Below are 72,089 nucleotides of genomic sequence, written 5' to 3'. Positions count from 1 at the left end.
GATCGGCGAACCCATAGATGCGGAGATGGATGTGGAGGCGGACGCAGCGGTGGCTGGGAAGACACCACCAGCAACGCCGCCAGGCAGATCGACGGATGGGTTGGAGTCCAGGCTGGACGATATAATGTCCAGACTGGATTCCAACACGAAAAGGCTCGCCTTGCTTGAGAAGCGGATCGTTGAGAACAAGACGGGTGCGAGGAGGAAGAAAGAGAGGATGGAGAGGAAGGAGCCGGACTTGTCCGGTTCGTCCTCCGATGGGGGAGATAAGGGGGAATGGGTGGAGGTTGTGGGGCGAGGTGGTGGTAAAAAGAGGAGAAGGGGTGGGGATTATGGGAGCGGGGGTTGGCGTTGGCATCGGCGTTGGCGCTGGTGTCGGGGGTGGGGAGGGTGGTTATGGAGATGGAGTTAGGGTTAAGGGTGTTGCGGGGGCCGTGTCCCTCGGCGGGGCCACGGCCGCCAATGCAATGGGGACGGCGAGGTGCTACCGGTGCCTGTGCCCTGGGCACGTGCGGTACCGGTGCACCTCGTTGGTGGACAGGGGCGGACGGTGTTATCGCTGCGCCGCCCCTGGCCACAGGGCGTCGGAGTGCGTGGGCGGCCCTCGGTGTCCACTGTGTGTGGACCTCCGACGACCGTCTGCGCACCAACTTGGGGGGCCGGGATGCGCTAGGGCGGCGCTCTCGCGCATCCCGGGGGGAATGAGGAGAGAACCCGGCCGCGGGCTCGGGGGGGTCCCCTCGGCGAAACAGCCGAGGTGGAGGCCCCCCGGGCGCGTGGGCCTGACTGTCTCCCCCATTAAAGGGGGAGTGGGGGGAGGAGGGAGGAGCGCTGTGAGTTCATAGCGCCCTTCCCTCAGTGAGTAGAAGGAGGGACGGGGGCGCTTGGCCGCTTGCCCGCCCGCCGGCGGCTCGTAAGAGTTGGCCGGTGGGATGGCGGGCGGCCCTGCGTCCCCGTCCGGCCGGGGCGTCTCCTCGGAGAGGCCTCGGCGTTAGTGCCGGGCGCCACTGGCCGAACTCTTAACCCCTTGGGGAGGGAGGGAGTCATGGCGTCTGGCAGTGGGAGGGAGCCGCAGGGGGTCCAAGCTCCGGCTTGATCCCCATTGCACGCGGTTCCCCCCCTGCGAGAGAGGCGGTGGTTTGTAGCCCTCCCACCGGGAGTATACCCCTTATGGGGTTCTCCCGGGGGGAGGGAGCGGCCGCCGTCGAGAGAGGGGGCCTCCTCTGTTGTCGCCAAATCCAACCCCCCTTTTGGGGGCGGAGGGAGCGGCAACATTGGGGGCCGGGGGGGAAGCGGCAGGGACTTAGGAGCGGGGGCTCCCGGGTCCCATAGCACGCCGCCCCCCCACGGAGGGGAGAGGAGTGGTGGTGGTCCCCACTCCTCTCTGCCTGATAGGACATTGTCCTATCAAACGGAGGGGACGCACCAGAAAGTGGTGCGTCACGGCGCTTCGGAAGCCCCGTGTGCATGCGAAAGCGATTCCCGGGGCTTCCGAGTAGCGCCAGGAGGACCATCTTCAGGTTTAGCGGGTCGGGAAATGGGCCTTCCCCCTTTCCCATCCCCGCATAACCCGAAGCCTCCCCCGAGGTGGAGGGTATGTGTTTAGCACATTCCTGACGCAAAAAAAAAAAAAAAAAAGGTTAGGTTAGGTTCGGCGCGCCCTCCGGCTGGCGTGTGATGGAGGGGTCTGAGACCCTCTCTGATCACAGATACATACGGATGGAGGTCTCGGACCCCTCCTTGGGCAGTCAGCCGCGCTCTCCAGGCGGGGGTAGACCACTGCCCCCGCGATGGGCGCTCAAGCATCTCGACAGGGACGCCTTGAGGGTGGCCGCTATTGCAAAGGCGATGGAGGAAACTCCCGCGCCTGGTGCCTGTGACGTGGATGAAGAGGCGGCCTGGTTTCGAGCGGCCATGACCGATATATGTGATACGGCCATGCCGCGGTGCCAGGCCGACAATAAAAGGAGGAGAGTGTACTGGTGGTCCGCGGATATAGCGAGGCTCCGAGCCATATGTATCCGGACAAGGCGCAGGTACACCCGTTGTCGTCGCAGGCGCCATGAAGAAGCAGAGGCGGCCGAGCTGTTGGAGGGATATCAAACTGCAAAGAAATCCCTTCAGAGAGCCATCAAGGAGGCGAAAGCTCAGGCATGGGACGAGCTCCTGCAGACCCTTGATAGGGACCCGTGGGGACGCCCTTATCTGATCGTTAGAAAGAAACTGCGATCAGGGGGTCCGCCGATCACGGAGGGTCTCCACCCTCGATTCTTGGAGGAGGTCGTCTCCACTCTCTTCCCCTGTGACAGAGGAGAGGAGGGTGGGGAAGGACCAGCAGGTCCTGAGGTCCAAACTAACTGGACCGAGGACTTGCAAATAACGGGGGAGGAGCTCACCCGGGTAATCCGCAGGCTTCGGGCAAAAAATACCGCCCCGGGGCCTGATGGGATCCCAGGAAAGGCCTGGGCTATCGCGTTGAGCATTCTCGGAGGCCGGATGAGGCAGTTGTTTGACAACTGCCTCAAAATGGGACGTTTCCCCCGCATATGGAAGGAGGCGGGACTCGTTCTGCTAAGAAAAGAGGGGCGCCCCGCGGACTCTCCCGCGGCGTACCGTCCCATCTGTTTGTTGGACGAGGCGGGCAAGCTCTTTGAGCGTATTATTGCGGCCCGCCTCAGACTGCACCTGTCACGGGTAGGGCCCGATCTGGCGGACTGCCAGTACGGATTCCGAGAAGGTCGATCTACGATAGATGCGGCTGCGCGTGAAGGCCTTCTCGGATGAGGCGGTCCGCCGGGGCGACGTGTTGTTGGCGACGAGCCTTGATATATCGAACGCCTTCAACACGTTGCCCTGGAGATATATACGAGAAGCGCTTCGCTATCACGAAGTGCCTCTTTATATTCAGGAGGTGATCGGGAACTATCTTAGTGATAGGTGCATCACATACAGGGGACGGTACAAACAGCTGCACACAAGGGAAGTATACTGTGGGGTTCCGCAGGGTTCGGTCCTTGGACCAATCCTGTGGAACCTTGGATACAACTGGGTGCTGCGGGGCGCCCTCCTCGCGGGCCTGCACCTGGTGTGTTATGCCGATGACACGCTGATGCTGGCCCGTGGGGAAAATTGGGACGAAGCTGCGCGCAGATCGCGCGCGGGGGTGACTCTCGTCGTTCGCCGGATTCGCGCATTGGGACTAAGGGTGGCCCTCCAAAAAACAGAGATCATGTTCTTCTCCGGGGAACGAAGGGGGGGGCCACCCTGGTCCCATATCTCGGTAGAAGGGGTCCGAATGGAAGTAAAGCCCCAGATGAAATATCTGGGACTAACACTTGACAGCCGTTGGGACTGGAAGGATCACTTTCGTCGCTTGGCCCCTCGAATTAGGGCGGCGGTCAACAGTATTGGCCGACTGTTGCCCAACATCGGGGGGCCCAAGGAGAGGACCCGCCGCCTCTACATGGGGGTGGTCGGGTCCATTGCGCTCTACGGGGCTCCGGTGTGGTCGGGCAGCCTGACGGTCGCCAGCGTAAAGTCGCTGCATGAATTGCAGCGGCAGCTGGCTGTCAGGCTTGTCCGAGCCTATCGCACCGTCCCCGTAGAAGCAGCGTGTGTGGTGTCAGGGTCGATACCATGGTCTCTGCTAGCGGAGGTGTACAAAGAACTGTACAATCAGAAGAGGGACCTCCGCGAGCGGGGACTGGCCCTGACACAAAGAGCGGCGGAAGTGGAGAGGGCGAGGGCCCGGCAGCGCGCGGTCGACAGATGGAAGGAGAAGCTTCTCCTTCCACGAGCGGGGCTGCGAGTTGTTGGGGCCATCCGTCCGATTCTGGACCAATGGCTGGAGAGACCCTTCGGACTCACCTACCGAGTAGTGCAGGTGCTCACCGGGCACGGCTGCTTTGGTGAGTACCTGCACGAAAAGGCGGGACGCGAGGCAACGACGAGATGTCACCATTGCACGGAGGTCAGGGACACGGCGCAGCACACGCTGGAACATTGCCCGGCGTGGGCGGTGCAGCGTCGTGCCCTGACCGATGTGATAGGGGAGGACCTGGCTCTCTATACTGTGGTCCTAGCTACATTGGAGAGCCAGGCAAAATGGAATGCTGTCGCCTCCTTCTGTGAGGACGTTATCTCGCGGAAGGAGGTTGCAGAAAGAGAAAGGGAGGGCGATCCGGACGCCGACCCCATGAGAAGAAGAAGGGGCGGCGTCCGGCGTCGTCGCTTCGCTGCTCAAGCGGCGATAGATTGAGAAGAAGGCGGCGGAGTGGGAGGGACATAAACCGGCTTGCCGGTCGGTCCCTCCCATCCCGCCGCGGGAGAAGGGGTCGCTTCCCTTAGGGGGAGCGGCTGGACCCCACAAGAAAAGATAGCCTCCCGTGGGCTGCGGCCGGATCCTAACCCCCTCTGGGGGCGGGGGTGGCCGCGGTCCGCGGGGAGGAATATGGAGGAGCGGGACGAGGGGGACACGGTCTTTACCCTACGGGATGGAGACCTGGAACCCCTTCCTCCCGCTGAGGGAGGCCTCCTCTTTGGAGGTCTCTCGTAGGTGCCCCCTGGCCCGCGGTCGAATCCTAGCCCCCTTTTGGGGGCGGAAGGAGCCGTGGTACAGGGGGCGGGGGGCTTGCAGAGTTCTGGGAGCGGGGGCTTCTAGGACTCATTGCACGCAGACCCCCACGAGGGGAAGAGAGGTGGGTGGCCCCACTTCTCTTCTTCAGGACCGGGGTCAAACCCGGCCCTTATATCAAGGAGGGGAGCGCAAGCTCAGCGTACTGCGGCCCCGGAGCATGCGAAAGCGATTCCCGGGGCCGCAGTACAAGCGCTCAGAGGGCCACCGTGTGGTTTTAGTGGGTCGGGGGAGTCCCCGGGACGCATTTGAGTCCCGGTGGCGTTGATCCCAGCCCCACATAACCCTCCCACCTCCCCCGAGGTGTGAGGGTATGCGGTCGCGCATTTCCACACGCAAAAAAAAAAAAAAAAAAAAAGGACCTCTGCACCTTATTATGGGCGAGGGAGGGATATGTCGGCGTCTCCTGGGGGCAATTGGTGGTGGTCGGCATCTACATCTCACCCAACGTCGCGGTCGCGGAATGCGAGGCCAAGCTAGAGGCCCTGTCACGTGACCTGAGTGGGTGCCGAGCGCCACCAAATGTAATAGTCCTGGGGGACTTCAACGCCCATTCGGGCGTTTGGGGTTCCCCCAGAGAGGACTGGAGAGGAAGGGCGGTCCTCGACTGGGCGTCGCGGCAAACATTAGTGTTAGCCAACAGGGGGAGTAACCACACCTGCGTGAGGCCACAGGGGAGGTCCATAATAGATTTAACATGGGCAACCCCCTCTGTGGCTGGACAAATTACAGGGTGGAGGGTGGAGACGGAGAGGGAAACACTATCTGATCACCGATGTATAATCTTCTCCATCTCCGCCTATAAGCAAGAGGTGCTGCGACGCCGCAGAGTCTTGGACGGCCTTCAAAGAAGATGGGCCCTCAGGAGAATAGACGTCGACCGATGGATGGCTGCTGTCGTCGGTGCTGGTGCAGCAATGGAAGAGTTTGATGAGTGGGACCTGTCCACGCAGCAAGAAAGGCTGGCGCAGGCCGTTGTACGGGCCTGCGACATAGCCATACCAAGGGTCAGGTTCCGCCCATTGAAATGTGTGTATTGGTGGTCGGAGGAGATCGCGGAGCTACGACGTGCCTCCGACCACCAGAGAAAGAGGTTGCGAAGGGATCCTACGGACCCTAGGTACGAGGAAGGATGGAGGGCGTACCGAGCCGCACGGGACGCCCTCCGAAACGCGATAAGGAACGCAAGGGCGAGGTCCTGGGAGGAGCTTCTCCTCTCCCTGGATAGGGACCCGTGGGGACGGCCGTATCGTATGGTCTTGAGGAAACTCAAAGGCGCGGCGTCCCCACTGACAGAGTCCTTGGACCCCCAATTCGTCGAGCAAATAGTCGAAGCCCTCTTCCCGGTCATGCACGCAAGCGTGCATTCTATGCGTGATAGAGAGTTTGACTGGGAGGAGGAGGAAATGGGGGTCAAGGGAGGGGAGCTCATGGGCGCCATCAAAGGGATAAAGAACGGGAAAGCTCCTGGCCCCGATGGCGTCCATGGGAAGTTGTGGGGCCTCGCCCATAATGAGTTGCGAGAGGAGATGAGGCAGTTGTATAATAACTGCCTCAAGGAAGGAAAAATCCCCCCAGTCTGGAAGAAGGCCAAATTGGTCCTTCTTCCAAAGGAGGGAAAGCCGAGGGACCAGCCCTCCGCATACAGGCCGATCTGCCTGCTCGACGAGGCGGGTAAGATCCTCGAAAGGATAATTCACCGCCGTCTCGTCGGGCACCTGTCCCGGAGTAGATCCACTGATCTGCACGAGGAGCAATACGGCTTCCGCACCGGGCGATCGACAATAGATGCGATCAGTCGCGTCCGCTCGGAGGCGGAGGCCGTCATGGAGGGGGATGGGGTGTTGTTGGCGGTATCGTTGGATATCTCCAACGCCTTCAACACCCTACCCTGGCACCGGGTATCCGAGGCGCTCGACATACACGAGGTGCCTGGATACCTGGCTGCCATAATAGTGGACTACTTCCGGGACAGGACGATAACATATATCGATAGAGAGGCGAATGTATGCGAGAGGGCAATATATTGTGAGGTTCCACAAGGTTCTGTACTTGGTCCGCTCATATGGAACCTCACATACAACTCGGTCCTTCGGACTAACCTCCCCCCCGGCTGTAAAGCTATATGTTACGCGGATGACACGTTGATATTAGCCGGGGGAAAGGACTGGGGGGAAGCCAAGGCGATGGCAGAAATAGCCGTAGGAAGGGTCGTGCGCTGCATTAAGGAGCTAGGACTAAGGGTGGCGCCTCAAAAAACGGAAGCTGTTTACTTCTACAACGGACGTAAAAGGGCGCCACCCAGGACGGAGCTAATGATAGAGGGAACCTCTGTCTTGGTAGGGGCACAGATAAAATATCTGGGCCTCTACTTGGATGAAAAGTGGACACTTCAACCGCATCGCCCCGAGAGTTGAGCGGGCGGCAATGTCGCTCGGCCGCCTCTTACCGAATCTCGGGGGGCCGAATGCGGGTGTTCGCAGGCTGTACGCCGGGACAGTCCACGCGATGGCGCTGTACGGATCCCCAATATGGGCCGCGAAAATGGAGGCCACCCGCAAACTGCGAGACACCATGTGCCAAGTGCAAAAGCGGGTGGCCAATCGCGTGTGCCGGGGATACCGTACGGTGAGTGCGACAGCCGTGGGACTGATGGCGGGAATCCCTCCCCTGAACATCCTTGCCAACATGCATTCAGACGTATACTGGCGAATACGGGGTGTTCGGGAGGAGGGAATAATTCCCACGGAGAGAGACCGGCGTGCAGTGAAGGTCCACGCCCGACAGGCCGCTGTCGACCAATGGACCGAACTCCTGGAGAGACCGGGGCTCCCGGGGCAGCGGACTGTCGAGGCCATCCGGCCCTGTCTACGCGAGTGGATAGACAGGGCCAAGGGAGGGGTTACCTATAGGATGGCACAGGTGCTCACCGGGCATGGATGCTTCGGTGTGTACCTGTGCCGCATTGGAAAGGTGCGCACGACCCGTTGCGTCCACTGTGGACACGAGCGGGACGATGCGCAGCACACACTCGAGGTGTGTGCTGCGTGGAATCAAGAGAGGAGGGAGCTCGTGTCCGCAGTGGGCGCGGACCTCTCGCTCCCGGCCGTAATTGCGGCGGCGGTCGGGAGTGAAGACAAATGGAGGGCCTTCTCCTCCTTCTGCGAAACAGTAATGCGGCAGAAGGAGGAGAAGGAAAGAGAACGAGAACAGGAGGGAAGAAGGAGAGAGGCCCTTGGCGAGGAGGGCAGCGAGGAGGAGGATGCGAGTGACGGCGGGAGCCAGGATCGCACTTTGGGGTCGGCGCCAGATGCAAGTTATGGCACCGACCCAGGATGAAACTAATGGGAGGGGAGTTTTTGGGGATGTACCTAACATCTGCTCCCCAGCTCCCCTCCCAGGCCCGGTGGGAGGGGATTGGTAGAAGCGAGAGAGGTGATAAAGAAAAGGTGGAAACGAGGGGGGGGTCTCTTCTAGCGCAGCTGGATGAGATCCTCCCTCCTGCGGGGACGGGGGCCGCCTGGCCGCCGGCCGTGGGACTTAGGTCCTTCGGCCGGTGGTTGGGTGGCTCTCGCCCCCAGGGTGCCGGCCTCCCCCCTTCCTCCCTGTGGCGGGAGGGGGGTGCGCCGGCTTTTTTCCCTGGCGGTGGAGGCCGAACTCCTTTTGGGATGAGGGGGAGCCCCACCGCCGGGGCTGTGGGGGCTAGCGTTGTCGGGTCTTAGGGCCCGGCGTCGCTGACCGCCCACGTGTAGGAGGGACGGGGCGCGTGGCCGCCCGCCCGCCCGCCGGCGACTCGCAAGAGTTAGCCGGCGGGGGGGCGGGCGGCCTCGCGCCCCCGTCCAGCCGGGGTCTCTCCATGGAAAGACCTCGGCGTTAGCGCCGGGTGCCGATGGCCGAACCCCGAACCCCTTTAAGGGAAGAGGGGGAGCCGCGACACCCGGCAGTGGGGGGGCCGCGGGGGGTCCAAGCTTCGGCTTGATCCCCATTGCACGCGGTTCCCCCCTGCGAGGGAGCGGAGGCTTGTCGCCCTTCCGCCGAGAAAGACGCCCAGGGTCGGGCGTTCTCGGCTGGAGGGAGCAACCTCCGCGAGGGAAGTTACCCCCCCGGGGGTGATTTCCCTGAGAGGGTCCCCTCGGTTGACGGTCGAACCTGGCCACCCTCCTGGGTGCCAGGGGGAACCCCAACCGGGGGGGCGGGGGGTGGCGGCTCGGGCGGGCACACTCGAGCCGTGACCCCGCCCCCCAAACTTATGGGAGGGCGCGGCGTGGGGTAGATACCGCCCTGCACCGCAACCGCGAATACCCGCACTTGCGGGGGGGAAGGTGTCGCCTTCTGCGGCACTTTCCTCAGGAGGGATTAGGCGGGGGGGCGGCCAGACGGCATGGGATTCCAGCATCCTGGCCGTCCCCCATTAACGCCCGAGAAGGTATCCGTAGTGGTTTTAGTGGGTAGGTCTTGCGCCCCCTGACCGATCCATTCGTGGATCGGCCAAGGGGGGCAAGGAATCCCACATAACCACCCGTCCTCTACCCGGAGGCGGGGGGTATCCATGAGGATTTCCACTACGAATCAAAAAAAAAAAAAGGTTTCGGACCTCTCTCGTGGGATGCGGCCTTGCCGTGGCGAGAGGGCTCACCCCTTGCAAGAGGATAGTCTTGCAAGGGGTGCTAACAGCATCCCGTACCCGAGTAACGTCGGGTACATCAACTCCCCGAGTCTGGGGAGTTTCCCCAGTCCCGGGGAGCCCTCCCTATGGGAGGAGGGGGCCCACTTCCCCTATAGAGCTTCGGCTCGTATGTGGTAGAGGATGGCGACCTTGAATACAAACGCCCGGTGGCATGGCACCGTTAGGAGAGGGCATTGCACGGCGCTTCGGCGCTTGCCCTCCCGCCATGCACTTTTGCGGCCCGGGCCGCGGGGTTCTTGCTCTGTTTTCCCGGGGGGGTGTTTTCGGGGGTTTTTCTCCCGGGGGTATTCCCCCCGGGGTCTCGGGGTGAGGATTTCATGCGGCTTGGGCCGCGGGGGAGGGGACCAGCTGTGATCACCCGAGGGGCCTTGCCCGGAAGGTTTAACCCGAGGGACGGCGCCCGGAGGGGATCACAGCGGTCAGTCGCCGGGGCCGCTCGGACTTATTCCGAGGCAGGGCTCGGCGGCGAGAGCAGGTACTCCTGGCCGGTCGGGACCGTTTCCCCTTCCGAACCGGCCGGTCAGGAGAGGCGTAGTCCCTTCCGCTGGACGTGATTCCCGGCGGGGGGACGTGCTGGTCGCCACGGCGGGCAAGGTGTGGACGGGGAGCGGCGTCCTCACCCCAACCGTCCGTGGGGCCCCCTGGGTGGCGCCACTCCCAGCGGTGCCCGCGCTGTCGGAGGCGCGGGACCCCCGAAAAACCCGTGTGCGGTGTCACAGCTTCACACGGGGGAGTAAGGGACTGGAGCCGGGCCAGGGGGGGTCTTTACCCCCTCTGGTTTCGGCATAGGTGGGCTCCCGGTGAGTCCACCGGGCCCGGCCGGCGGAGGATGCCGGTCATGTTTCGGGCACTTCGTCGGTCGGTGGGAGATACGCCGGCCCACCGAGCCGCTGGGGGAAATGGGATTCAACCGAAATGAATACCAAGAGAACCAAACAAACAAAAAACCTGCTGAAAAATAAAACAAACCAAGAAGGAAACATGGATGCAAACCTAAGGGAGGCGAGAGTCATCCTTGAAAAGTGTGAGTCCGATACAAGCGTCGAATCACGCCATGCGCTGGTGTCTACGGAGGCTTTGATGGTCTCCAATGACATAATGAAGGATTATATGACGGACTCCACTGTGAGTATGTCCACCGAAGCGGAGCCCGAAGCGGATCATCCTGAGGTATTATCAGGATATACCAAGGAGAAAAAGAGAGGCAGGAAGCCATTAGACCCGAAGGCTGGTGGGGGGAAATTAAGAAGGAATAAGGAAGGAACTGAGGAGCAAGGAGAGGGGTGGGAGGCAGAGATATTAGATCCTTTCTCTGTTTATAAAGAGGGCAAATCCTATGAAAAGTTTCGGGGTTTTATCTGGAACTATGGAGAGGAGTTCCGAGATATGCCCTCGACTGGCATAGAGGCGGAGGCTGCTGCCAGAGCCCATGTAATATACAATGTGGCGGTCAAATCGGGAAATCTAAAAGGTCCCTTCGTAGGAGAACTACAAGACGCGACTGCTGCACTATGCGCCGCAGTAACTACTCTCGCAGCTCGTGCACTACTGAAAGACACGGATGGCGAGGGAAACACCAATACAGACGTTAAGGCGGAAATCCTATCAATCAAGACAGGAATGATGAACCTGGAACTGGAAAACCAGAAATTGAGGCAAGAATTGGAGGAGATCCGGAAAAAGCAAAGGACCAGAATCAAAAGAGCATCCATGACACCGAGGAATAAGGACCTCTGGAAAGAAGCATCCGAAACCCCTCTTCCATCCTCGGATGGGGAGGTCTCGGAAGCCGAGAAAAGGAAAGGAACCTCGCTTCCAACCGAGGTTAGGGAGGTCCCTCTAAAGGAAAGGACAAGAGCAAGGGGAGACTCACATCCATCCAAGGATGGGGAGTCCTCGCCACTCTAAGGAATGAGGAAAAAATGGAGGTGGATGCAGAGCGACAGGAGAGAACACACTCTCCAGTCTTTGACGATGTATCCTTCCCTCCCCTCGACTCCAAACGAAGAAAGAAAAGGGCTAGCCATTCCCACCCAATACTGGAGGGAAATGTCGTGAGACAGTACGACGTACTGCCACCAACAACACCAAACAACTTGGAGGGAAAAGAGACATCGCTTGACAAAATCTTAAAGATGGTTGAGAGCCTCAGCTCTCAATTTAAGGACTTCCAGCAAGCAAATGTCCCTAAAATGGAAGGACTAATTGAAAGGGCCCTGGATAAGAGACTGGGAAACCCCCAAGACGAGACATTGAAACAAAGAGGCAAAAGTAAAGAAGGGACCAATAACAACATCGCTCCGACAAATATAAACAAAAAGGCTAATCCGCCTCCTAAAGAGAAGGGGAAAGGAGGAAAAGGGATAAAAATCACTAATGTGACTACCCCTGACCCTCCTATACAAATAAGTAAAGTAGGGGCTACAACCAAAGCCAAGGAGAAGAAAAAGACTGCTCCAATACGGGCTGAACACACTTCAGAACAGCCCGTAAAAATGACGCAGATTACCCCTAACCCTCCGACCGCTCCATCCGAAAGGAAGGAACAGGTGGAATGGGCCAAGGTGGTCGGAAGAAGGGAAAAGAAAAAGGAAAGGAACCAAAGCGCAGGGGAAACACCTCCGAAGGCAACAAAGGGAACAAACAGTAGTCAACCTGTAAAGGGAGCTCCAACCACCAAACGGAAGGAACCTAAAACAACCGCCATAACAATTACATGTCCGGAAGGCAGTTATGCCGAAATCATGCGAGAGGCTCGCAGTAAAATTGAGCCTCGTGACCTAGGCATTGACGAAATAAATATGCGCCGCGCAATTACAGGAGCAATGCTTCTGGAGATTCCAGGAAAAAACAGTAAGGAGCTCGCAGACACCTTTGCCGCGAAGCTCCGAAATACGCTGGCAGGTAAGGAAGGGATACGAGTAGAGCGCCCAGTTAAAAAGGCTGAAATACGCCTAACAGGACTGGAGGCCTCTATCCGGGTTTCGGAAGCTATTGCTGCTATTGCAACAGCTGGAAATTGTGACAGGGAGGAAATCCAGGCGGGTGAAATTAAAACCTCCCCCAATGGCTTAGGCGTATTATGGGCAAAATGCCCATTAGCGGCTGCCAATAAAATAATGGGGGAGGGAAAAGGCAAGGTACACATTGGGTGGTCTAAAATAATCGTCACACTATTAGACGCTAGACCACTCCAATGTTTTAAATGCCTAGAAGGCGGGTATGTTAGACAACGCTGCCCGAACAAAGCCGATAGAAGCGACCGCTGCTATCGATGTGGCGAACCGGGCCATCTTGCAAAAACATGCACATCGGACTGGAATTGTCCGGTGTGCAAAGACCGAAACCTCCCCTCTAATCATAGAGCGGGAGGTAAGGCTTGCAAAATGGTTCTTAAAGGAACTAAAGGAATTGGGCTTGACAAATTAACCCAAGACAGGAACAAGGAAACATCAGGAATGGGAACCACACTTCCACCCAGAGGTGGGGTGGCCCCCACAGGAAAGGATGGGGTGGCAGGAGCCTCACTTTCACCCAAAGATAGGGAGGCCCCTGTCACCACAAATAGAATGGAAACAGACGGTTGCAGGAAAGCAACCAGGAAAGAACACACCGGCTCATCCGACGAGGACATACCGGCATCGACTTCAGGATCAAAACGAAGAAAACTCGTGGAGAAGAGCCCTGAAAGTAAAATCAACAACGAGGAGGGCATGGAAGGTATAGAGGCGGAAACTATCAGCTTTGACGATGAGCTGTAAAGTTCTACAAGCTAACGTAAAATGCTCCGGGGCCACACAGGCCTGGTTCCTCCACAATATGGATGAACTGGACTGTGGCCTCGGAGTAGTGACGGAGTCCCAAACAGCGCTCTATGGGCACGTAGCACCGATGGAGGAGTCGCCATTAAATGGCGCGAGACACGCACCTCTCCACCATACGCCAAATTATGGGCTGGAGAGGGACACGTGGGAGTTTCCTGGGGCCGGGTGGTGGTGGTTGGCCTGTATCTTCCACCCAGTCTCGCCATAGATCGTTTCAAAGCGAGACTGGAGGAAATATCGGAGAGACTGAGGGACCAGCCACTACCGGCTATCGTGGCCGGGGACTTCAATTCCAAAGCCAGTACTTGGGGTTCCCGGTCCACTGACGGAAGAGGAGAGGAAGTCCTGGACTGGGCGGCGCGGGAGAGACTAGAAATCCTGAATAGGGGTACACGTAACACGTTTGTGGCACGGCAGGGGAGGTCCATAATCGATCTTACATGGGCAAGCCCCCCTGCCGTGCAACTGATTAAAAATTGGAGGGTGGAGACGGAGAGGGAGTCCTTATCGGACCACAGATATATCACCTTCTCCGTCTCCGCCTATAAGAAGGAAGTACTCCTGCGCCGACAGGACAGAAATAAAACCCGGCCGCGGTGGGCCTACAGGAAACTTGACAAGGACCGGTGGATGGCTGCTCTCATCGGTGCTACCTTTTCATCGGAAGGAATAGAGGGACGGGAACTTGGGTGTGGAGTGGCTGTTGCGGGCAGTCACACAAGCCTGCAACGTTGCCATGCCCAGAGTCCGACCCCGTCCCTCTAAATGTGCCTATTGGTGGTCCGAGACCATCCAAGAGCACAGGGAGGTCGTCGGCCGGGCTCGACGACAATTGAAGAGGACCCGAGAGGATTCTCAATACGAGGAAACATGGGGGGCGTACCGAGCTGCGCGGGACGCCCTCCGTATAGAAATAAGAAAGGCAAAGGCGAGGTCCTGGGATGACCTCCTTCTCTCCCTCGATAAGGACCCGTGGGGACGCCCATACAGGATAGTCCTGAAGAAACTCAAGGGTGCGGCGTCCCCACGGAATCGTTGGACCCCCATTTTGTTGAGAAAATTATCAACACCCTCTTCCCGGTCGGGACCGATGGCAATCATATTATGCCAAATAGGGTCCATGACTGGGATGAGGAGGAAATGGGGGTCACGGGAGAGGAACTGTTGGACGCCGTCAAACGAATCAGGAGCGGGAAAGCTCCGGGTCCGGATGGCGTCCACGGGAGGCTCTGGGGCCTCGCCTATGCAGAAATAGGAATGCAAATGAGGCAGCTATATAATAGCTGCCTCCGCGAGGGTATCTTCCCTCCGGTCTGGAAGAAGGCAACTATTGTCCTTCTTCCGAAAGAGGGCAAACCTGAAAATGAGCCCTCCGCATATAGGCCGATCTGTTTGCTCGACGAGGCGGGGAAGATTCTAGAGAGAATCATAGCCCGCCGCCTCGTCGAGCATTTGTCCCGGGAGGGTCCAAACATAAGTGAGGACCAATATGGCTTCCGCGCCGGGCGCTCGACGATTGATGCGGTGGAGTGTGTGCGCTCGGAGGCGGAAGCCGTGCAGGAAGACGGCGGGGTGTTGTTGGCTGTGTCGCTAGACATCTCCAATGCCTTCAACACCCTGCCATGGCGGCGGGTATCCGCGGCCCTCGATTTTCACGGGGTACCGGGATACCTTGCCGCAATAATAACGGACTACTTCCGGGACAGGAGGATTGCATATGTCAACAGAGAGGCCGAAATATGTGAGAGGGAGATGTATTGTGGGGTTCCGCAGGGCTCAGTTCTTGGCCCATTACTGTGGAACCTCACATATGATATGACTCTCAGGACTGCCCTCCCCCCTGGCTGTAGAGCCATCTGCTATGCAGATGACACTCTAGTTCTGGCAGGAATGACTGGAATGACTGGAGGGAGGCCAAGATCAAAGCCGAACTGGCCGTCGGCAGAGTTGTGCGCTCTATTAAGGAGATTGGACTTCGGGTGGCGCCACACAAAACTGAAGCTGTTTTCTTCTATAGAGGTAGACGGGCGCCACCCAGAACAATCATTAAGGTGGAGGAGACCCCAATCCAGGTGGGGGCCCACATCAAATATTTGGGCCTCTACCTGGATAGTAAATGGACCTTCCGCGAACACTTCGTCCGGCTGGCTCCGAGGGTGGAGAGAGCGGCAATGGCTCTATGCCGACTTTTGCCGAATCTCGGGGGGCCGGATACGCGGGTTCGCAGACTGTATGCCGGGATCGTTCATGCAATAGCACTGTACGGATCCCCGATATGGGCGGAGCAAATGGGGGCCACCCGTGAAATAAGGCACAAAATGTGCCAAGTTCAAAAGCGGGTGGCCAACAGAATCTGTAGGGGATACCGTACGGTGAGTTGGGCAGCCGTGGGGCTCTTGGCGGGAGTTCCCCCGATAAACCTCCTGGCGGATATGCAAGCCAATGTGTATTGGCGCATAAGGGAGGTTCGGGGGAGAGGTATAATCCCCACGGCACGCGACCGGCATGCAGTCAAGGTCCAAGCCCGGCAGTCCGTAATTACGAAATGGTTAGAGCTCCTCGAAGACCCGAGGATGCCCGGCAAGCGGACTGTCGAGGCCATCAGGCCCTGTCTCCAAGAATGGTTGGACAGGGTCTGGGGAGGGGTCTCCTTTAAAATGGCACAGGTGCTCAGCGGGCATGGATGCTTTGGTGAGTACCTGTGTCGCATAGGTAAAGAGCGCACAACTCGCTGCGCCCACTGCGGGCACAGGAAAGATGATGCGCAGCACACCCTCGAAGAGTGTGCTGCGTGGGAGAGGGAGAGAGAGGAGCTGGTGTCCGTAGTGGGCGCAGATCTTTCGCTCCCGGCTGTAATCGCAGCTGCAGTCGGGAGCGAACAAGGGTAGACGGCCTTCTCCTCCTTCTGTGAAAAAGTGATGAAGCAGAAGGAGGACAAGGAAAGAGAGAGGGAACAGAAGGGAGAGCGTCGAAGGTCTCTGGAGAGGGATATAGCAGAGGAAGAAGAAGAAGAGGAGGGATTTGGGGCTCTAGTCCCCACACAGGAATCAATCCCCAATTCTGTGGGGACTGATCCAGGATGAAACTAATGGGAGGGGGTGAGGGATGTACTCCCCATTTCCCCTCCCAAGCCCGGAGTGAAGGATAGTAAGGGAGGAAAAAAAAAAAAAAAAAAAAAAAAGAAAGAAAAAGAAAAAGGAGGGGTGATAAAGAATAGGAGGAAACGGGGGGGGGTCTCTGCCGGCCTAGCCGGATGAGATCCTCCCCCCCTGCGGGGGCGGGGGCCGCCTGGCCGCCGACCGTGGGACTTGTCCCTCGGCCGGGGGCTGGGCGGTCCTCGTCCCCAGGGTGCCGACCCCCCTTCCTCCCTGTGGCGGGAAGGGGATAAGCTGGCTCTTTCCCTGGCGGTGGTGGCCGAACTTCAATTCCCTCTTGGGATGAGGGGGAGCCCCACCGCCGGGGCTGTGGGGGTTGGCGTCGTCGGGCCCTCGGACCCGGCGTCGCTGACCGCCCACGAGTAGGAGGGACGGGGGCGCTCGGCCGCCTGCCCGCCCGCCGGCGACTCGCAAGAGTTGGCCGGCGGGGGGGTGGGCGGCCTTGCGCCCCCCGTCCAGCCGGGGTTTCTCCAAGGAGAAACCTCGGCGTTAGCGCCGGGCATCGATGGCCGAACCCTAAACCCCTTGGGGGAGGGGGGGCTGCCACGACGCCCGGCAGTGGGGGGGGCCGCGGGGGGTCCAAACTTCTGCTTGATCCCCATTGCACGCGGTCCTCCCCCGCGAGGGAGCGAGGGTCTGCCGCCCTCCCGCCGAGAAAGACGCCCAGGGTCGGGCGTTCTCGGCTGGAGGGAGCAACCTTTGCGAGGGAAGTCACCCCCCCGGGGGTGGTTTCCCTGAGAGGGCCTCCTCGGTTGACGGTCGAACCTGGCTACCTTAGGGAGCCGGGGGGAACCCCAACCGGAGAGGCGGGGGGTGGCAGCTCGAGCGGGTAACTCGAGCTGTGACCCCGCCCCCCAAATTGGGAGGGCGCGGCGTGGGGTTGATACCGCCCTGCGCCGCAACCGCGAATACCCGCGCTTGCGGGGGGGAAAGTGTCGCCTTCTGCGGCACTTTCCTCAGGAGGGATAAAGGCGGGGGGGCGGCGAGTTGGCATGGGATACCAGCATCCTCGCCGTCCCCTGTATAACGCCTGCGAAGGTATCCGTAGTGGTTTTAGTGCGGTTTTAGTGCGGATCTTTTCGGAGAGTACAATGAAAGGAGAAAAGAAATCTGAGGAAAAAGATGAATCACAATGCTCTGACGGAGATGAACCGAAGACAGCTAAGTCTAAGAGAGGCCCAGGAAGACCAGCTAAAAGGACGAATAGGGCGAGACAGATGGACACGCCTGAATTGTTAGAGTTGTTGAGAGGCACCCCTGAAAAATATTGTCCTATGGAATACCACAACATGACAGCGGCAGGCATTGGAACCTTAGTAATGGAGTGGCTCGAGGAAATGGATGGGGTTCGAGTCAAATCCGGGAAATTGCAGGGATCCTTAAGCGGAAAAATGAAGAACCATATTATAGGTATTAAGAGCGCGGTTCGAGTGCTGGTCAACAAGGCAGAGGCATCAGGAGACCCTGGATTTTGGAGAGCTAGACACTCTAGCATTACAAAGGAATTGCAAGACCAAAAGAAAGAAGAAAACAGATTCAAGAAGAAGATAGAAGAAGCAAATAAGAAGATCAAGAGATTCTGACGAAGACCAGGATAAAAAGGCAACCGACGGAAAAGAAAAGAAAGAAAGCGAAGACGACGAAGAAGAAATTATTAATAAAAATTTAAAATCAAGAAAAATAAAAACCAGACCTATCATCATCGAAAATAAATTAGTCAAAAGTAACGTTATAGAATCTCGTGAATTATTATTTTTGCGGAAAGACAACTTAGCGTATTTTGTCGATACATACGGAGAACCGATAGCTTCCGGTTCTAAAAAACTCTTCGAACGCAACGAGCTGCCCCATCTAGAACCTTTAGTTCTGGGTAAACCTAAAGCAATAAAACATAAAAACTACTACCACATAGCACTACCTGTTAGCGAGACACAAAGAGAAGGGCCTACAGAGACCCTCGACAGAATTACCTCAATATTACGAGACTTACGAAAATTGACTGAAAATATGAACCTAGAAACGCTAAGTCTCGCAAAAACAGAAGTTGTTAATAACGTTCCATGGAGTAACATTAAATCACAAATACAACTAACATTCATCGAATCCGCTACTAAATTAATTATTTGCAACGGACAAATCAAATATCCGCCTAAAGATTTACGACCTACTATAATCGGAGAAATGCACTGTACACTGACAGGAGGACATCGCGGCGTCACAAAAACATATAATAGAATAAAACATAGCTATTATTGGGAAAATTTAAAGTTAGATGTACAGAAATACATACAACAATGTTTGCAATGCCAACTGAAAAAGTTAGTCAGGGTTAAAACGAAACAACCCATGATAATCACAGACACACCAGGATCTTCTTTCGACAAGGTAGCCATGGATATTGTCGGACCTTTACCTAAGACGGAAAGAGACAACGAATACATTCTGACTTTACAGGACCAGCTGACTAAATTCTGTATGGGCATACCCTTACCAAATCAGACTTCCAAAACCATCGCCGCGTTCGGGAACGAAGCGTTCGTGGACCGTTTTATTTGCACATTCGGAGCACCAAAAGCAATATTAACGGATCAAGGAAGAAATTTTATCAGTGATTTAATGAGGAAAATCGCAAAATTATTTAAAATTCGTAAATTTCGTACTACTGCCTTCCACCCACAATCTAACGGATCTTTGGAAAGATCGCATCACGCATTAGGAGAATATTTAAAACAATACGCAAACGAACAAAAACAGTGGGATAGATGGATAAGCCTTGCAATGTTCAATTATAATACAAATGTACACGAAGTAACCAGACATACACCGTACGAATTAGTCTTCGGAAAAATAGCCAGAATTCCTTCGAACGAGCTTTTACCTCCAAGCGACCAATTAGCGAATTACAACGATTATCTAGTAAACCTCGTTACACAACTTCATACAATTCAAGGAAATGCTCGTGAAAACGTTATCGAAGCAAAACACAGATCGAAGAAATATTACGATAGAAAGATTAACCTCCAAACCTTTAAACCAGGAGACCATGTATTTCTCTTAAAGGGACCAAAACCCGGAAAATTCGGAGATCACTATACAGGACCTCATGTAGTACTGGAAATATTAAACAAAAATAATGTAAAAATTAGAATAAAAAAGAATAGCCGAATTGTACATCCAAACCGATTGCGAATTTCCCACATTAAAATAACCAAATAATTAACAAATAATAAAAATTATAATAATACACAAATAAATCAACAAAACAAAAATAAAAACTAAAATATTAATCCAAATAAAATGAAAATAGAAAATTTATATAAGAATAAAGAAGGGAGAAGACATTCGCACATACAAAGAAATAATTAATATTTCAGATGGATCGCAAATTCAGACAACTAATTGCGATATTGATAAGCCTAGCCGTATACCTGCATCCTACATACGGACTAATAGGATACGATTGCGGATCTTCTTCCGCGAACTTAATTCCTCTCACAGAGTAATGTTTCATTACTAAACATCGAAGAATGCGACATTCCTCGCAAAGAAATAAAAGCGGATCAAGTTTATGTACAACTACTACAAGTTAACGAATTCGAAGCTGTACAAGTAATACAGTGCAAGGTCGAGATCGATCGACTAGTCAAGAAATGCGGAATGTTCTCTCATACAATGGACGTACACAATGGAAAGTATTCATATATAGAAGAAATAACTCGCGAAACTTGTAAACGAATGCATAATTACGGAACATATCAATTAGGACACATTCACATAACAGGACTCAAATCAAATCGAACAACAACCAGACCAATTACATTAGCCGGCCATGTAGACAATTACGGAGAATGTTTCGGAGGAGCATACTCTGACCCTTACGGAACAGATCTATGGTCAGATGTCATCGTAGTCGGAACCATAAAAATTACACTGCAGGACTACACCGCAGACGTACGCATTAATACTAACAAAGTGCAACTTAGATCTGGCGTCGCTTGTCAACTCGCTTCCACACACTGCGTAGACATCGAAAGAGGAGACACATACTGGAACACAGTGCCAGCAGGCCCTTGCAAATTTAACAACTATGGGGTACTATTCGAGGGATACGCTCATAAAATCAAGAGCATGATCAAACAGTTTACTCTCTCACACCGCAAGATACAATATTTACTCTAACCAGCAAGGAAAAACAGGAAGTTTGCGGATATTCAATAGTACGCACCGAACATCCTAAATTAATGATTTTCGAAACTGTACGAGGAACCGTCGTTTTCAAAAAACAATCGCGCGTTTCAAATCTCGATATCTTCACGTACATGAATTCTAAGTTTGTTTACGTGGAAAAACATATTCGCACGCAAATTACTCAACTTTACCATGACATTTTATTACAACAATGCAATTTAGAGCAACGAATGCTACAAAACGCTTTGGCCATAGCCACACAATCTCCAGATATTTTTGCATATCATCTAATGAAAGGGCCCAGCTATATGGCTCTACTAGCTGGAGAGGTTATTCACATCGTAAAATGCGTACCCGTCGAAGTCAAGCTCGCTCAAACAAGCCGATGCTACAACCAACTACCCGTGCTTCGGGAAAATCAAACGTATTATTTAACTCTACAAACGCACATATTATTGCAACAAGGAACGCAAACCACTTGCAACACATTAGCACCCGCCATGTATCAGCTAGGAGATTCTTGGTACAAATTTATGCCAAGACCAGTGGATACCAAACCGCCAGTCACTATAAAACCATTGACTAAGCCTGTATGGAAATACATCAGCCCAGGATCGCTCGCCACCAGCGGTATATACACGGAAACAGACTTAAAGGACCTACGAGATCATATAATGTTTCCAGCCGAACGACCTGCCGTCCTCAACTCCCTAGCGAGAGGGGTGATGGGAAAAACCATATCCCTGGAAGGGGGATCAATCTCCAATTTACTTGATACAAACACCATAGAAAAAATAGCAATATCTACATGGAACAAATTCTGGAATAAATTTCTATTTTTCGGGAATCTCAGCGCTGGACTAATCGGAATATACCTGAGCATCAGAATCATAAAACTGACGCTAGACACAATAGTACACGGCTACGCCTTACACACAGTGTACGGGTGATCCTTGTACCTGCTAGGAGCCCTATGGGACTCCCTAACACATCTACTAATACATTTGAAAACAAGGCAATCGAAAAAATCGAAAGTCAGCGTGCCGGTTCCCTATACCCAAAATAACGAGACACCTGAAACCATCCACACAGAAAACAACACAACTCCAACAGCTACCTACCCCCTCCTCCCCCCACGGGAAGATACTACATATACCTTGGAGCTTAAAGAAGCGAAATTTTAACAAGCAAGGCATACCGCCAACACAATAAACCCCCTTTTTGGATCTCCCCATGCACCAAAAACAGTAAAATTTTTTTTATATACAGAAATGGAAATCCAATATATCGAGACGGAATTTTTGACTCGAGGTCGCCTGGAGGTGACCATAGTGAGAGCAGAGTCGCCGCTTCTCTTTCGGGCACGGTTAAAAAATAGCGCAACGGACTTCCTGGAAATGGAGGAGGAGCTCCAGCTAAAAATGACGAGAAGGGCCAACTCGCTACACATGTTCCCCGAGCATATTAAAGAAGAGATGGACGTCGTGGTGAAAGACCACCAAATGTGGCGACGGGGGTTCATCCAAAGCATTAACAAAACCACCTGGATGGTCAAGGTAGTTCTTGGTGACTGGGGAAGAACGGTATGGCGGCGCATGAACGAAGTGTACCGCTTCGAAGAATTACCGTGGCAGGCACTAATATGCGGATTAGCCCACACCAAGGCTCCTAATAATAAAACGACTTGGCCAAAAACGACGAGAGATTTGTGTCGGCTCCTCCTAGAGGGACAAACGGGATGGATAAACATCGTCCATCCCTTAAGAAAGGGTGCGGCCCTGATGAAACTCCATATGGAGACCACCAAAATGTTCGATAGAGCATACAACTTTAGGGATGCGCTAATTCGGATTGGCCACGCCGAACTTTGCACAAGAATAACCGCGGACGTAGAACCTGCAATATAGAAAAGAGATATATATTACAAACATATTTGTACATACTCACTCTAAATCCTAGATCTTGCATTTTCATTCAACTATTACCGTTATAGTATTGTATACCTTTTAATCACTCATATGTTATAATTATTACTCTTTTAATTATTTTAATCTTTCTTTTGTTTTCTCTAAGAGAAATAACACAAAAAAAAAACTTCCCACAAATACTCAATGGAGTGGCACCCGTTTGACCACGTTACAATTGACCACGGTCCCGATTGACCACGTTGATATTGAACACGTTGCGATTGAACACGATCCCGATTGACCACCGTCCCGATTAACCACGGTCCCGATTGACCACCGTCCCGATTGACCACCGTCCCGATAGGCCACGGTCCCGATTGACCACGATCCCGATTGACCACGGTCTTGATTGACCGCGGTCCCGATTGACAACGGTCCCGATTGACCACGTTGATATTGACCACGTCACAATTGACCACGTTAATATTGACCACGGTCCCGATTGACCACGTTAATATTGACCACGATCTCGATTGACCACGGTCCCGATTGACCACGGTCCAGAATGACCACGTTAATATTGACCACATTACAATTGACCACGGTCCTAATTGACCACGGTCCCGATTGACCACGGTCCCGATTGACCACGTTCCCGATTGACCACGTTGATATTGACCACGTTACAATTGACCACGGTCCCGATTGATCACGTTGATGTTGACCACGTTACAATTGACCACGTTACAATTGACCACGTTACAATTGACCACGGTCCAGATTGATCACGTTCCCGATTGACCACGTTGATATTGACCACGTTACAATTGACCACGTTACAATTGACCACGGTACCGATTGACCACGGTCCCGATTAACCACGGTCCCGATTGACCACGGTCCCGATTGACCACGTTGATATTGACCACGTTACAATTGACCACGTTACAATTGACCACATTACAATTGACCACGGTCCCGATTCATCACACATGTGAAATTGAAATTGATCTTATTGAACGTGAACTGTTTATTGCTGCGATTAATAGAATTTTTTATCTTATGTGAACCAATTAGTTGACGCAGTCTACTGCGGTATGTGCGATATTTATCTTTTTTAGGTTTGCTGTATCTTATTTATTGCAGTAATTGTGAACCTTATATCTTAGGCTACGTTCCGAAATTCCCTGCCAGTACTAGAAATCTATAGTTTATGTTATGTATATTGAAGATTTTCAGTACTGGCAGAGAATATCGGAACGCAGCCTTAGTAGCATATAAGGAAAGATATAGGTCTTTCGAGGTTAGGAAATGTGTCAGCGATATTTAATTATATAATCATCTCTCTCATTGCATCTATATTATTAAAACGATTAAAATATGTTTTTTATTTTTATATCGCTAGTAAAATAATCAACAGGGTAGTTAAATTAATCGACCACACTAGCCAATGAATTTTTCTAAGTTTTTACTTTATCGACCATATGGTTGTGGTCTTTATAAAGTACAACTTGAAATTATTAATTACAAATTTTTCATAAGTGAGAAAAATATTGGTCCGAAAGTCGCTGAATCGGGAATCGAACCCGAGTCTTTCGCTTTCCGGGCGACTGCTCTTACCTCTAAGCTATTCAGACCCTTCGAAACAATACTTCTCTCTTTTTGCTTTTATATGTAAATAATTTTTATATGTAAATAAGTTTATTTGTAAATAACGCCTTGTATATCCGCCGGCGTATACTAAACAGTTGGAAAATCATCTATACGGGTGGGCTCCATGATTAGGTCCAGGAGCAAATTTATTAATTATTACGTAAGTAGTTATTCATGAATGTGTATGAGTCTGTTTTATTATTAATGCTATTACCTCTGATATTAATGATATTTGATATTTGCTTAATAATTTGGAACGGGGCGATCGAGATAGGGAAATATAATAATTAAGGGTTTTCTTTCTCAGCCCGACGTTATTCTTTCTGTGTATCAATACACGAAGAAGGATCGCGAAGATCGGCGAGTGAGAGCCGAAGAGAGACGGCGCTGGGAGGCTTTCCTGGAGGAGGAAGGGGATGATATTTTCTCCCTGAATAAATTATTTGAGGAATGGAGCGAGGAGGAGAGATTGTTCAGAGAGAGATTTCTGATCACCGATGAGATGCTCAGTAAGTTCTTTTAAATTTTTTTTTTTATGACGCGGTTTGTTAATATATAATTGATAATTCGATGTATGTAACCTTTATTTGTTTGTTAGAGGACGACTGGGATTGTGGACCACCGTGGAGGGTATGCTTGTGGAAGAACGTAGTGAAGATGAGTAGACTACGTGCTGAAAGAAGGGTGCAGAGAATGATCGATTTCGCGGCGCCGGTGAGGAGGTGTGAGGACGCGGGGTACGATGATTTTGAAAACGCGGAGTACCGTGAAGAAGTTTTACGCCAAGCGGGATTCTATAAGAATTAGGTAAGTAAGCTTTCTTTTACTTTGTTTTGCCTTGGGTTTATCTCATTGCTTGACATTACATTATTTTTGTGCATTGTTTCAGAACTGCCTTGATAGCGTCATCGATTCAGGTTATTCTGAAGAGCGCGCGCGCGATTGCAAACGTATATATTTTTAATAGTTCTTTTATAATAATTATTATCGCATGTATTTTACGTAATTATTAAAATTATGCTTATCGAGAAACTGCGTTATTTTATTTCATACTGCCTTCATAAGTACTTTATATACTCGTAAGATTAGAGGAAACACCGTAGAAGCATTTTATTGTTTATGATTAAGATTCATTAATTAAAATATATATATTCTTATGATTTAAATCCATATATATATGATTCGTAAGAAGCTAAGAATGCACTTTGTTATATTATTATCGTATTAATTGTCGTATATATATATTTTGTTTTTTTTTTTTTATTTTTTTTTTATTTTTTTTTATTTATTAAATAGGACGAGCACTTTATTATCTACGATCAAGATTAAATAAATCAGATATTTGTCAGCCATATTTGCTTAAGACTAGTTATTTGTCGTAATGTAATTGTTTCGCCAGAATAATTATAGTAGTAAGATCGAAGGAAGCTATAAAGAGACATTTTATCATTTTATATATAAGATTAAATAGATAGGACACTTTATCGTATTAGGATTAAATAGATAGGACATTTTAAAGTTACTTAAAGTATAGTATATTTTATATAATTTTAACGATATATTATCATTTAATATATATATATGTATTATCTCTATAAATTTGAACACTAATAATGATTAAATGCTGCGTATAATTTTCATATTACGTTTTAGACTGTACGTTTAACGAAATGTAGTATAACTAGTTTACTGTATCTCCTAATTTTAGTTAATTACGCGGAATTGCATTTGCCTTGGACTTAAGTATTTATAAGGTTATAATAAAGATATAATTTATTCTATACTTTGTTATAGATTAGTGATTTATTTGGTTAATAAATGTTAAGCTAGAGACCGTTTATAGAATTGTTTTAGTTATGACTAGATAACTCATCAAGGTTAGAATATAGGTTACATAGGAGTATGTAAATGTTAGAAAATAGATTTTGTTTTAGTAAATAGATTATTTGGTTATTAGGTTGGGGTTCTCAATTCAATTTCGAAGCCAGTGTTGTTATCGTACACCGAGAGGTAAAGAACATCCAGGGTAGCAGTGTCCAGAACTAGAAGTGCGATTTTGTTAGAATAGTATGTTTTAAAGGCGTTCATGAATTCTATATAAGCGATAAAGCAATCGTTACATTGTAAAACAGAGCGTTTTTCTATGGCTATTTCGCTGCTGCAGATTTGACAGTCGGCAGGGCTCATATCTCCGTCTATAACTCCGTGACCAATTATATGTTTATAACCCTTTGGGGTTGTGCGGTTATAGCATTTAATACAAAGTCTATTGCCACTTTCTTCAGCTTGGTAGCCAGATATTCGTAGGCATTTTATTTCATATAATTCTGGAAAGTGCTTTAACAAGGGATGTGGGTTGTATTTAAAATTCTTCCCGATGCACATTTTGCAATTAGTAAGTATAGCGTTAGTATTTATTGTTGTTAAAGTTTTTTTTTTTATGCGTATAAAGTAGAAATATTTAGTACGGTTGCTGCATTTAAGCAGAAATTAAGATGGTTTATTAGAAATGGAAAATTTGTTAATTAGTTAATTAATAAAAGATGTCAGGTAATCCGTAAAACAGTGTTGATAAAAAGGAGAACTGTTTCCACCTGAAGTTGATCCGGGGCCTTAGGAGCAGTTCGTAGTCACAGACGATGGAGAGCTGTTAAAGAGGATAACTGCTTTAGGCCCTGGAATAATGTTTCGTTGGCGCTGCCAACATCTGTAAACAAAGATGATACATGTTATTTTATTCTGGTTCAACATGTGCAATTTTTAACTTGTTAACGTGAACAATTCTGGGTTTATTTTTGACTAATAATTTGACGTTGCACTGCGGTAGAACTTCTATAATTTCATGGGGTCCGGTATATTGGTCGGCGAATTTTCCTTTTGCAGGTTCCTTTAGTAAAAATACACGTGATCCTACTTGAAAATTTTGTTCGTTAACTTTTCGATCGTAATAATGTTTACTTCGTTCTTTAGAGTTTATGAGGTTTTTGCGTGCGTCTTCTTGTGTGTCATGTATTCTGTTAAATAAATCAGTCAGATAATCTCGATAGGTAGTCTCTAGATTTCCTTCGACAGGTGGGTGAGCGGAGGGTAATCGGGCTATTCTACCGAAGATTAACTCAAATGGTGGGTATTTAGTTCCTTCATGAACACTAGTGTTATAAGAAAACATTGCCATGTTAATATGACTATCCCAGTCTCTCTCTTTCTGGACCTGAATTTTAAGATATTCTGTCAGTACATGATGTGATCTTTCAAGAGAACCGTTAGATTGAGGATGATAGGCGGTGGTTTTAAAGTGTTGTATATTAAACATTTTAGCTAAATTTCGTATGAGACCAGAGAGAAAATTAGTTCCTTGGTCCGTAAGGATGGCTTTAGGAGCGCCGTATATGCAAATGAAATTTCTAGTGAGCGCAATAGCAATGGATAAAGAATTAGCTTCTCTTAAAGGAACGGCTACAGAATATTTAGTCAATAAATCTTGCATAGTTAATATACATATATTGATTTCCAGAATTTGTTATAGGGAGAGGACCTACTATATCGAGAGCTACTTTGTCGAATGCGGCCCTAGGTGTATCTGTAATTACCATGGGTTGTCTTGTTTTTACACGTGTTAATTTCTTTAACTGACATTGACGACACCTCTGAATAAGATGCTGTATATCTTTTTTCATAGTGTTCCAATGATAATAAGGTCTTAATCGGTTATAAGTTTTAGTTACTCCTTTATGACCACCGTGAGCGGAGGAATGATTCTCGATAATGAACGTTTCGCGTTCTTCGGCAGGGGGAATTCGAACTAAGTTTTCGCAGACTGTAATGTGGATGGGTAATTCTCTCAAAAATTCTTGAATTTGGCTAATCACGTATCGCATGGTATATCGTCGAAACGATCAGTTTTACTGATACTAAAGGAGGCTAAACGTAATTCGGTTACGGCATCTAAAAGGGAACGCATACAATTTTTTAACGTTTGTTGTTCTAAGCGCGAACGATTATTTAATCTTATAGGAATGGATATTAATGTTTTTGATTTAACTGTTTGTACATTTACTCTTTCAAACGTGAGGTTCTCATATACAGGTAGTAAATTTCAACTCTAATATATTGGTCGTATTGGGATTCTTTGATTGTGAACAATGGGATTCTCTATAAAAAATGGGAAGCTCCAAATTTAAAATCAAGTTTTCTCCAACTCGTGATTCCTCGAGTACGAATAAAAAGAGATATTAGAGGAGACGCATGATTCTCCAGCAGGAGGACATTTCGGAGTCAATAAGACTCTAGAAAAAATTCGAAAACGATTCTTCTGGGCAACCTGCAAACAGGATGTGGAGGAATGGTGTAAAACCTGTAAAATCTGTGTTTCGAAGAAAGGTCCTTCAGGAAAAGGGAAATCTCCTCTACAAATTTATAATGTTGGAGCTCCATTAGAGAGAATACAGATGGACATACTTGATCCTCTTCCTTTGACAAGATCTGGAAACAAATATTTGCTTGTTATCGTAGATTGCTTCACTAAATGGGTAGAGGCTTTCCCTATTAAAAATATCAGAGCTAAAACGGTCGCTGAAGTCTTTGTTAATCAATTTATCTCAAGGCATGGAATTCCAAATGAAGTTCACACCGATCAAGGGAAGAACTTTGAATCACAACTTTTCTCAGAATTAATGAAATTACTCGGGATAAAGAAGACTAGAACTACTGCCCTTCATCCTCAATCTGACGGACAAGTAGAACGCCAACATCAGACTATTTCAAATTTCTTGGCGAAATACGTGTCAGAGGATCAAAAGGACTGGGATCGATGGATTCCCATGTGTCTTTTAGCTTACAGATCTTCGCAGCATGAAACCACTGGCGTGACTCCGGCAGAGCTATATTTTGGTAGGGAACTTAGGCTACCTGTGGATCTTTTACGAGGAAGTCCTGAATCTTCTGAAGGAAGACTTTCGGGAAGAAATTTTACTAGAAATCTAAAAGAGAAATAGAGGAAATCCATTCTTCAGTTAGAGAGCGAATCTGAAATCTTCTCAGATGAAGATTCGTTATGATCGTGGTGGCAGAAGAATTCTTTTTGAAGTAGGACAGAAAGTTTGGTTTTATAATCCTTGTATAATTAAAGGGAAAGCTCCGAAGTTACAAGGAAGTTGGGAAGGTCCATTCCGAATAGTGAAAAAACTTAGTGACGTGGTGTTTTGTATAGAAAAGTCGTCTAGACATAAGAGAAAAATTGTACATTCAGATAGATTAGCTCCTTTTCTCGAGAGAAGTTTAGAAAACTAATAAAGTAGATTGGAGCCCGGAAATGTCGATTTTTCTTTAAAAATTCGGGGGGATATTTTTAATTTAAGGAAAAGTAGAATAAGTTATTGCACATTTTATTTTCCGTTTTAGAGTCTTCAATTTGGTGCTTACTGAAATTATCCAATTAAACTTTTCGCTTGTGCTTAATTTGAAGTAACAACGTATGCACAACGCGGCGTCCGTATCCTAGATGAATGTATCCGGTGGCACGTTGACAATAAATCGTCTCGACATTATAAAACAACATTCGTTTACAGAATTAAAATATCTTAAAAAATGAAAACTATTAGCTGTAACATCAGTTTTTAAAACTCGGTGTATTTACACCTGTAGGGGTACAAACGAAACAGAAAGCGGTACAAACGTCTGCAGGCAATTACAAAACAGCACCCGTATAGAAAATTGAAATATCCCAAAAATGACATTATGAGCTCTAATATCAATTTTGAACATTCGGTATATTTACACCTGTAAGGGTATAACAAAACGGAAAGCGGTACAAACGTCTGCAGGCAATTATAAAACAACATTCGTTTACAGAATTAAAATATCTTAAAAAATGACACTATTAGCAGGTTTGATATATTTTTATCTGTAGGGATACAAACATAACAAAAAGCGGTACAAACGTCTGCAGACGATAACAAAACAGATCTTGTTTACAGAATTAAAATTTTTCTATTTGTAACCAGTCTTCGGCGTGGACTGGGAACGGAAAATATGACCCTCGCGGTATTTTTTCGCGATGGAACCTATTCCGTTTATTATTCCCCGGCGTTGGTTCGTCGGTGGTTTATACACGATTCGGATCTGTGCCATGAGACTTTTTAAATATTTCGCTTCTCTCTTGATATTCTCGAAGTTGGTACACGCGTCTTGTTGGTACTGTACATGAAACTTCAGTGCCTCACATTTTAATTGATGCTGTTGTATATATTCTTCTATTTGCTCGTACCTTTGAGTTAATGCTTCCAGATCCAATTTTATGACGAGTTTCCATGCTTCGTTGGTGTGATGTAGTCGTCCTATTTTTTCAAAGTATAGACCTGGGTTATGATTGAATTCTTCTATTTCGTATGGGCGTTCCGTGTCATATGGTCTTGCTCTTACCTTGCTGTTCCAGCAGGTAAGCATTCTGCAATTGAGTATTATACTATTTTATTTTATTTTGTTGGGGAGGTAATTTTCTTTTAGTTTATGCTTCTATAAATTGCTTGAGCTTGTTTACATGTATCCGTATTGTTTTCCTCCCTTTTTTTATAGTATAATTTACTTCAGAATTCTTTTCTAGTATGGTATACGGTCCAATCCATAGAGATTCAAGTTTTTTCGATCGTCCTCGTAGTGTCTCGTCATGAATCACTTTATCGCCTATTTTAAATTGCGTTATTTTTGTGCCCTTGTCATAATATTTCTTGGCCTTAATTTTTTCATCTTTGAGATGTTCTCTCGCCCGTTGATTTGAAGCCCGTATTCTTTCTCTTAATTCCTGTGCGTAGTTATATGTCGGCTTCGGAGGTTTCGTCAGTGCTTTGTACCTTTACAGGTATAATTATACAGAATTTTTAAATTTGATGTTACAGAATAATGTCATTTTATGAGAAATTTTAATTCTGTAACCGGGTGCTGTTTTGTTACCCTCTGCAGATGTTTGTATTGTTTTCCGTTTTGTTTGTATACTTATAGGTGTAAATATACCGAATGTTCAAAATTGATATTAGAGCTAATAGTGTCATTTTTTAAGATATTTTAATTCTGTAAACGAATGTTGTTTTGTAATTGCCTACAGACGTTTGTACCGCTTTCCGTTTCGTTTGTACCCCTACAGATGTAAATATACCGAATGTTCAATATTGATGTTAAAGCTAATAATGTCATTTTTGAGATAATTCTGCATACGGGTGCTGTTTTGTAATTGCCTGCAGACATTTGTACCGCTTTGTTCGTATCCATACAGGTGTAATTATACAGAATTTTTAAAATTGATGTTACTGCTAGAATAATGTCATTTTATGAGAAATTTTATTTCTGTAAACAGATGATGTTTTGTAATTGTTTGCAGACGTTTGTACCGCTTTCCGTTTCGTTTGTACCCCTACAGGTGTAAATATACCGAATGTTCAAAATTGATGTTAAAGCTAATAATGTCATTTTTGGAATAATTCTGCATACGGGTGCTGTTTTGTAATTGCCTGCAGACGTTTGTACCGCTTTCCATTTTGTTCGTATCCATACAGGTGTAATTATACAGAATTTTTAAAATTGATGTTACAGCTAATAATGTCATTTTATGAGAAATTTTATTTCTGTAAACGCGTGATGTTTTGTAATTGTTTGTAGACGTTTGTATCGCTTTCCGTTTCATTTGTATCCCTACAGGTGTAAATATATCGAATGTTCAAAATTGATATTAGAGCTAATAATGTCATTTTTGGGATATTTCAATTTTGTATACGATGCTGTTTTGTAATTGCCTGCAGACGTTTGTACCGCTTTCCGTTTGTATCCCTACAGGTGTAAATGCACCGAGTTTTAAAAATTAATGTTACAGCTAATAGTGTCATTTTTTAAGATATTTTAATTCTGTTAACGAATATTGTTTGGTAATCGTCTGCAGACGTTTGTACTGCTATCCGTTTTGTATGTATCTTTATAGGTGTAAATATACCGAATTTTGTTAATTGATGTTACAGCTAATAGTGTCATTTTTTAAGATATTTTAATTCTGTAAACGGGTGCTGTTTTGTTACTAATATGTTTATACGAATTTCATCATGAGTACATGTCACCGCTGTATCGTGACAGATGCAGGGTAATGTACACCGACACAGACAGCCTAATATACCACTTCGAATGTGAAGATGTGTACGAGAATATAAAGCGCAAATTTGATACGAGCGATTACGCTGCGGACAATGTGTATGGTATACCGCTCGTGAATAAAAAAGAAATCTTCCCCGTATTTTTGTTTCCTATTGGTAAAGAGTGAGTAATAGTTTTGAGTCAAATTTCCGTCTCCAAAAAATAATTCTAGTTTTGATTTTAATTCTGCGAAAGTTAATTCCTCAAAATTCTCGACGTTTTCTAGAACGGTATGCGCTTTTCCCGTAAGGTTCGCGGCGAGAGAGATTGTCTTTGTTTTGTCGTCCCATTTATTCGCGACCGTGATTAGGAGGAATTGGGAGAGGAACTCCCGCAGCGGAACTTTCCCGTCGTATGTATCGGGCTTTAATTTCAAACCCGTTTTCGTGCGAAAGTCAGCGATCACTTCACTCGCGTTTATCGCGTTTATCGCGGCACTCGCGTTTGTCGCGGATCTCGCAGTACTCGCGCAAGCTCCAAAATCGTTTTGCGTATCGCCGCAAGCCCTATCTCTATTATTGGAAGGACTTAGCTGATTGGGTGTTTGATGTGAAGAAACTCTTTGAATCCTCTGCTCTAGTCGACGTAGCTGGTCGTCCTTCTCTCTCAGGAGAGTCTCGAAACGAGCCTGCTGTCGATCTCGCTCTTCGCGCATCTCTCTGAGCTCTTGAAGCGCGGCTTGTAGAGGATCCGTCTCGGCGTCTTTCGCAGCCGTTCGAGATCGCGTCGCTTTCGGAGAATTCTGTGCCATCGTTGGAATTTCTTTCGGGCGATCTTTACGGTTGATCCCGGCTGAGTCCCCAAAATCTTGCGTCCCCCAGACGCCTCTTGAGATATCTCACTCGCACAAGCACTCTCACTCGCGCGCGAAATAAATAAGACAAGGATTACACAGAATTGAGTTTAATGGAATGAACGTCCCTTGAGAGAAAACAAAGAAGAATACAATTTAGGAATATTTTGGGATATAATCTGTAGTCGCGTAGCACGTCAATATCGTTTTGACAGCCAGACTAAGACTGACATGGCGTCGGCAACAAAAGTAACGCGGGAGTTGTTGATAAACATGAAATTCGTATAAACATGTTTTGGAGATGTCGAGTATGCACATGCCGACATAGATTGATTTGTAAAATTTTACTTCGAGTTTACGTAATTCTACAGCAATAAGATTTTCCGAAAAGATGCTTCTACTGTGGAAATTTGGTTTCGCAATCATTGCCTCTGCACTGTATCTTCCTTCCCAATGTGTAAGTTTTACATCAACCCGATTATGCACATTTTCCAACGGTTTGCCGAATACTGCATTATTCATCAATTTATATAAATTTTTTTCAAAATCATTTTTCGCGTGTGTTCTAAATTGCGTATTAAGTTCGATATAATTTCGAAGCCATTGTGACGTCCGGTCACATACAATTTTTACTTTCACATGAAATAAATTCTAAGTCCTCTAAGCGCTGTTTGAAAAGCGCGCCAGTGCCGGCCATGATGCCTAACTCAGTCTAGTGACTAAGAGAGGCGCTGCGTAACGTCCAGGAACTTCCCACTATGGGGAAACGCCCCCGCCACACCGAGCGTCTCCCACTCTCGGGCTGCCGCAGCGCCAAGCCACCGAAAACGAAGGACCTCAGAGCGGTCCCAAAATCCGGCAGATCACATCGCGACTCCGACTAGAGCAGTCATACCTTCAACGCTCTTCTAATTCTAAATCTAATTCAATTCTAACATTCTAACTCTAATATTATAAGTCCTAACTCTAGTATTAAAACTTTAACTTTAGTTAACTGTGTATCGTGTAGTGTTAATTTAGAATAAAAGTGTGTGTTCCATTTATAATAATTCTCCACATTTATTTTAAACAATTCCAATTCCAATTTCACGCGTTTCCAATATAATATTTTGCTTTAATATTATTACTATTCTAATATTACGATTTTAGTATTTCTAAAATATTCTAAAACGAGTTCTTCCAATCTGCACGTGTAGTGAAAATCTATTATATAAATAATTTTCTTAGTGGAATCCAAGCTGCGACTTAGAGAGGACGAACCGCTCGTCGCTGCCGCACGATTTCACTTTTCTTATTATATAATTTCTGAATTCTTCTGTGACTACTTTGAGAGGACGAACCGCTCATAGTTACGCACTGGAACAATAACCGACAGTGAGGACCGCCGCACGTCGACTTATTGTAAAAGTGACGCAATATTCAGAATGTTTTATATTATAAATCATTATGCCTAAGACACGCCGTGCAGGCAGGAAAAACCAACTTCGCCGTTTAACCGCGCAACTCTACTATCCAGCATCATCGAGTGAATATTCAAATCTCATCGGCACCTACTACCATAACGACTCGGAGTACGATAATTTATTTGACGGAACCGCGCCATTCGCTGTTAATAATAAAGACGTTAAACTGAGAAAGTGGCCAGTGCAATTGACTCCAATCGAAATCGAGAACGCTCGTATTCCGAGAGACGACATCCCGGACAACGATCCTCGTCGCACCCGGTACTTGCAAATCATGGCGGACATCCTGCACACCCATTACGACGCGCCTATTCCAGAGCATCGGGGAACCACCCCCTAGAGATCAACTAAGGTAAATCTCAACTATTATGAACAATTGAAATAAATAATAAAATTCAACGCTAAGATTCTAATACTAAAGGATAAGACTATTTGCCGTCACAAATAGCCAAATTATCAAAATAATTTCAAACACATACGTGCGTGTATAATTATTGTTTAAACATATTTAAAATTAATATTTTCTACGAAATTTGAAATATAACTTTACACGTGGTCTCTAGAATATTCGTAAAGACTCTTGGAAAACTGCGTTTTCCAACGGCCATAAAAGTGAAACTCTGTTTTTTGCCTAGGGTCATAAAACTGACCCTTAGACCCTTGATAAAAAAAAGGGGTCTCGACGATTTCTCTTTTGCAAACTAAGCTAACGTAGCACACTCAATGAATATTCTAGAATTCCGAATAAAATAACGCGAACGTTTTATTCCTTTATTTAATTCCATTTATTTAAATAATTCACCCATGTGCCCAATAAGGCCTCAGTACCTCACCGCTCCGTACATCTTGCCTCTTCCCGAAGAGGAAGAAGAGCCTATTGAACAGGGAACCCCTTACTGCCAAATATCAGTCGGGTTTATTAATAAAGAAACAAATGCCGCCCTTTGCGTAGATTGTCATATGCGCTTACGCGGTACTGCTCGAAACGAATGGTTGAACATTGCCAAACATTTGCTCGTAATCGGTAACTTACCAATCGGAATACTTTGCTCAGCGTGTAACTTACCATTGTTCCGATTAGGGACCGGCTGGCCGCGCATGTGCGAGCACGCGGCATCAGTGAAGTATCTTGTACTAGGGAAAAGAGGCACCGTTACCCCCCCAGTTACATTTAGAATTTAGAGTATTAAAAAAATTTTTTTAAATATATTAAAAAATAAAACATACGTATACGTATATATTTTAAAAAATATTTAAAATTTAATTATTTTATAAATATTAATTATAATAAAAAATAAAAAGGAAGGGAAAAAGGTGATATCATTAAATAAAACACTTTTTACATCAATAAAATAAAAATCTTTAATTTGGCAGAAACTTCAAAGAATACCAACATTTGTTGCAAGGGTAAGGAAAACTGCCAAAAACCTTACCAGTATTCATTAATAAACAAAAATTATAATTATTAATTATAAAATTATAAAAATAACATTTTATCTTAAATGAAAATATTAAATAACAAAAAACTAAAATAATATTACACAGCATTGATGAATAATTTTAAAAAATATTGCACAGTATTTATTAATTACAAAATTATAAAAATTGCACATTTTTCTTAAATTAAAATCATTATAATAAACAAAAATAATAATGCATAATATTCAGGTACTTCTATATTATCACAGATATATATTAAATATGTATCATAATATTCAATTATAATAAAAAATTATTAACATAAATTAGAATATATAATTAACATACATAAAAGTCATTTTGGCTAGATTATTATTTTATTTTCCATATAAATTTTGCGGATTGTGTAATTTTAAATGTCCGGAATCAATTTCAAAATTTGTACCATTAATGTCTTCAGCTTGAAAACTCGATCGTATTGTACACATCGCGGAAACAGTTTCATTTGATAATCTATTACTTTTTTTATTTTTAATATCGGTAACTATTGAAAATATTCGTTCCGCTTCTGCATTAGAGTGAGGAAAAGAAAGAACTGCTTCGACTAATAACTCTAAATTTGGAAACATTTTTTCTCCATCAAAATTTTTAAATTCTAATATTTTCTGCCACATAGAATTGATCTCTAAAGAAGCTAACTCTACTTTTTCTTCGTTATTAAAAACGGACGGCAAAATTCTCCACTCAAAAGCTAATTTTGTAATTTCAATATGTTCTAATATACGCGTTGCAATAAAAGTTAAATCTTTAAATTGGACTCTAGCTTCGTCATGAAGAGCAATTTTCGGCTGTAAAAACATTAATTGTTGGAAAACAGTATCTCTATACGGTAATCGTTTTAACATTTCGCGAACAGCAGTTACGTAAAATTTTAAACAATTTAATTTAATTTCTCGCGTGCATTCTGAAGGTAGTGCTTCTAAAAAAATCTCACATTCCGATCCAACATATATATTATTTATGTCTTGAAAATTGTGTTCATCTTCTATATTTAAATCAATAATAGATTCTAACGCTTTTTGAATTAAAAAATTTTGACCTATTTCGCGAACTAATCGTTGACTATTTTCATACAATGTATGAATTAAAACCTTACAAGATTGAAAAAGGGCATTAAAACTATTAAAAAAATTTAACGAATATTTTAAAAATAATAAATATGCTTTTAATGAATTAAAAATTTTTACGATTTAAAAAAAACAATACATTAATAAATAAATGCTCTTACTTAATAACACCCTTTAACAATCACGCCACTACCAAAAGATGATTTTATTAAAATTATATGTTTCTCTTTTATAACTACAAAGTTTTTTAACATAAAATAACATTTTTTAAATGCGCACGCGCGTGAGAAGATGCGTGGGTGGGTGAGTTGGGGTGTAAAATTAAAAAAAACCACATAGTAGCCATCTCTAATAAATTTGCTAAATTTTGCTACCAATTTCTTGAAAATCGGTCAATAAATTTGTAAATGCGTGAGTGGGTGCGTTGGTGGGTGCGTATGTAGACAAAAAAAAATCACATACAGTAACCATCTTTGAAAAATTTGCGAAATTTTAGTACCAATTTAGTGAAAATCGTTTAATAAATGTGTGAATGCGTGTGTGGATGCGTGGATGGGTGCGTAAGTAGACAAAACTAAAAAAATCACATATAATATTCATCCCCGAATAATTTTCGAAATTTTGGTACCAATTTCGTGAAAATCGGTTAACAAATTTATGAGTGCGTGGGTGGGTGTGTGGGTGGTTGCGTGGGTTAGCAAAACTTAAAAAATTAAAAATTTGAAAATTTTAATACCAATTTCGAATCGTTCACCAATTTCGTGAAAATCAGCGAACAAATGTATTAGTACGTGGGTGGGTGCGTGGGTGGTTGCGAGGGTTTGTTAAAAAAAATCACATATAATAGCCATCCCCGAAAAATTTGATAAATTTTGTTACCAATTTCATGCAAATAGATGAAAAAATATATGATTGCGTAGGTGGGTGCGTGGGTGGTTGCGTGGGTGGGCAAAACTTTAAAATAACCATAATGGTCATCGCTTAAAAATATCGAAAATTTGACTACCAATTTCGAAAATATCGGTTAACAAATATGTGATTGCTTGGGTGGGTGCGTGGGTGAAGGTGTAAAACAAAAAAAATCACATATAGTAGCCATCCCCGAATAATTAGCAAAATTTGATAAATTTTGTTACCAATTTCATGCAAATAGATGAAAAAATATATGATTGCGTAGGTGGGTGCGTGGGTGGTTGCGTGGGTGGGCAAAACTTTAAAATAACCATAATGGTCATTCCTTAAAAATATCGAAAATTTTACTACCAATTTCGAAAACATTGGTTAATAAATATGTGATTGCTTGGGTGGGTGATAACATCATAAATAATAAAAATAACAAACAATAATAAAACTAAAAAACTAATAAATAAATAATTAAAAAAATAATATTTATAATATTAATAACAATAAAATATTTATTTAATAATAAATTAATAATAAAAAAATAATATTAATAATATTAATAATAAATTATTTATATAAATAAATAATTATTTATTTATGTAAATAAATTTTTGTTATGTTTTGTGGCGGGAGAGAGAGAGAGAGGAAGAAGGAGGCTAAAGGGAAAGAAGATATATACCTAACCTAACCATATTATCTCTTTCTATCTTTCTCTCTCTCTCTCTCTCTCTCTCTCTCTCTCTCTCTCTCTCTCTCTCTCTCTCTCTCTCTCTCTCTATCTATCTATTTATCTCTCTCTGTCTCTCTTTGAAATTAAAATTTACTTACATTATGCTCACTGGTGTTGCACGCATTTTCGTTTATCTCTTTAGACATCTTGATTAATTAGAAGCCGATTTATACAATTATACGTAGTAATTAGAGATGTGTGACATTAACTACAAAGAACAGTTGAAAGAAATGTGGTACGCATAAAATAATAATATTGAAGATAAATGTTACTATAGTCAAGGCATACAAATTAAAGGTTTATTTACACGAATTGCACACATATGCAAAAACACATACACAAATTTTTCAAAAATTACTTCTTGGTGTAATTTTGTAAAAATCACACCTTAGGGATGAGTTTCGATTTTTTAACGTGAGTCATTTAATAAATTTATCTATAATAAATTGCTGGTTTCAAATTAAATTACGTTAAATGTCATAATGGATAGGTCAAATAAAATAGAAAATGTTATAATAAATAAAATCCGCACAACAAAGAAGGAGTCGAAGGTGTAAAATTTTACGAGAAAGGAAATAGTAATAGACGAAGTTATAACGTTGAAGAGGGAGAGTGAAGGGAGACATGGTAGATATTTTACATAATTATATATATAGAAATTTGTAATAATTGTGTTTAAATATTTGTAATTAATATTATTTAATAATTACACTTTTATTATATTTTTCTTATATGAAAAAAAGATTTCTAAGATATTAAAAATTCAATTATATAAAAATTATATAAAAAAAATTTATATAAATTATATAAAAATCTATATTATAAAATTATATAAAATAGATATAGATAGATAGAAAAATATATAGAATTATATAAAAAGGCTGCTGTGCGCCTGTAAAAAAAGGCTGCTGTACGCCTATAAAAAAGGCTGCTGTGCGCCTGTAAAAAAAGGCTGCTGTGCGCCTATAAAAAAGGCTGCTGTGCGCCTATAATAAAAGGCTGCAGTGCGCTTATAAAAAGAGGCTGCTGTGCGCCTATAAAAAAAGGCTGCTGTGCGCCTATAAAAAGAGGCTGCTGTGCGCCTATAAAAAGAGGCTGATGTGCGCCTATAAAAAGAGGCTGCTGTGTGCCTATAAAAAAAGGCTGCTGTGCGTTTATAAAAAAAGGTTGTTGTGCGCATATAAAAAAAGGCTGCGGTGCGCCTATAAAAAAAGCTGCTGTGTGCCTATATAAAGAATTAATATAAAACATAATAAGCACGAAAAAGAAAAGATTCATCAAGAAAATCGATGAACTAATGAATAAATAATTCTTGGTCATACAGAAAGACAAATAATATTTTATATATATAGAATAATATAAATATAATTATTACGGCACTTATATAGATATATATAGATAGATATAATTTTTTTATTTAAAATTAGGCAATAACATATATTTGAGAACATATATATTCAAAAATTACTATTATACATATTTAAAAAATACTCTATTGTTATTTAACAATTCGTATAATATACCTACGTATATTTCCATTCGTATAATATACCGTATACGTCGTATACGGTACGATGTAGACAAGTATGCCTCAAAAGAGAAAAGGCGGAAATTTGTATAAAGTGAGTCGCGAAAGCAAGCGCTTACGACAAATACGAATAATTGAGAGTTTTGAGGAAAGGTCTCAACGACTTGAAGCTAATGTTCAAAGAAATTCTCAGGAGAGGATCAATGAAAATGATAACGCAAGGTCTCAACGACTCGAAGCTGATGCTCAGAGACATGCTCAGCAAAGGACCCACGAAAATGATGACGCAAAGTCTCAACGACTCGAAGCTGATGCCCAGAGACATGCTCAGCAGAGGGCCGACGAAAATGATGACGCAAGGTCTCAACAACTTGAAGCTGATGCCCAGAGACATGCTCAGCAGAGGGCCGACGAAAATGATGACGCAAGGTCTCAACAACTTGAAGCTGATGCCCAGAGACATGCTCAAGGAAGACAAAAAGCTAAACAATTAAATCATTACATTGCGCTAATTGCCAAGGACCATGAAATAAATGTGCCAGTTTATACACTTGGCCAAATGAATGTAGAATGCCAATTTTGCAAATCGTTAAACTTTGCATGTGAAAAATCTAAAGATGGAAAATTTATATATTGTTGTCAAAAAGGCAAGCTTCAATTAAAGCCAATAAATTGTCCTGATTTTCTTAAAAAATTATATAATGGAAATGATTATAAATCAAAAAATTTAAATGAATCATATGACAGCGCTTTAGCTATGGCTTCAATGGGTGCGCCGGGAAATAGAAATCCATTGGATGTTGTGAACAATGCTCCTTATTGCTTAAAGATTCATGGGCAATATCATCATTTAACTTCAACAGCAATGCGCCCAGCGGATGGGCAAGCTCCGCGATTTGCACAGCTTTACTTTTTAGATACAGAAGAAGCTGTAAATCATAGAATGAATAACAAAGCTAATAAGGAATGTGATTCAGAAATAATGAAAGAGTTGTCAAGTTTTATGGTTCAATGCAATGAATTTGCAAAAACATTCAAGATGATGCATCAGGTTGAACAAGATCTTAATCCGATAGGAAATAAAACCATAAATTTAATGTTGTCCTTTAGAAAAAATCCTCAACAAGATCAAAGAAGATACAATGCTCCACAAGCAAATGAAATAGCTATGGTCTTTAAATTGAAATCCCCAAAGATTTTATATCAAAAGAATCTCTTATTAATGAAATTTTTGGTGATAGAATCACCATGGAACGGATTAGAGAAAATACAGATCGAGCGATACTTTGTCCTAAAAATGAGGATACTTTTAAAATTAATGACACAATCCTTTGTCAAATGGAAGGAGAGGAAAAGGAATATCTCTCAATTGACTTTATTGTAAGTGATGATCCACAGGAGCAATTAAATTTTCCAACTGAGTTTTTGAACTCTCTGACACCTTCTGGAATGCCAGTTCATCGACTTAAAATAAAAGTCAGTGCTATAATAATCCTATTAAGAAATTTAAATACTAAGAAAGGACTTTGTAATGGAACAAGATTTATTGTAACTAATTTGAAAAATAATCTAATTTATGCGGAGGTTCTAACTGGTCCTGCTCGAGGACAGATTGTCATCATTCCAAGGATAGATTTAATTACAAGTGATTTGGAATTGCCATTTAAATTAAACGAAGACAGTTTCCTATTCGAGTATCATTTGCTATGACAATAAATAAATCACAAGGACAGAGTTTAGAAAAAATTGGGATTTATTTGCCACATCCTGTATTTGCTCATGGTCAACTTTATGTGGCATTTACTAGAGCAACCAAAAGGGAAAGTGTAAAAATTAAAATTGATGAATTTAGCAATGAAGGACATCTAATTGAAGGAAGTGAAAAATGTTTTACAAAAAATGTAATATACAGAGAAATTTTGTAAATTGAAGAATTATGAAATTGTATGAGAGCTAATAATAGCGGGTTAGCGGTGGGTACATTAGACGTAATCAAAAAATATTTGAGTAAAGAAAAAAAATTGGTATAATAATTAAATAATAAAAAAAAAAAAATTTGTATGTATATATATTTACTAAACTAATGTTTCAGATTTAAAACATATTAAATTGTGTGGAAATTAAAATAACAAAAAAAATTAATATAAGCAAACAAAATTTTAATTATAAATATTTAAGTTTATGCAAAACAAGACGCAAAATACAATATCAGGGAGTGAAAAAAAAATAATAGTAGTCATCTTCGAAAAATTTGCAACATTTGATATAAATTTCGTGAAAATCGGTCCAAAAATATGGAAGTAGTTCGCGGTAATACAGACAGAACAATTAATCTTTTGTGTTAAATCAGGTTTTATAAAGGCTTTATGAGAACCGCGCGAAGCGCGGTCCGAATTATAAAAGCTTTGAGGAAACGCTAGTTAATATATAACTAGAAGATAGTAACAAATAAATTGAATGAGGTTGGTAACAATAAAAGTTTCTAAAATAAGGCAGGAATCGGAACAGGAACGCCACACGTCCGCTAGATCGCGGTGGCCGCTCTCAGGTTTCTCTCTGCTTTCAAGGAGAGATCGCGGTTGACTCTTTACCGATTTTGATCTCCTTTTTTATATCTGTATTGAATTTAAGTTGATCCGTATTCGAGCTTTTCGTCCAATGCGCCTTGTAAGTAATATTTTTTTTTTTATATTGGATATTTAGAGAAATTTTCATGTTTGTTATAAGGCCTAAAGAAAGACACAGTTTTGATTAGTACCGCTGGCGCAGCGGGAGAACACGAGAGTAGTAACTGTGGGGATCGATCCAAGGTTCAAAACTTGGAATGAAATAACTTTTTTTTGTTTTTTATTATTTTTTATGTATATGTTATATGTATTATTTATTACGTAGACATAAATATTCGGCATATATTTATTGTTTTTTAGATACGCATATACCTTCTTATATATTTAAAATGTATAAAATAATCATAATATAAATAAAATATTTTTACAGAGAAATATTTTTAGAAATATTTTAATTTTTTAAAAATTCATACATTTTTTAAATTTTTAATCCGAATGTTTTCCGTAAGTTATGAAAAGTGTGTACTCTAACATTATTAGATTATTTAAGAAAATTTAAAAAATGTATAAATTTTTAAAAAGTAAAAATATTTCTAAAAATATTTCTCTGTAAAAATATTTTATTTATATTATGATTATTTTATACATTTTAAATATATAAGAAGATATATGCGTATCTAAAAAACAATAAATATATGCCGAATATTTATGCTACGTAATAAATAATACATATAAAATAATAAAAAACAAAAAAAAATTATGCCATCCCAAGTTTTGAACCTGGGATCCCACAATTACTACTATTACCGTCGTATTAACGACGCGACTTTTGACTTCGAAAATGACTTATTTCTTGGGAATGTAGTTAATAGTTACTGCATTGGCCACTACTACGATATGGCGCTGAAATCAGTGAGAAATGCCGGTCTCGCCTTCATCCAGGTCTTTGGCTATCTGTCTATTAATCTGTGGTCGCGCGGCGGTCGGAATTCGGCGGCGCGGAGTGGGGGTGAGTGGTGGGGGGTGCGCCGTGCGGCGCACGGCGCACCCCCCACCACTCACCCCCACTCCGCGCCGCCGAATTCCGACCGCCGCGCGACCACGTGACGCAGCGCCACTTGAGTTCCCCTTGATATTGGTCGATAGTTTTTGAGCCGAAAGCGATGTTTAATAAGTCGATCAATTGTGTAACGCTCTCGCAGGGTTCGTCCTCGATGGCATAGTAGGCGCGTCCGCGGAGTTTGTTGACCAAAAGCTTGGTAAGATTGCGTTCCGAACTTGAAGGGATTATTTCTCTCGCGCGACGGCATGCCCGGGTAAATTGTCCTAGCGATACGTTATACCCATCGAAAGTAGGCACGGATTCTGTTGCCTCGCGAAAAGAGACCTTAGGGAGATGGGATTGTTCGGGAGACACCAGAATGTCACGTGACATATCCCGCGAAAATATAGCATTTTCAAATATTACTTCCTGAATCTTAATTTAAACCAGGGTTGGCAAAAAACTTGTTTTTTTCATTTTAAACAAAAAACTTGTTTTTTTCATTTTAAACAAAAAACATTGATTTTTTTGTTTAAAACATGTTTTTTTTATTTTATACGTGTTTTTAAGTAAAGTAAGAAAAAAACATGTTTTAAACAAAAAAAACATGTTTTAAACAAGCAAAAAAAACACTTGATAGCTTTGATCTGTGTAATCGTAATGTAATGTAACCGTAATCGTAATGTAATGTTCGACCACTCGCGTCTTTTTTCTGAGGAATCCATTAAAAATGTTAAACCGATAACATGGTGGCTTGCGTTAAAAGAAAATGTTAATACTGTAACGTTTGACTTATTGTTAGTTGAGTAATAATTCTTTATTAATATATAAAATTATATATTCTTTATTTTATTTTGAGTTATTAATTTTAATTAAATTTATAAAAGTAGGTATTAAAAAAATACCCAATATGCAATGACTGCAATGCAATTCCCAATTTCAATATGTTATTGTTACCGTTCATTTTTTCGTACTTAAATGTTTATTATTTTTTTAGTTAAAGGAATAACATTATTTAATTATTTGCAATAGATAAAATGTAAAATGCAATGTGTTATAATTTAGATTTTAATAGTTTGTGCAGATAGCTTTATAATTTATAAGTAGTCTTTAATATATTCAATTATATTGATTGTTACTTAATATATTTAATGTCCAAAAATAAATATTCTGTTAAACTTAATACTTATCTTATTATTTTTATTTCATTATTTATATTTATATTTTTATATCTATATGTTACATATAAATATAGATAAAAAACTAAAAAAATTAAAACAAAAACCTTTTTGCAACATTAGTTTTGCACGTCTATTAGTTTTTGTTTGTTTTTGTTTTTCTTTACAGTTTCTTTTTCAAATAATCATATGTTTTAATTGCAATGTTTTAAACAGTTTTAAACAGTAGTTTAAAACTGTTTAAAACAAAAATGTTTAAAACAGTGTCCACTGTTTTAAACATGTTTTAATCAAACAGTTTTAAACAAATTGTTTAAAACATGCCAACCCTGATTTAAACAAATCCATTTGCGTACGCAAAAAGAGATTTGTATATAAAAATGTAATGTAATTACTATGTAAAATTAATTATCAGAAATATAACACTTAGATTAAAGAATTATGAAAAATATATAGAATATAATTTATAAATATTATTTATAAATAATGTTAGAGAACAAAGAGTATACAAATATGTATTATGTTTGTAAACAAGTTTATGTTCAGGTTAATTTTATTATATTATATTTGTACAATATTAAAAATATCTTTGATTATATTTGTGAGACAACCATAAATATTTTCTTTTTTTCTGCAAACGAAAATTGAAAGGTTAAGGACTGTTGTTTGATGTTTGATCCAAATATAGTAAAATGTGTGACAAAATCATTATGAGGAAAGCGTGGGTAGTTATAAGAGTTATAAGGATACGTAGAATTACGAACTATACTGTTTCGGCTTGATAGTGAAGTATTAAATCACATTGTCAAGAGCAATAGTTTAATTTTAATTGTAATAAAACTTTATAGAAATGTAAGTACACATTGTATATATTGTACTCAGTTTTCTGTGAATTGTTTGATTTTTAATCAATTACTGATAATTTTTACATAAAATTTCATTGTTTTGAATTAAATAATTAATTTAATTGCAAAACACACAGAATAAAATTTAGTTTTACATTATGATATACTCAATCACAACATATATAATTATTATGTATATATATTTGTAATTGTAATTTAAAAATTTTAAAATAATTACAGGTATCAAGTTACCTTTATTCTCTTTGTTATTATTCCTTTAATACAAGGAGAAGACTATTATGAAATACTTGGTATAAACAGATCAGCTAGTCAGGATGAAATCCGAAGGGCTTTTAAGAAGTTGGCTATTGTTCAGCATCCTGATAAAAATATTGTATATTAATTATTATACATTATACATAAATAATATAATCAATCATTATTGTCTAAAATACTGCTAACATTGCTCTAATATTTCAGGATGATCCAAATGCTCATGACAAGTTTATTCGATTAACAACAGCTTATGAGGTATTGAAGGATAATGATTTAAGAAAAAAATACGATCTTTATGGAGAAAACTTTAATAAAAAACAAACTCAATCATGGAATTCGGCCTATCAAAACAGTTTTATATATGATCATGATTTATATATTATTAATTTGCACGAAAATGATTATTGTGAGTATATATTTATAATTTTTTTGCTTCTTATTAAAGAATTATTATGGTTATTAAATTTATAATTATATTAAGATTATTATATTTATAATAAATGTGTATAAATATGTATAAATATTAAGAAATAATTAAAGCCAATTAAATATTAATATTTTATATATATATATATATTTTTTTTTATAGTTGAGAGTGTTATGAATTCTGATTCAAGTTGGTTTGTAAATTTCTATTCTCCGTTCTGCAGTCATTGTGTTCACCTAGCACCAACTTGGACAAAAGTTGCTAAGATACTCGATGGCATTATGAAAATTGCATCAGTGGACTGTGCAAATGAGAGGCAACTATGTCTTCGAATAGGAATCCTATCCTACACTGATTTATTATAAAAAGGTATACACACACACAGAAAAAAGAAGAGAGAGAAGGAGGGAGAAACAGATCAAAAGAGAGAGAAGATGCCTAATTTGTCTATATATCAATTTTTCTTAGAAAATAGATTTTACATATAATTTTAGATATTTTTTTCTTTTCATATATATATGGAACATATCAGTAAGATGAAATACTATAACTCATTTCTGTTTTACAGAATTCACACCATGGAGTACATTATACAGGAGAAAATTCACAGGAAGCCATTATGCGATTCGCATTAGATAAATTAAATATTTACATACCTGAAATAAGTCGAGCACAATGGAAGTTGTTTTTACGGAACAAGATTGTTACCCAAAGACCTACACTAATTTTTCTATGCTGTGAGCAAAACTGTTTTACTTCTGATGAAAGACTTATAGTAGCAGCAAAATTGGTGAATATCACATTATTTATACAAAACATTTATTTTCTTTAAAAAATCTTTTATCAAAATACTGTATTTATTCTATATTAATTTTAATTCTATATATTCTAAATAATATATGTGTACCGTTTTTTCAGGATAAGTTAGTTGATGTAAAAGTATTTACAATCGAGAATGATAGTCTTGAAGAGATGTTTTGCAATACACACGCGATCTATCTACCAATACATGATGTACCTTCTTGGAAATCTGTATTCTTTAATAATATATCTGATATAAACGAATTAATAGAAAAAAATTTGGAACAATTGCCAGATTTAGGAGAGCTGACTGACAATGAGTTTGATGTAAGTATTATTTTGTTAGTCCTTTTATAAATATACAATTCCTGTTTTTTTTTCAAATTTGTATTAATCAGATGTATCTAATATAATTTGCAGATTATTAAGAGAACAGAGTTTAATGCTGCTTGGCTTATATGTTTTCAAATTAATGACACAGTAAATCTTAAATATTTAAATCTGCAAATAAAAAAATTATCAATCAGTGGTGTTAATCTAGGTAAAGGCATGCATGTATAAGTTTACAGAAGAATTTACTGTAAAATATTTTTACATAATATGTGGTATATCTTTACAGGTAAAATAAATTGTCTTAGAAATGAACAGTTTTGTGATAAATTAGGCATCAATCGTTATCCAATTTGGGGCATGCTTAAGCCAGGTGGAGCATTTGAATTGAATCACGAAAAAGTTACTAACAGTCTTGATATCATCAAGTTTATACGGATTAGTGTGAAAACTATAAACGTTAAGGCGCTCTCTGCAGAAGAAGCGTCATTGATATTACAAAGAGATAGTAGTACGTATTATAAACGCATACTATTTTTTTTTGCAAAATTTTTCAACATTAATTGTAACAACTAATTGTAATTGTAACAAAATGTTACAGAGAATGAAGTGTGGTTCTTAGATTGGTATTTACCATGGTGTACACCTTGTATACAGTTTCTGTCGGAACTTCGCAGAGCATCATTAGAATTTGATGCATCAATAGTTCGTTTTGGTACCATTGATTGTAGCGTTCACACTATGTTATGTCATCGTCATAATATACAGTTTTATCCTACTGCAATGCTTCTAAATGGCAGCAGTATATATCAATTTACATCCTCAAAAATAGCTGGGAATATTATCCAATTCATTAATGAGAAGAGAAATCCATCGCGTAAGAGATAATATGTATTTTGTGTTTTGTGTTTTTCATTTCTTCTTATTTCATGTTATGTTTTGGTTTAATACAGTTATAGAATTAACGTCGGAAAACTTTTATCGTACACTGGCGAAAAAGAAAAGTAAAATTATATGGATCGTTGATTATTTTGCACCATGGTGTCCACCATGTCAAAGATTAGCATCTGAATGGATAGTCGTTGCAAAACAACTGAGCAGTTTGTCCTGTAATCGTCTGTCCTGGTCGACAACGCGTAACGTTAAATCCGTAATGCTCCGCACGATGATCGGCAAGTAAATGATGTGCGCAGGTGTTTCCGATATCTTATATCCTGGTGGTACCCTCGGTGAAAATTCATGTATCGTATGAACGAGTTTGCCGTTGCTGTACGCGCCCGCGGTCACATTACATTCTACGCGGATAATGTTCACGTTGATAATATTAATCGGCATGTCCGACTTATACCATTTTCGCGGCTGCAGTATACGGTTCGAGAATCCCAGCAGCGATCCAATGTTGTTAGGCTTGCTAAAATTCATTCTGTAGGCGCATTTGATCTCGCTCCTCATCGTATTATAATTAGCGCGGAGCACTATTGGATATTCTCCATCTTCAAAGTCACCGTCGTCATTCGTCCGAATGCGTGGTGTCAGCGTGTTTTTTATCATCGTCATGAACAGCATGTCGCGGACGTTTTCGTAAAATTGCATGTTTCAAAAACTCATGTATCGCTTGCAGCTCGTACGATCCCTCGGGAATCGTAATTTCCGCGTCATCTTTGCCAAAGTAAAATTTATTATTCGAGGAATTCACGTTCGATATCGTGTGATAAGTCTCAAAATCCGCTAGACCTAGCTCGTATTCATCGTCGCTCAAATCTACGGCGGGAAAGTAGTTTGCCGCGAGAACACTACTCTTCCCGGTCAGTGTGAATGTCATAGACATATCGGCAAAACTGTTTAACGAATACTGAGTTAAATAGCGCGATGTCAGTCTTTAAATTCACATGCATCGACCGCTCGGAGAAACTGTAAGCACAATTGTCCACAGATGCTTTGATTGTAAGTTTGAACAGGTGCGTAATTGTATTGTATCTTTGTCACATTTAAATATCGCACCAATTCATTCGGCGGTCGAAGATTGCCGAAACTGTCAAAATATATAGCGCGATTCCCCCTCTTTGCATACGCTACCCAATGAGTACCCGATCCTTTAGCGTTATCCAAATTTACGATGCCGCTCTCGTTTCGATATATACCACCGATCGGTAATGAATCACGCATGAAAACACCTCTAAAATACGGAATGTGCATACGTTTTGCCAGTTGTAGCAATTGTATGTTGGTAGTTACGCCCTGTGGCATTTTTAGCGTCTCTTTGACGTTTTTTTTTTCCCCTTTTTTCTCGTTGAAACTCCTCGTCCGCGTTTGTATGGAGCGAGATACAATCCGTGACCTTCCATGGCGCGATTGTGACGTAGCATCTCTTGCAACTGACGTTGTGCGGCTTTTCCGTCGTTCACCATCTTTGCTACACCAGCCGCTCCACCGACCAGAGATCCGAGCGCGCCCAACATTGGTAGAATCGGCAATACACCCCCACGTTTCGCTACCGGAAGTATTCGCTTCTTCGCCATCTTTTTCTTCGTCTTCGTCTTTGTCGTCTTCAGGCCCATACCGAACTTCGTCTTGGCTTTCATCGCTGCCCAGACAGCTGTGGCGGCGGCTCTCTCACCGAGAGTCGAATCTCTCGCAACGATGCGAGTTTGCGCTTCCTTGGCGAGTATCCTATCTGCCGCGTGTCTCTCGATGAGATCGTTGCTTCGAGAGTACGCTATATCGTGTTCACGGCACGCTGCGTCCAATGGGTTGATACCTCGATCGCCTCTGGCTAATCGCTTTTGTAGTCGCGTGCCCGGACCGCAAAACTGATAGCCGGGGATATGGAATTCGATCGGAAGTGCGTTTATCGCGAGATTTAATAGGCCTCTACCTATTTTCGTTGACTCGATGCAATCCTTTATCATCGGCGCTGGACCGTCGATGTGCGTCTGCTGCCACGGTCGATTGTAATGTTCGAAACAGCGGCGATAAGTTTGAACCTCCAAATCCGCCTTTATATGTTCCGGAAGCTTGTCCCACACGCAGTGGACGTAATTGCCACACATTCGCAATAAAACTGTTTTCGACACAAATTGTAGCTGTTCGGCGCTCAAATTACAAATATCGTAAGGACTTGATAGCAAGACAAACATTTTTTCGTTACTGAGCGATTCGTGGTTCCGCGCAGCTATAAATAGGCAAGCGTTCGATTCAATCGGGGAGTGGGAAAATGAGATTCATGCGACAACCTTTCGCGATACGCGTGACGAATTACGACGCCAGATTACGATCGATGGGGGACAACGCGGAGATGCGTAGAAACGGTACGATACTGCCGACTACTATACGCGCGATCGTTTGCGGCCCCTCGAATTGCGGTAAAACTAACGTGTTGATTAGTTTGATAGAAAGCCCGCACGGCGTCCGCTTTGAAAACGTGTACGTGTACTCAAAGTCGCTGCAACAGCTAAAATATCGGTATCTGGAGAATTTGTTGACGTCGATCGATGAAATCGGCTATTTTACATTCTCCAATAACAGTGACGTCATTCCACCGAGCGAAGCATGTCCAAACTCGATTTTCGTTTTCGATGACGTGGCGTGTGACAAACAAAATACGATAAGAGAATACTTTTCAATGGGACGCCACTCGAACGTCGACTGCTTCTATCTCTGTCAGACATACGCAAGAATACCGAAACATCTTATACGCGACAACGCAAACCTGCTAATCTTGTTTAAACAGGACGGTACCAACTTGAAACATGTGTACAATGATCACGTGAATACTGACATGTCATACGAGGATTTCAGTGAATTATGTCGTACTTGTTGGCAGCAAAAGTATGGATTTCTAGTGATAGATAAGGATAGCTCGCTTACGAACGGCCGATACAGAAACGGATTTAACGTGTTCGCGATACCGCAAAACAATTAGTCGTTGCCGATGTTCTGTCGAGAGAGGTGAAACACGAGCGTTCGACACTCTACCGACATGGCTGAGAACGATAATATTCGCGAACGTGAAAAGATAGCGAAGGAGATTGCGAAAACGAGTGAAGCAATCCGCAAGAAACATCGCGCTTTGAAGATCGGTAAGATCGATGACGATATCGCGGTCAAGACCCATTTTAGACCTATTATTGAGCCGCTACAAAAGATTGTCGACAACTCGATCGCGGTGAAAAACGAGCCGGAAAGTACCGCAAAGATTAAAATCTTACCCATCAAGCGGTACAAGGAGGAGGAGGAGGAAGAGGAGGAAGAGGAGAAGGATGATGCGACACCGAAAAAGAGGAAACGGTCAAACCCGAATCGCTCATCGACACCGCGTACATCGAATGCTTTATTGGATGAACCGATGATAAGCTCTACACCGTTCGCGACAACGAGAATCATACAACCTATGATACCCGAAACACTCGCAAACGAAAATGTTTTCGAAACCTCGGGCAGCACGCTCGAAACATCGTTTGTTCGAAACACATTACAAACGCTGGAAGGTCAAGAAATGTTGCGAAAGCACTTGGGACCACTGGGACAAGAGTACATGAGCACTCTCCTCGGTGGCGACAAAGAAAGGAAAATCGATCACGTGTACGGTGTCTATTTCGACAAGGATGAAATGCGTCTCGGTAACAAACGATTCGACATTGACAAATATGACTCTATAATTATAGATGAAGTGAGGTACATTGGTACATCAGGATTATACGAATTGATCTTCAAGAGAATTCCCGATGATGACATTTACACGGAGGGTGATATGCGTAAATACAAGAGTATATTATTGGCGACGAACGCGCATAAACGCAATTATGACACACAAGGCCAATTACGAAGCAACAGGGGATACAAGTACAAACATATAATCGCACCATTGATATCGATTGAAAAGAAAAAATCTGGAAAGGGAGTATTCATGCCTCACGCGATGGCGCTAACCGACAATAAGATCGATTACATACACTGGGATGACCCCAACGAGCTAGTGGATCGGGTACGATTGCTGGACGCTTCGCGCCGAGCTGGCCACAACGCTCACGACAATGAGATCGTGTCGATCATCGAGGAACTTCGCGAAGCAGGCATTATTATAAATTGAATGGTATCTCGACAAATCTAATCAGTCGATCAGCGTCACTCATCGGTGGAAAAAAATGCCTATCAACAAATTTGGATTATTCGAACCAAGAAATGATGCAACCGGCACAAGCGGTTCTTGGGATAGATTGGTGAAAAGTTATGTGCACGAAAACGCTCTGTGTCGCGTCGTTACGGACTATGACGCAAGGTCGAGGAAGATTCGTCGTGTAGCGCAACCTGAGGCTGACACCGATGCCGTCAACAAACTGTATGTGGAATCCTGCGTTAAAAGATTGATGAATCAACAGAAAGAATCAGATGAGAAGCTGACTTCGTTCGAGAAGGATGTGCGGGCAATACAGATTGTGATAAACGAACTTCAACGCGCGGCTAACGCTAACTCAGAAACGGCTATCTAAATAATCACTATTCTCTCCTCAATCACGATTACGACCATCACGTCGAGGTCGAGATGTCCTTCACTGGGACAAACTCGCAAATCATGAAGGGCGTATTTCTGCACATACTCGCGGATACTCTCGGCTCCGTGGGCGTCATCATATCAGCTGTGCTGATGCAAATGTTCGGCTGGATGATCGCCGATCCGATTTGCTCCATGCTCATAGCAATATTGATAGTGTTAAGTGTAATCTCGTTGATGAAGGAATCATGGGAGATACTCATGCAGAGACAGCCGGTAGCTCTGGATCACATTCTACCGCAGTGTTACAACAAGGTGACGCAGATACCTGGGGTATATAGCGTACAGGAGCCGCACTTCTGGACACTGTGCTCGGACGTGTACGTCGGATGTCTGAAGTTGGAGGTAGCCAGAGAGGTGGATCCCAAATCTGTCGTGATGACGACGCAAAAGATTTTCCAAGCGGGCGGCGTGAGACATCTCACGGTCCAGCTGGATTACGCTCCCATGTGATCTCCAACAAGTACGACCCGCGTTGTGGAATATTCTTACAAATGTACCAGAAGTGTATTTATCTAACCTGAATGAGCAGCAGTGAACGGGTTAGGAGCGGCTATCGAGCGGTTATCGAACATCTACGAAGGGTTATCGAACGGCTACGAACAATTATCGAACAGCTACGAAGGATTATCGAACTACTATCTAACTACAATGAGTGGTAGTGAACGGCCTAGCAACAGCTGCGAACGAGGCTATGAACGGCCTAGCAACAGCGAACGAGGCTACCAACAACTCAAGCAGGGCTGCGAACGAGACTACGAACAAGTCTTTAAAGGCTACATGCAAGGCTACAAACAACTCAAGCAGGGCTGCGAACGGGTCAGTAACGGCTGTGAACGGGTCAGGAAAGGCTACGAACGGGTTAGAAACGACTGTGAACAAGGCAGCGAACGAATCAAGAACGATTTTCGAATGGGTCAAGAACGGAAGTAAACAACACAAGAACGGCTCAAGAACGGCTCAAGAACGGGTCAGGAACGGCTCAAGAACGGGTCAGGAACGGCTACGAACGGGTCAAGAACGGCTACGAACGGGTCAGGAACGGCTACGAACGGGTCAGGAACGGCTACGAACGGGTCAGGAACGGCTCAAGAACGGGTTAGGAACGGCTACGAACGGCTCAAGAACGGGTCAGGAACGGCTACGAACGGCTATTGAAGAACGACAAACGAAAATGAATCATAAAACGAGCGACAAACGGCGATCGAGAAAAACCGACGAAGCGATGAAACAACATAGTTTGGAGAAACGGCAGTTGGTGAACGAACTGCACGCGCCGGCAAGGAAAAATTTTCCCCGAAGACACGTCATAGTGCGGGGATACGATGACCTGTGGCAAGCTGACATCGTCGAGATGCGTCCGTACTCTCGTTTCAACAGAGGTTACCACTACATACTCACCGTCATCGATGTGTTGAGCAAGTACGCGTGGGCCATACCACTCAAGAGTAAAGGTGAAAGCGAGACGGCTGACGCTATCGCCGAGATAATTCGAGATAGCAAGAGATGCCCGAGAAACATGCAAACCGATATGGGGAAAGAATTTTATAACGCCGACGTGCAACGGCTTATACGGAAACATAACATCAATCACTATTCTACATATTCGGTATTGAAGGCATCGGTTGTGGAGCGATTCAATCGCATGCTGAAGAACGACATGTGGAAGATGTTTACGCTGAACGGAACTTACAAGTGGATCGACGCGTTGGCGGAATTCATATCGGATTACAACGCGCGCAAGCATCGAACGATCGGCATGCGACCCGTCGACGTCACCCCCGCGATCGCTGATAAACTTTTAAAAACGGTATATAGTAACATAAAGATTGCCGCTCCGGCAAAGTTCAGAGTAGGTGACCCGGTACGCGTTAGCAAGTACAAGAAACTTTTTGAGAAGGGTTACACACCAAATTGGACAACCGAAGTGTTTAAAATTGTTAAAATGCAGCATACTAATCCCGTAACCTATCTACTCGAGGACTATCGCAAAACATCTGTCGCTGGAGCGTTTTACGAGCACGAGTTGCATAGCGCGAATTATCCGGACGTATATCTCGTAGAGAAAGTACTGCGCAGGAGGGGTGACGAGGTTTACGTAAAATGGCTGGGATTTGACAATTCGCACAACTCTTGGATACATAAGGACAATGCAATTTAATTCATACAAATTGTATTTATTAATTACTCAAAAATTAAAAAATATATAATGTGTACAACAAATAAAAGTATTTGAAATATTACAATATACATGAAATATGTGAAATACAAAATCTTTATTAATACATCCTTTCCGTTCCAATATATGAAATACATACACATATGTTACATAACATATCGCACATACATTATATTACATTATATTTTATAAGGGTATCTGATAATGTCCCCATGGTAATGTGTCGGTCGAATCAGGTATGATATACCGCTTATCGTCGTACGGACTTAGAGCAATTTTTGTCTCGCAGATGGTGTATACTTCATGCAATTTCGACCTAATACATGACTGACTACGTGTCATTTCAATCTCGTCATTCAGGCACCGCGTATAATCGTCGAATGTTATCGTTCTCGCGACAACGTTACTTTTGACACCTTTAACCTTTTTTGTATCTTTCTTACCATCTACTCGCAAAGCGTACATTTTTGCTCTAAGTCCTACAAATTCAGTCATTATCGCGCCATTATTTTCATCCTTCATTAGACCTGGCACCTTTTTATTCACAAGCGGTATACTGTACGCGTTGTCAATTGGATAATCGCTCGTATCGAATCTAGCGATATCGCGTTTCATATTTTCATACACGTCTTCGCATTTAATATGATATATTAAACTATCTGTATCGGTGTACATTACCCGACATCTGTCACGATAGAGCGGTGACATGTACTCGTGATGAAATTCGTACAGACACACTTTCGATATGTCGAGTATACACATACCAACATAGATTGGTTTGTTAAATTTTACTTCTAGTTTACGTAATTCTACGGCAATTAAATTTTCTGAAAAGACGCTCCTGCTATGGAAATTTGGTTTCGCTATCATCGTCTCTGCTCCGTATCGTCCGTCCCACTTTGTCAATAATTTTACATCTACATGATTACGCACATTTTCCATCGTTTTGCCAAATACCGCGTTGTTCATCAATTTGTACAAATTTTTCTCAAAATCATTTTTCGTTTGTGTTCTAAATTTTGTATTTAGTTCAATGTAATCGCGGAGCCATGCGGATTGAGTGAATTGTAATACGCGATGTATTTTTGTAACGCGAAGGCCGTGACGCGTGCACTGCTGCAGGTTGCGGTAGTGTATGACGTAACGCTTCTTATCATATAGCGTTGCGAGAAGCTTATCTTCCCGCTTGCCAGGCGGTTTGTCACGTGTCGGGCAAAACGGTAGGTCAGTGTGCGTGTCGTGAAGATGTTGTGGATACTCTAAATCTACTTCGAGGATATAGCCTGTAGGTGAATCGAGCGCTATTGACGAGATGTCAAAGTTAGATACATCGTCGACCCATCGAAAATCGGCATAAGGCAGTGGTTGACACATTGCCCATCCATACAAATTATTTACATCTAAATACATTAAATATGATGATGGTTTCGACGGATCATACGACTGCATGTACTTGTTATTAGCATGCGCGTATCTTCCTGAACATTGACTTAGACCGCCGCGTATACCCCGTTCAATAAACATAACCATATAGATATCGGTAAGCAGTTCGAAATTTACGCGTGTATGTTTTAACATGGCGTCCCATGTATACCCAGGAAGAGTATAATAATACGTAGGGTCGAGTCCGTAACTCGCGATGCAAGTGTCGCGAAAGTTTTCAAATATATCTGCCAACAACAAGACATCAGTTTTTAAGTACAGATCGCTGTATTCACCCAAGGTTTGAATGGAGAACTGCTGCCACACGTTGACGGCGTGTGCGTAGTCGCTCTCGGATACAGTGTCACTGGTTAAAGAACTGTAAAACGATTCGCGTGGTGGTAAACGCGTGTCCTGCAGCCTGTCCACGCAGTCAATGTACTCGTACGGAAAGACACCTTTTCGCGTTAATAATTCAAAATTGTTAGCGGATAATGCGGAAAAATTGGAACGCAAAATTTTTAACTTATCCTTATTCAAAAAAGATGCCAATTTGTCAAGACTAGCATTGAGAAATTTGTATGAATCGATGAATCGTAATTTCATGCAAGCTTTCCGATCTTTATCGTCGTCGGTACTATTGACAGTCTTCGTAAATGAAATGTATTTTTCTTTTGTTATTGGAAGCACATCTACGCGTCCTTCATACGCGGTAGCTATTTCTTTTATGATAAAATGTGCGTCATAGCCGGATAGATTATGGAAAACTATAGGAATGACATAAGAGTCTTTGTAGTTTAGATTACAGTTTGAGTGCGCGGGACCCCTGTATCGCCCGGTCAGATGACAATGATCGTGTACGCGTGTATCATCCGGCGCAAACGGTTTTTCGCAAATGTGACATTGCGTGACGCTATGAAATTTTTCCCATTCATCTTGCGTTAATTTTGTCATGTGGACATTATCAGACAAAATACCCTTTACGCGATGCGCTAAATTTTTAAGTTCTTCGGCGAACCATGAAACGCAATCGATACTACGGCGAGAATTATACGCGGATAGTGAGTTGTCGTACGAACATTGCACGTAATACCCAACGCTAAATACCTCGTGATGTTGGGAGTATGACGCATGTTCCGGCGTCTTCTTCAGCACACACTCCAAGTCGGCGTACACCACGAAGGGAAGTCGCTCCTTTCTGTTGTAGTTGTCGAAGTCGAGCCACTTGTCTTTATCGCTTGGTAATCGGATAGCGCAGTCGTTCATTTCTCGACAGTCCGCAATGTGAGCCTCCAATTTTTCGCTCAAATTAAAGAAGTGCAAGCATCTGTAAAAGAAAAAAAAATTACAATTTTATTTACAATTATTATATAATTTGCAATAAATATACATACCGATCGCAGATATATTTCTTGTGGTCATGTTTGCTCAGTTGCGTGCTGACAAGCCGGGATAGATTTTTTATATACGCGAAATGTCCAACGTTGTCGTCCTCCTCCACATACAGCATATTTACATGTTTTTCTCTCTTCCGATCAGTGAGCTGTATCGGAAGAATAGATAATTCCTTCTTCCTCTCGATGCCGTAGACGTTGATTGAGATGTTATTTATATGTTCAAATTTTTTTATTTGGTTTAACGTCATCGGAAACTCAATGTTTTGTAAATTTAGCATTGTCATATAGTGCGGATATGACGATGTTCTCTCACTATATTTTGCAACTGGATGCAGAGCGGCCACCACTGACCATGCGAAACATGCATTGTCCGTTGATCGCACGTTCACCACCGCTCTCTTTGTCACAATTTCTCGCGACAAGTTTAGATAACACCCCGCGCGCATTGAATTATACTTGTTGACGTTGACCGTAAGATCGAGGATTCGTGACAATGCCCATCCGCTATCACGTTCCTGAAACTCTTCGAGAGACGCCAATGTGGATTCGATGACATGCCACTCATACCACTCGTGTAAATCAGACGTGCGAAAGAGTTCATAATTTCGCGTGTTAATGCTTTTGTTGGCGCGCTTATCACCTGTCACAAACTCACCGTTGAACACAGTATTTACTTTTGCACAGTTGTGTATTTTTATAACATCTTGCACTTGCTCGAGTACTACACTACTAGCGTCTTCCAAAAATTGTCGCGGTTCGATATAGTCTGCGTTAATCACCGCACCTGTCAGTATCCGATTTTCGAACGCGGTATCGATCTCTCGCCAAACGAGTCTTCCCGTGTTATTATCGCCACTGTAATTACCACCACTGGGTATAAACTGTCTCTGCAATCGAGTCTTTGCACCCTCGAGTCGCGCGATTCTAGCCACCAAAGATTGTCTATTTCCAATCGAGAGTCGCGGACGCTTGTTACGGCTGTTTTCTTCGAGCAAATTGATAAATTCCTCGCAGCGCAGCGCCCATTCAAAATATTCGCCCAAGGTGGTGACTTGGCGGGACCGCTCCAACAAGTCGCGTTCGTTCTGCTCGATGTTTTCCATTATTTCTTTTATTCACTATTATACCACTAACACTTCTAATACAAGAAAGTAACCACTAAACTTTTTTCACCGCTGCATCTATGCGCTTTCAAATCGTACTATGGTTTGATGCGCTCTCATCCTCCTTATATATATTTCACCTAATTCTATCTCCTTTTCTAACATTTGGCGTATCTCAAAAGATAGTTTCCCGAGATATCGGTTTTATGGATAGAGGAGTAAGGACACAAGCTGCCGAACGTTGGCGCCGATACGTTGCATTCTTCCTTAAAAAATATTAAGAAAAATGTTTCGCTATCTGTTTACGACCGATTTTCTGCTAGGGTACAAAGCAGCCGAACGTTGGCGCCGATACGTTGCATTATTCCTTAAAAATATTAAGAAAAAATGTTTCGCTCTCGTTTTTATGGGTGATTTTCCGCGAGGGTACAAGCTGCCGAACGTCAACGCAAATAGGTAGAGGCCTATTAAATCACGTTTAGACATATTCGTCGCAGCGTCGGCCCTAAAATCTTCATTCCTTTCCTAATGATAAAATGTCCATAAAATGAAAAACATAGTTTTAATGAACTCTAGAACGCTCCGTTGACAAGTTCGAGCAGCCGGACATCGGCGCTTCCATAATAAAATTATATTAACGAGGGTACAAAATTGTCAATCATCGGCGCTTGTTCTATACCTTTTTGGGGAAAATGTCTAAGAACCCTCATAAAAAAGTCGTAAAGATACCATCTACAAATATTGCACTCAGAAAACTCCCCCTCCTTTGTCGAAACATCCCCCTCCACCCGCGTGACGTCAGCCCCCGCGCCTACGAGATACCCCCGCCCCGCGTGACGTCAAACCCCTCGCCACGGAGAACCCCCGCGCCCCGCACCCCCCTCGGAGCCCCATGGGTTAGAATCGGCATAGTATTACTACTGTTCTTGATTCGTTCGCAGCCTTGTTCACAGTCGTTTCTAACCCGTTCGTAGCCTCTCCTGACCCGTTCGCAGCCGTTACTGACCCGTTCGCAGCCCTGCTTGAGTTGCTTGTAGCCTTGTATGTAGTCTTTAATGACTTGTTCGTAGCCTCGTTCGCAGCTGTTGCTAGGCCGTTCACTACCACTACCACTCATTGTAGTTAGATAGCAGTTCGATAATCCTTCGTAGCCGTTCGATAATTGTTCGTAGCCGTTCGATAATTGTTCGTAGCCGTTCGATAATTGTTCGTAGTCGTTCGATAACCGTTCGATAGCCGCTCCTAACCCGTTCACTGCTTTTCATTCAAGTTGATAGCCGTTTCTGAGTTAGCGTTAGCCGCGCGTTGAAGTTCGTTTATCACAATCTGTATTGCCCGCACAGCCTTCTCGAACGAAGTCAGCTTCTCATCTGATTCTTTCTGTTGATTCATCAATCTTTTAACGCAGGATTCCACATACAGTTTGTTGACGGCATCAGTGTCAGCTTCAGGTTGCGCTACACGACGAATCTTGCGCGATCTTGCATCATAGTCTGTAGCGACACGACACAGAGCGTTTCCGCGCACGTAACTTTTCATCAATCTATCCCAATGATCGCTTGTGCCGGTTGCATCATTTCTTGGTTCGAATAATCCAAATTTGTTGATAGGCATTTTTTTTTTTTTTTTTTTTTTTTTTTTTTTTTTTCCCGATACGAGTGACGCTGATCGACTGATTAGATTTGTCGAGACACCATTCATTTTATAATAATGCCTGCTTCGCGAAGTTCCTCGATGATCGACAGGATCTCATTGTCGTGAGCGTTGTGCCCAGCTCGGCGCGAAGCGTCCAGCAATCGTACCCGATCCACTAGCTCGTTGGGGTCATCCCAGTGTATGTAATCGATTTTATTGTCGGTTAGTGCCATCGCGTGAGGCATGAATACTCCCTTTCCAGATTTTTTCTTTTCAATCGATATCAATGGTGCGATTATATGTTTGTACTTGTATCCCCTGTTGCTTCGTAATTGGCCTTGTGTGTCATAATTGCGTTTATGTGCGTTCGTCGCCAATAATATGCTCTTGTACTTATACATATCATCCTCCGTGTAAATGTCATCATCGGGAATTCTCTTGAAGATCAATTCGTATAATCCTGGTGTACCAATGTACTTCACTTCGTCTATAATTATAGAATCATGTTTGTCAATGTCGAATCGTTTGTTACCGAGACGCATTTCATCCTTGTCGAAATAGACACCGTACACGTGATCGATTTTCCTTTCTTTGTCGCCACCGAGGAGAGTGCTCATGTACTCTTGTCCCAGTGGTCCCAAGTGCTGTCGCAACATTTCTTGACCTTCCAGCGTTTGTAATGTGTTTCGAACAAACGATGTTTCGAGCGTGCTGCCCGAGGTTTCGAAAACATTTTCGTTTGCTAGTGTATCGGGTATCATAGGTTGTACGATTCTCGTTGTCGCGAACGGTGTAGAGCTTATCATCAGTTCATCCGATAAAGCATTCGATGTACGCGGTGTCGATGAGCGATTCGGGTTTGACCGTTTCCTCTTTTTCGGTGTCGCATCATCCTTCTCCTCTTCCTCCTCCTCCTCCTCCTCCTCCTTGTACCGCTTGATGGGTAAGATTTTAATCTTTGCGGTACTTTCCGGCTCGTTTTTCATCGCGATCGAGTTGTCGACAATCTTTTGTAGCGGCTCAATAATAGGTCTAAAATGGGTCTTGACCGCGATATCGTCATCGATCTTACCGGTCTTCAAAGCGCGATGTTTCTTGCGGATTGCTTCACTCGTTTTCGCAATCTCCTTCGCTATCTTTTCACGTTCGCGAATATTATCGTTCTCAGCCATGTCGGTAGAGTGTCGAACGCTCGTGTTTCACTTCTCTCGACAGAACATCGGCAACGACTAATTGTTTTGCGGTATCGCGAACACGTTAAATCCGTTTCTGTATCGGCCGTTCGTAAGCGAGCTATCCTTATCTATCACTAGAAATCCATACTTTTGCTGCCAACAAGTACGACATAATTCACTGAAATCCTCATATGACATGTCGGTATTCACGTGATCGTTGTACACATGTTTCAAGTTGGTACCGTCCTGTTTAAACATGATTAGCAGGTTTGCGTTGTCGCGTATAAGATGTTTCGGTATTCTTGCGTATGTCTGACAGAGATAGAAGCAGTCGACGTTTGAGTGGCGTCCCATTGAAAAGTACTCTCTTATCGTATTTTGTTTGTCACACGCCACGTCATCGAGAACGAAAATCGAGTTTGGACATGCTTCGCTCGGTGGAATGACGTCACTGTTATTGGAGAATGTAAAATAGCCGATTTCATCGATCGACGTCAACAAATTCTCCAGATACCGATATTTTAGCTGTTGCAGCGACTTTGAGTACACGTACACGTTTTCAAAGCGGACGCCGTGCGGGCTTTCTATCAAACTAATCAACACGTTAGTTTTACCGCAATTCGAGGGGCCGCAAACGATCGCGCGTATAGTAGTCGGCAGTATCGTACCGTGTCTACGCATCTCCGCGTTGTCCCCCATCGATCGTAATCTGGCGTCGTAATTCGTCACCCGTATCGCGAAAGGTTGTCGCACGAAATTCATGTTCACACTCCTGACTGGATCGAACGTCTGCCTATTTATAGCTGCGCGGAACTGCGAATTGCTCAGTAACGAAAAAATGTTTGTCTTGCTATCAAGCCCTTACGATATTTGTAATTTGAGCGCCGAACAGCTACAATTTGTGTCGAAAACAGTTTTATTGCGAATGTGCGGCAATTACGTTCACTGCGTGTGGGACAAGCTTCCGGAACATATAAAGGCGGATTTGGAGGTTCAAACTTATCGCCGCTGTTTCGAACATTACAATCGACCGTGGCAGCGAACGCACATTGACGGTCCAGCACCGATGATAAAAGATTGCAGCGAATGTCAACGAAAATAGGTAGAGGCCTATTAAATCAGGCGATAAACGCACTTCCGATCGAATTCCATATCCCCGGCTATCAGTTTTGCGGTCCGGGCACGCGACTACAAAAGCGATTAGCCAGGCGATTAGCCAGAGGCGATCGAGGTATCAACCCATTGGACGCGGCGTGCCGTGAACACGATATAGCGTACTCTCGAAGCAACGATCTCATCGAGAGACACGCGGCAGATAGGATACTCGCCAAAGAAGCGCAAACTCGCATCGTTGCGAGAGATTCGACTCTCGGTGAGAGAGCCGCCGCCACAGCTGTCTGGGCAGCGATGAAAGCCAAGACGAAGTTCGGTATGGGCCTGAAGACGACAAAGACGAAGACGAAGAAAAAGATGGCGAAGAAACGAATACTTCCGGTAGCGAAACGTGGGGGTGTATTACCGATTCTACCAATGTTGTGCTCGGATCTCTGGTCGGTGGAGCGGCTGGTGTAGCGAAGATGGTGAACGACGGAAAAGCTGCACAACGTCAGTTGCAAGAGATGCTACGTCACAATCGCGCCATGGAAGGTCACGGATTGTATCTCGCTCCATACAAACACGGACGAGGAGTTTCAACGAGAAAAAAAGGGGGAAAAAAAAAAACGTCAAAGAGACGCTAAAAATGCCTCAGGGCGTAACTACCAACATACAATTGCTACAACTGGCAAAACGTATGCACATTCCGTATTTTAGAGGTGTTTTCATGCGTGATTCATTACCAATCGGTGGTATATATCGAAACGAGAGCGGCATCGTAAATTTGGATAACGCTAAAGGATCGGGTACTCATTGGGTAGCGTATACAAAGAGGGGGGATCGCGCTATATATTTTGACAGTTTCGGCAATCTTCGACCGCCGAATGAATTGGTGCGATATTTAAATGTGACAAAGATACAATACAATTACACACCTGTTCAAACTTACAATCAAAGCATCTGTGGACAATTGTGTTTACAGTTTCTCCGAGCGGTCGATGCACGTGAATTTAAAGACTGACATTACGCTATTTAACTCAGTATTCGTTTAACAGTTTTGTCAACATGTCTATGACATTCACACTGACTGGGAAGAGTAGTGTTCTCGCGGTAAACTACTTTCCCGCCGTAGATTTGAGCGACGATGAATACGAGCTAGGTCTAGCGGATTTTGAGACTTATCATACGATATCGAACGTGAATTCCTCGAATAATAAATTTTACTTTGGCAAAGATGACGCGGAAATTACGATTCCCGAGGGATCGTACGAGCTGCAAGCGATACATGAGTTTTTGAAACATGCAATTTCACGAAAACGTCCGCGACACGCTGTTCGTGACGATGATAAAAAACACGCTGACACCATGCATATTCGGACGAATGAGGACGGTGATTTTGAAGATGGAGAATATCCGATAGTGCTCCGCGCTAATTATAATACGATGAGGAGCGAGATCAAATGCGCCTACAGAATGAATTTTAGCAAGCCTAACAACATTGGATCGCTGCTAGGATTCTCGAACCGTATACTGCAGCCGCGAAAATGGTACAAGTCGGACATGCCGATTAATATTATCAACGTGAACATTATCCGCGTAGAATGTAATGTGACCGCGGGCGTGTACAGCAACGGCAAACTCGTTCATACGATACATGAATTTTCACCGAGGGTACCACCAGGATATAAGATATCGGAAACACCGGCTCACATCATTTACCTGCCGATCATCGTGCGGAGCATTACGGATTTAACGTTACGCGTTGTCGACCAGGACAGACGATTGCTCGATTTTCGAGGAGAAGAGATCACCATTAGATTGCACGTACGACGACGACAGCGATAACGTACGTGTGTGGTGTATGAGATGCTCGTGTTGAACGGATCGAAAGACACGAGAAATAACACAATCTTTACGGAGCCAGCGACAAGAACAACAACGTCGACATTCACTAATATCCAATCATCCGGTTGCACTAAGAAAAAGAAACTGAACGCATCAAACGTTGCGTTTTTACAATCTTTGGGATTCGCGGTGCGAAACATCTGAACAATGACCGACATCCTCAACATTGGAGACGAGCCAATCTTCGACGATCGCATCGTCAAGATCGAGACTCACACGTACAACCCGTTCGCTAACACAACATTTGGACACAGTGATGAGATAAGAATACCCATACAACAACAGGATCTGTATACGTTGCCGTATGAAAGCTTCCTATACATCGAGGGAGAACTAAAGATAAATAAACCAGCCGAAGGATCTGCTGTGATACTGGGAAATAATTGTGTCGCATTCATGTTCGATGAGATTCGATACGAACTCGATGGCGTGGAGATTGATCGCAACAGAAACGTGGGAATAACAAGTTTGCTCAAAAACTATGTAACGATATCATCTGATAGAAGCGTGATTATGAGAAACGCCGGCTGGACTGATCCGACTACTGCAAATGGAAACTTCAATTTTTGCGTACCGCTCTACATGTTATTGGGATTTTGCGAGGATTACAGACGAGTGGTGATGAACGCTCGTCATGAGTTAATCTTAATACGATCGCGCAACGACAACAATTGTCTGGTTGGAGATTCGACGCTGGAGCCTGTGATCAACATATTCAAGATACAATGGCGAATGCCACATGTGTTATTGAGCGAGATTAAGAAGCTGTCGATGCTGCGCGCTCTGGAAAGCGGACATTACCTCAGCATGGGTTTTCGCTCGTGGGATCTGTATGAGTATCCGCTATTGCAGCGTACAACCAAGCATTCATGGGCCATTAAGACAGCGACTCAGCTGGAGAAGCCACGATATGTTATCTTCGCTCTGCAGACAGGTCGGAAAAACATCATGTCTGAAGATATGAGTCGATTCGACGATTGCAAGATGACCAATGTGAAACTCTATCTGAACTCGGAATGTTATCCGTACGACGATATGAATCTGGATTTCGATAAAAACAGATGGTCGATTCTGTACGATACGTATGCGCGTTTCTGCAAGAACTATTATGGATACGAGTATCTCGAGCCGAGTCTCACCGTCTCAATGTTTCTACGTAACGGTCCGTTCGTGATCATCGATTGTTCTCGACAAAACGAATCGGTCAAGAGCGCAACCGTGGATGTGAGATTGGAATTCGAGTGTAAGGAGAATGTGCCGATGAATACCACTGCGTACTGTCTCATCATACACGATCGCGTGATCCAGTACAACTCGTTGACCAATGTTGTGCGCAAAATCACTTAAACGCATCAACAATTTAGAGAGAGGGGGAAGCATAGCAGAATATAAAAGTGTTATGAGATGGTTGTCTTTCTTCTTTTTTAACTGATACATCGAAGAGAGAGAGATCTCGTCATGTCCGTACCAACGTTTATGGATCTACAGGGGTTTATCCTCAATAAACAATTCATTGTAAAGGAAGCAGCAATCCTGAGAAGAGGATTTATTTTGTCACATTATTTTTTCGCATGTCCTGTACCATGGAGTGTACTCATAAAATCGGAGAGACACCAAGCCTCATGGTTGACTCGAAATCATCATGGATTGCAATGGGAAGATGGAAACGTTCCATACAGCATGGCTCAGCGTTTGATTACAACAGCTATCGTTGGTGGACCACATGAAGAAGAAGAAGAATCCATTCTCGTATATGTAAAAGGACTTGAGAAGCGAGAATGGTTAGCCAATATATTGGATGATGCGGGAAACGGTTTCATTATTGAGACCTTGGATGCTGATTACGATGATATCGAGTCTCTAAATAATCTAGATGTTAAAAACACTATGCGATGTGGAAAACATGTTAAGAATTGCGCATTACAAAATATATTCAAAATATTTAACTGGTGGTCGCAACGCCAGAAAGAATTGCAAGATTTGGAAAAATAAAATATTTAAACATTAATGTGTTTTATCTCTTATTCCCCTTCCCCAATCCTTTCCTCACGAATCGTTTCTAAGAATTCTTTTTATCCGAGCGCCGTTTCCCCTTCTCCTAAATTTCATAGCGCTAATAGTATTCTAGAATCTCCCACCATATTTACCCCACTACTTTTTAAAATAAGCGTCACGTATATTCTTAATTTTATACGATCAGTGTAGCGTTAACCGTTCATACTGGTGGTTCACTTTTAAAATCTGGAAATATGTACTACGCTAAAAGAAGCAGTGGCTCCGGCAGACGTGTGAATAATTACGTCCCGAGTCGTGATGACACTCCATCGTTTGAGAATAAATGTGACGAGTAAGTTTAACTTTTTCTATGTTTCTATTTTTATGTCTTTATATTTTTACAAATTGTATTATTTTTCAAACTAATTTCATTTTTACAGCATTTCGTTGGAGCGTCGTGCGGTTCGTATACTAGGCAGACGATACGCATTGACGGCTACGGAATTTAAATTCCTCGAAATTGGTATCAAAGTGGATCCACCGAGTTACGTGGAAATCGCCATAGGAGATCATCGAGGAAAGGAACTGATACTATCTCTCGAAGCGTGGAAAGGACTCTACGAGCAACGTCACAATATTCAGATTCTGCTTCGAAATGATTTTAAAGATGCCTACAGTTTTATAAGCGTTGGACCGTTAACAGTGCGAGTTCGTACGATTAACGACGCCAAGTTAATAAATCTTGAATCTTCAAATGTATGCATGATGATGATCGAATCGACGTTACACCGTATGTTCGATCTCGATCCATGCATTGATGTAACTTTTGACCGATTGGTTAAAATTACCAATACAGTCGATATCAAGTTTACGCAATTTTCAAATATCGCGTCCAATGTAACGAATCCTAAAGAAGTATCAAATGTAATACGCGCTAGCGACGCCTTCAACAAGCATCAGCTCATCGATTGCGAGCTGACAGCTTTAGTTTTTAGTCCATAATATGTAAGAAAAAAAAAAAAAAATTTAAAAGAATAAAGAGTTTTTAAGTCTAAATTATGATGTAAGTAGGTATACTATGAGAGTTCTAACCCATGGGGCTCTGAGGGGGGTGCGGGGCGCGGGGGGTTCTCCGTGGCGAGGGGTATGACATCACGCGGGGTGGGGGTATCTCGTGGGCGCGGGGGCTGACGTCACGCGGGTGGAGGGGGATGTTTCGACAAAGGAGGGGGAGTTTTCTGAGTGCAATATTTGTAGATGGTATCTTTACGACTTTTTTATGAGGGGTCTTAGACATTTTCCCCAAAAAGGTATAGAACAAGCGCCGATGATTAACAATTTTGTACCCTCGTTAATATAATTTTATTACGGAAGCGCCGATGTCCGGCTGCTCGTCAACGGAGCGTTCTAGAGTTCATTAAAACTATGTTTTTCATTTTATGGACATTTTATCATTAGGAAAGGAATGAAGATTTTAAGCCGACGCTGCGACGAACATGTCTAAACGTGATTTAATAGGCCTCTACCTATTTGCGTTGACGTTCGGCAGCTTGTACCCTCGCGGAAAATCTCCCATAAAAACGAGAGCGAAACATCTTCCTTAATATTTTTTAAGGAAGAATGCAACGTATCGGCGCCAACGTTCGGCAGCTTGTGTCCTTACTCCTCTATCCATAAAACCGATATCTCGGGAAACTATCTTTTGAGATACGCCAAATGTTAGAAAAGAAGATAGAATTAGATGAAATATATATAAGGAGGATGAGAGCGCGTCAAACCATAGTACGATTTGAAAGCGCATAGATGCAGCGGTGAAAAAAGTTTAGTGGTTACTTTCTTGTATTAGAAGTGTTAGTGGTATAATAGTGAATAAAAGAAATAATGGAAAACATCGAGCAGAACGAACGCGACCTGTTGGAGCGGTCCCGCCAAGTCACCACCTTGGGCGAATATTTTGAATGGGCGCTGCTCTGCGAGGAATTTATCAATTTGCTCGAAGAACGCAGTCGTGTCAAGCGTCCGCGACTCTCGATTGGATATAGACAATCTTTGGTTGCTAGAATCGCGCGACTCGAGGGTGCAAAGACTCGATTGCAGAGACAGTTTATACCCAGTGGTGGTAATTACAGTGGCGATAATAACACGGGAAGACTCGTTTGGCGAGAGATCGATACCGCGTTCGAAAATCGGATATTGACAGGTGCGGTGATTAACGCAGACTATATCGAACCGCGACAATTTTTGGAAGACGCTAGTAGTGTAGTTCTCGAGCAAGTGCAAGATGTTATAAAAATACACAACTGTGCAAAAGTAAATACCGTGTTCAACGGTGAGTTTGTGACAGGTGATATGCGCTCCAACAAAAGCATTAACACGCGAAATTATGAACTCTTTCGCACGTCCGATTTACACGAGTGGTATGAGCGGCATGTCATCGAATCCACATTGGCGTCTCTCGAAGAGTTTCAGGAACGTGATAGCGGATGGGCATTGTCACGAATCCTTGATCTTACGGTCAACGTCAACAAGTGCAATCCTATGCGTGCTGGGTGTTATTTAAACTTGCCGCGAGAAATTGTGACGAAGAGAGCAGTGGTGAACGTGCAGTCTAAAGACAATGCATGTTTCGCATGGTCAGTGGTGGCCGCTCTGCATCCAGTTGCAAAATATAGTGAGAGAACATCGTCATATCCACACTATACGACAGTGTTAAATCTTCAGGACATTGAGTTTCCGATGACGTTAAACCAAATTAAAAAGTTTGAACTGGCAAATAACATCTCAATCAACGTCTACGGCATTGAGAGGAAGAAGGAATTATCTATTCTTCCGATACAGCTCACCGATCGGAAGAGAGAAAAACATGTAAATATGCTGTATGTGGAGGAGGACGACAGCGTTGGGCATTTCGCGTATATAAAAAATCTATCTCGGCTTGTCAGCACGCAACTGAGCAAACACAATGGTCAAAAATATATCTGCGATCGGTATGTATATTTATTGCAAACTATATAATAATTTTAAATAAAATTGTAAATAAAATTGTAATTTTTTTTTTCACAGATGCTTGCACTTCTTTAATTTGAGCGAAAAATTGGAGGCTCACATTGCGGACTGTCGAGAAATGAACGACTGCGCTATCCGATTACCAAGCGATAAAGACAAGTGGCTCGACTTCGACAACTACAACAGAAAGGAGCGATTTCCCTTCGTGGTGTACGCCGACTTGGAGTGTGTGCTGAAGAAGACGCCGGAACATGCGTCATACTCCCAACATCACGAGGTATTTAGCGTTGGGTATTACGTGCAATGTTCGTACGACAACTCGTTATCCGCGTATAATTCTCGCCGTAGTATCGATTGCGTTTCATGGTTCGCCGAAGAACTTAAAAATTTAGCGCATCGTGTAAAGGGTATTTTGTCTGATAATGTCCCCATGACAAAATTAACGCAAGATGAATGGGAAAAATTTCATAGCGCCACGCATTGTCATATATGCGAAAAACCGTTTGGGCCGGATGATACACGCGTACGCGATCATTGTCATCTGACCGGGCGATACAGGGGTTCCGCGCACTCAAACTGTAATCTAAACTACAAAGACTCTTATGTCATTCCTGTAGTTTTCCATAATCTATCCGGCTATGACGCACATTTCATCATAAAAGAAATAGCTACCGCGTATAAAGGACGCGTAGATGTGCTTCCAATAACAAAAGAAAAATACATTTCATTTACGAAGACTGTCAATAGTACCGACGACGACAAAGATTGGAAAACTTTCGTGAAATTACGATTCATCGATTCATACAAATTTCTCAGTGCTAGTCTTGACAAATTGGCATCTTTTTTGAATAAGGATAAGTTAAAAATTTTGCGTTCCAATTTTTCCGCATTATCCACCAACAATTTTGAATTATTAACGCGAAAAGGTGTCTTTCCGTACGAGTACATTGACTGCGTGGACAGGCTGCAGGACACGCGTTTACCACCACGCGAATCGTTTTACAGTTCTTTAACCAGTGACACTGTATCCGAGAACGACTACGCACATGCCGTCAACGTGTGGCAGCAGTTCTCCATTCAAACCTTGGGTGAATACAGCGATCTGTACTTAAAAACTGATGTCTTGTTGTTGGCAGATATATTTGAAAACTTTCGCGACACTTGCATCGCGAGTTACGGACTCGATCCTGCGTATTATTATACTCTTCCTGGGTATACATGGGACGCGATGCTAAAACATACACGCGTAAATTTCGAACTGCTTACCGATATCGATATGGTTATGTTTATTGAACGAGGTATACGCGGTGGTCTAAGTCAATGTTCAGGAAGATACGCCCATGCTAATAACAAGTACATGCAATCGTATGATCCGTCGAAACCATCATCATATTTAATGTATTTAGATGTAAATAATTTGTATGGATGGGCAATGTGTCAACCACTACCTTATGCCGATTTTCGATGGGTCGACGATGTATCTAATTTTGACATCTCGTCAATAGCGCTCGATTCACCTACAGGCTATATCCTCGAAGTAGATTTAGAATATCCGCAACATCTTCACGACATGCACACTGACCTACCGTTTTGCCCGACGCGCGACAAGCCGCCCGGCAAGCGGGAAGATAAGCTTCTCGCAACGCTATATGATAAGAAGCGTTATGTCATACACTACCGCAACCTGCAACAGTGCACGCGTCACGGCCTTCGCGTTACAAAAATACATCGCGTATTACAATTCACTCAATCCGCATGGCTCCGCGATTACATTGAACTAAATACAAAATTTAGAACACATGCGAAAAATGATTTTGAGAAAAATTTGTACAAATTGATGAACAACGCGGTATTTGGCAAAACGATGGAAAACGTTCGAAATCATGTAGATGTAAAATTATTGACAAAGTGGGACGGACGATACGGTGCAGAGGCGATGATTGCTAAACCAAATTTTCACAGTAGAAGCATCTTTTCG

The 72,089-nt window shown here is 43.4% G+C and overlaps 2 protein-coding genes and 1 pseudogene across 2 annotated transcripts in view; all 3 read left to right on the top strand.

Moving 5' to 3' along the window:
- Window positions 1-35,279: 35,279 nt before the first annotated feature.
- LOC145946735 (endoplasmic reticulum disulfide reductase DNAJC10-like) lies at window positions 35,280-48,828 on the top strand (annotated as a pseudogene).
- A 4,315-nt stretch (window positions 48,829-53,143) lies between these two features.
- On the top strand, window positions 53,144-53,707 carry LOC145946716 (zinc transporter 7-like). Its single transcript, XM_083056465.1, has one exon. The coding sequence runs from the start codon at window positions 53,191-53,193 to the stop codon at window positions 53,650-53,652; it is 462 nt and encodes a 153-aa protein (XP_082912591.1). The 5' UTR covers window positions 53,144-53,190; the 3' UTR covers window positions 53,653-53,707.
- An 18,294-nt stretch (window positions 53,708-72,001) lies between these two features.
- Window positions 72,002-72,089, top strand: part of LOC145946728 (uncharacterized) — a 730-nt gene continuing 642 nt past the window's right edge. The window contains exon 1 of the mRNA XM_083056482.1: window positions 72,002-72,089. This exon is cut by the window's right edge and continues 642 nt beyond it. Within this exon, the coding sequence (XP_082912608.1) occupies window positions 72,048-72,089 (42 nt within the window). The 5' untranslated portion in view covers window positions 72,002-72,047.

This window comes from Prenolepis imparis, unplaced genomic scaffold (genome assembly GCF_030444845.1).
Source record: "Prenolepis imparis isolate NDT839.2.m4 unplaced genomic scaffold, iyPreImpa1.0 SCAF_19, whole genome shotgun sequence".
Taxonomy (NCBI): Eukaryota; Metazoa; Arthropoda; class Insecta; order Hymenoptera; family Formicidae; genus Prenolepis; species Prenolepis imparis.
This window is presented reverse-complemented; position numbering and strand designations above follow the sequence as displayed.

Excerpts from the sequence above, each read along its gene's own strand:
- LOC145946716 (XM_083056465.1), top strand. The coding sequence starts at position 53,191 with ATGTCCTTCACTGGGACAAACTCGCAAATCATGAAGGGCGTATTTCTG.